The sequence below is a fragment of the Enoplosus armatus genome, chromosome 22 (genome assembly GCF_043641665.1).
Source record: "Enoplosus armatus isolate fEnoArm2 chromosome 22, fEnoArm2.hap1, whole genome shotgun sequence".
Classification (NCBI taxonomy): Eukaryota; Metazoa; Chordata; class Actinopteri; order Centrarchiformes; family Enoplosidae; genus Enoplosus; species Enoplosus armatus.
The window spans coordinates 10,357,252-10,429,340 of NC_092201.1; the positions used below are offsets into that span (position 1 = coordinate 10,357,252).

Sequence of the window (72,089 nt, forward strand, 5' to 3'; positions counted from 1 at the left end):
TTTTTAACTATATTTGACTCATTTATGGGCAACCAGGATTATATAACACGATGACTTGGCAGAATCTGTGATTATTTCTGTCTCGGATACGGGGACAGTTGACGTAAAAGCTTCCCTTTGCACCCCACTCCAGGGTGCTTGAAAAGAGGAAACACTGTTTGGTTTAAATCTAGGGCCCTTTCACTAGTCCAAGCTCCCGGGAATGATTAAACATCAATAGGAGGTAGATCAACAAGCAAGTTCATTTGGATAATTTGAAGTTGGACTTTGAAGTAGCCTATATAAGCAGGCATACTGACGGGAACTACCTTCCATAGCCACCAAACTACAGGTAATTGAGAATTTTGAAATTCAATTCTTTGCCAAATACACTGAAATGCAAATAATATTGTCCTGCAATTTGAGGTAATGTAATGTAATGTAATGTGACTTAATGTGTAGTTATAAAAGCAGCCCGTGCTGATATTTATAGTGAGGGGGAAAGAAGCCCATCACCTTCAATTCTCCACAAGCAACATCCTGTTTAACAGGAAGTTCGTTAACGGCAGGTTGGATCGTTATTGGCTATAAAGAACATATTTTTGTTTCATGTTCATAGATATGTAAATATAAAACCAAATTAAGAATATGCAACGTATGTAGATAAGGACTAGCAAACTGTTAATTACAGCAAGTAAGCAAATTAAAGTTTTCTGAGATGGATTTTGGAGATGACAGTGAATGTTTACTATCATAACCCGTCGCTGGTTATGTGTTATGTGTGTTATGTTTACATAACAAAATGAAGATCTGTCACCAGTGGTGGAGGAAGTATTCCGATCCTTTACTTAAGTTTTATCAGGGAAATGTACTTAAAGTATTAAAAGTAAAAGTACTCAATACAGAAAAATGGTCCCTGTGACTGTCATAGCTACTATTATATATATATCAGATTATTATTATTTATGCATTAATGTAGCCCAATGTGACACTTTCATAATTCTTGCTTTTATCCAACCAATAGCCCAAACCTCAATTATTAACAAAAAATCTAAATTAAATGTTTTTGCATGAAAAATGACAATGCCAATTAATTTTCTGTCAATCGATTAATCGACTAATCATTTCAGCTGTACTTGCACATTTTCATATGTTTTGTGTGCAGAAATCTTAATACATAACGACTAACTAAAGCTGTCAAACAATTGTAGTGAGGTAAAAAGTACAAAATATCCCCCTGAAATGTAGTGGAGTAGAAGTGGCATGAAAAGAAAATACTCAAATACCTCAAATTTCTATTTGAGTAGAGTACTTGAGTAAATGTACTTTGTTAAATTCCATCACTGTCTGTCATTTAGCTACAGTATATAGACATTCTTCTTTTCCAGAATGATTTTTTCAAATAGTTTTCACAATCAATGCCATATAATGATAATGATAATCATTGTTATCAAATGTGTTTAGATGTAAAAACAAACAAACAAACAAACAAACAAACACACAAAAGTCTTCTACTCCCCTCTTCTCTCTACTAATATTATTTCATGGAATTGCCTTTGTCAAAGATTGCCATTCAGTCTGGTAGCATCCTTTGTTTAATTGTGTCACACATCTTGTCCCAGCGTGGGCGTGTTGTATGTTTGTTTGGGTGCAGCTTTGAGAGATCAGAATGACACAGCGGGAAAATCTTTAAAGTTCCTCATGGGGGTACTTCCTCATTTTTAGTCACCTGACATTATTTACAATATATTAAGAAAAAACCCTGCGAACTTCTCTAATCTTGCATCACGGGAGTGTTGCTGTCAGAGTGGTGCGTGTGTAGGTTCGGGTCTGAGGAGGGAAGGGCGGGGGGGGGGGGGGGTGGTGAACAGAATGAGCTATAAGCCAAAGAGGGTGGACGTGTGTAAAGGCCTCACGGGACGATGAGTCACGACCAGATGACTAAGTAATAATTTTTCTTAAAGAATGTCGAACAAAGTGTCTGTCTCAAATAATCCTAGAAAGCTAAAAGCATCAGATAAATGATTCATTTGGGCATAAAGGACTTTAAAGGTTTATTAAAACTTCAAGCACAGATTTCAGTGCTTTGTATGTTTTTTTTTTAATCAAAGATGAGAACGGGTGAAATAATTTGTGTCAGTGGTTTGTAGCTGTGTTGTGTGCAACAGCAGAGATGTGTGCAGTGCCACATAGCTGTGAGTATGTTCAGAGGATGGTGGAGTGCAAACTTGGATGATGGAAGTGTGCAGTGTTCCTTTGACATTAAGATTTATGCACAGGGCACTCTGAGAGTTTTGCAACTGGAGAGGTCACTCTTGTGTGAGTCATGGCTTGCCGGTAATGTCATATAGAAACAGACAGCTTATGACACACATGCCTATTTAATCACAGTTTGCGGGGGCATATGTTGCAGTTTCAGGAAGGAACTACAAGCATGAACAATGCCTGAACAAAGTTGAATGGATGCATACAGCACCATCTTGTGGTCAATGTGGGGATGACAACTTGGATTTGATTTACATTTCCAAAGAAGCGCATTTACAGTATTTATGCCCTGTCTGTGATTGTTTTCCTTTCCATTCTTCCCCTTAAAAAGTATTAACTGGGCTTTTGACAATAATAATACTAATAACCAACTATTATTAGTTGTATCAGTATTTTAAGGTTTAGTTCACATTTGAACGGTGCGATGGAGAGATGTGTGTAAGAGGCGTTGGGCTGGAGGGAGTAATGTGCTGGAAGGATGTAAACATTGTCTGCTCTGAGGGCTGACTTCAAAGTGAGACTGTGGTAACCTCCTCTCAGCAGTGGCGCGCACCCTTGACCGATGAAAAGTGAAAGTGAATGTTCATCCACGGTCTGCAGCCTCTTCCTGAAACCCCTCTTTGAAGTCACAAAATGGATCTGATTGACTTGTGAAGTAGACACATATATACAATACAATGAATTTGACAATGCACATGCACATGCTGCCTGTGTTTTGTCCACGGTTGAAGCATAATGGCATTGTATAAAAGCATATTAAACCTCCCCTGTGCTCTGCCTTACTAAGTTGGTTTCCCACAATGCAATAGGCCAGAAAGGCTGCAATACATCATCTTTGGTCATGCTATCAACTTTAGTAGCCACATTTATGTATTATGTTAATTGCTGAATGACTGAATTCAAACCAAATATTTGTATTGTTACAGATACACAGATACAGATAATATCTATTTTAAAAAATACTGTAAATGTCATATAAAAGCAATAAGTTGCTCTGTGGAATGCAATTTCATACTTGGTTGCACCAGCAGACTACATGGATATTCAATAGAGCTTGCAAGTGACAGGCTATACAATGCTAAGAATTCTACATTAGATTATTAATAACAAAGTTTAAGAGATCCAACTCATTTATGTTATTTGTTTATGTTAAAAGAAAGAATATTGGCTTTTAAAAAATAATCTGTGTTAGTCAAACAGCAGCATGAGGACTTTTAGCGTATTGGACAAACTATTACTGGAAACCTGATTGCTAACACATTAAGACACCTCAACAAAGACGTTCATCGACAGCGTGTGACAGCAATGAGTATCAAGTCCACGTTTTAAATTCGGTTCTCTTTCTTAGCAATTGTTGGGCACTGGTTTCATTCATTTATGTGATGAAAATCCCCACCAGTTTCATATTTAGTTAAAAAATAAAAGTTGAGTGTACGCATTTTTTTTCATCCACTGGATTAGTTTTATAAGTATAATTCATATCCATATGTTTGCACTGACCCCTTCGGTTTTGACTCAGACTTACTATAAGCACAACATCTCGTGTTTAATCAATTTGTCTATCCCCTTGCTTGTAGTATATATGGGGCTTCTTTATGTCCCATTGCCCCTGTTTAAAGTACCTGCCAGACATGAGATTAGAAGCTTTGACATCATTATTACCAGAGAGGTAATGTTAGTTATGAGTTTTAATTCTGTTACTTCTAGCAAGTCTAATGCAGTTATAGTTGTTCAGAGGCAACAGTTGAGAGGGAAGCTTCAGTTTGAAGTGACTGAATATGAACTATAGTTAATGTATTATATATAATCCTATGTACTATATATTTTGCATGGCTTCTTTAACGTGTTAGGTCATGTCAAAACCCTATTTAAGTGGCTGGATTCAGAGCAAACAGTCGAGGAACAGCTAAACCACACAGGTTTAAAACACAAGCCCAAACGGTGACCTCAGATCTTCACACAAACTGGATCCGCTCTGTAATAATGACGTTGTGTGAGCAGTGTATGTGCAGAAGACTTCGCTGGTGTGATCAGTGATAGAGGCTGGATCTCCTGTGTGTTTGAGCTCTTCATCATTATCTTGGCTCGCTGACTCATGTCTTGGGCACAGGGAACAAAACCCTCGCGGCGGCCTTGTTCCCGACGCAACGGGATGCCAGGGGGGACAATAAGAGAGAATTAGCGGTGAAAAAAGGCAAATAAATAGGTGCTTCAATACATGACAGCCCAGCAACAAAGCCCACAGTGGATGAGAGGGAGAGCGAGAGAGTTAGAGAGAAAGAAGGGAGAGAGAGAGGCCTTGATGAAAATAAATAGTGGAGCTCAAAGGGAGGCAAGGGTTGAGCGGATTGGAGGTGATGATGAGTGGAGAGCTGTACAAAGTAGTACATCTCTGGGAGAGGTTTTAATGAGGCAGACGTCGGTGTGTGTGTATGTGTGTGTTTTCTCATCTGTGACACAGACGCTCAGAAAATCCTCAGCAGTGATACTCCAAACTTCCTGTCTCCACGTGGGTGGGTGAGGATTTGTGTAAGTGTGCATGGACGGACAGAGAGACAGACAGACAGGCAGAGAGACAGATGGTAGGGATGCAAATTTCAAGGAATGTCCTTTGATTTCTACTGGACAATCAATGGACGGTTGATCGTTAAAGAAAGGACACAAAGCAAACACAAAGTGGATGTTTTTCCAGTTAAACAAGTTAAACTAATGGCATACTTAATTTAAATTATAATGCCTTCATTTAAAATTGGGAACTTTTGTTGCAACAAATAGCCAGACAAGTTCCAAAAATATTTATTCAAGCAAATAATGCTGCACTTTTAGGCTTTATTAAAGGATGTAAATTAGATTAAACTGAACGTTGGACAGAGCTAGCATGCACTTAAAACAAAGTCTAATCCATTTTTCTTGTATCAACAAAAACGGCTGCAGTTTTCAACAGTAAATTCCATGTAGTTACCACGTAAACATAAAAAAGGCAACAACGATCTCTCGACATGAATCGAGTGCTGTTTGTTCACTGCAGCTAGTTCAGCTGCTAATTTATACGATGCGCAGTTATACCATGTGTGAGACAGCCAGCACAAACACCTGTAAATCCATCTCATTAAACAGAAAGACGCAACACCTAGTGATGCAACCCAGTCTATTTTAATTGATTATTAATGATTATTAACTGAGGACATATTGTATAGATAGATAGTCACACAAATAGAGGCCCAACACCTTACTAACACAATCTATGTTGGTTTTTACTATAATGTTACCCACTAGATAGAGTCAGATCACAGAGACAGTGAGCCAGGCCTGCAGCCTGATGTCAACAAGCAGCTCAAAGGCTTTGTGTATCTGTAAATCTGAAGAGCAGCAGGAGGCCTTTAGTTCTACTGTCGGTTCTCAGTTGGATTAAAAGGAAGTCAAAGAAGCTCAAATAAATAACAATATAAATGACATTTGCCGAACAACCAGGGAATCATGAGGTGGTGGTATCATGAGTTCAGGACATCGCAGTCACACTGATTATAGCGTTACGTGGCCATTCAGCAGACAATCAATAATGAGCCAATAATGAGTTAACTGAGGTAAGCTCATTCAGGTGAAGGAGAGGACACCTGAGACTCTTTTTTTTACATGAGATTCAGCTAAAGGAGACACATTGGCTGAATGACAATTGGAGGGCAGCTGCCTCGTCCAATGCTGCCAACGGTGGATTAACATTCCTCACTTATAATACTTTCACACACAAACCGTGTGTATGACGTGAGATAACGAACACAGGTTCAATTTGGGATCTGCATTTAACCATTCACACCAGACTGTTTCTTTTGGGTAAATACGTTTGTGGACGTCTCCGCCAACTCAAGTAAACCAAGAGATACTGCAAGTCTAGTCGAGTGGCCATACCCATAAAACACTCTTCGTGTGTTGAGCCAGTTAATTGTTATTTAAGAGAGATGCCTTGCTCACGGGCTAACAGAGAAGCTCACAAACCACAGACAAAGACTCGGGCTAAAACCCTCACAAACAACCCAGTTGTTCCAAATGACCATTCCTGTAGGAATGCAGCTAGGTGGACAAAACCCTTTCTCTACATTCACAAAAACCTGTTTTCTCATGCCCACGATCCACGTCATCTACACATTTTTACACAGTGCCTAGAACTGCCTGGCAAATTTCTGCAGCGGAGGTACTCTACAATGTTGGCGACAGAATAAAGGCAATTAAACACTGTTAGCACCATGCTTGGACAGCCAGGCAGCCATATGCCTTGCCAATTAGCCTCCCACATAAGGAGAGAGAAGAAGAAAGAAGAGAGAGGCAGAAACTAGACTCCGAGATCATAATCACACGGATTGTCCCACTTTCTCACCTACCTTTTCTTTGTGTTCAATCGGCTCTGCATTGTAGCAAATGTATGAGTCTCCTATTTTGCATGTCTTCTCCATTAGTACTCCAGTGGCAGTGACATCTAATTTGCACTCAGATGTTGTAATTTAGATATGAAGCACGCACTTACTTTCATACTTGGCTCCCCCTGGGACCATCGGCTATTGACGACATCTCCCCATCTCGCCCACTTCTCCAGTGAGGTTTCTCCTGTGCATTCCAGCTGTGGCCCATTACCTTTATTTCAGCCTTCAACAAAGGAATGAAGTGGCATATTTTAATTTGTATCATGGCACCAGTGATGCTCAATGCTAGTCCTTTTTTATGCTTATTTTATAGGCTAAAGTCTATATCTCTGGAGTTAATTAAAAGCATTAAGCAAAATGTTACATGTGTGTATTTTCCATTTATATTTCTCCTAATCTCAGACCGGAGCCTCTTTTTCCTATTCAGTGACAGAAATGAAGACCATTCACTACTAATTTGATTAAGATACTCGGTTTTCCAACAAAGAAAATACTTTTTTTTGCCATATTTAGCTAAATGGGTGATATTAACAATTCCAATAATTTTCCAATCAAATTGGCTTTTGATTGTGTACATGTATCAACTGATTCTGGTTAAGCCACACACTTCAATATGCTTTGATCTGGGGCGTGCTGCTTGTTGTTACCTCAGTCACGCCAATAATCAAGTTTGTTCATCCATTCACTCCATGATGGAAAGACTAAAATTTTATAGAATTCCAATAAGGGGGCCGTTTATTCATCTCACAAATAAACCCCAACGAGATGCCATTGTCACTGGACTGAGTAGATTTGAGAAAATCCTCTGGAAAGTGGATAATTTCCAAAACACTGAAATAGCTTAAAGGAAAAATCTGCTATCAGAAACACTGTTATCAAATCTGCAGACACTGAGGCTCCCAAGCAGTGATTCATATGTTCTAATGTGGTTGAAAATGGGCAAAGTGTTCCTTTAATGTCTTTATGAGAAACTGTCCAGCTTTCAAGATTTGCTATGGCAACCGTTGTAATCAGGTGTAGTCTACAGCTGTCTAAAGTAACTGGTGGAACACAAGTTTTACTAATGAACATAAACGCATGCAAGTACACACAATACACAATCACATCCACCTGCGTGTCTCCCTTCTGCCCTCTCGTTTCCCTCCTTCACAAGATATTCACTGAGAAACTCAAGAATAAATCATGATTTAATAAGGGTAATATGACAATTTCATTACATAATTTACTGACTAATTGTTATTTCCTTTTTTTTTTTGTTGCCTCGATCCAGTTTTCGGGCTGTCAGAAATGTTCCAGTCGTGCTTGGGCCCAGACAACCAGTGGGTGATTAGTCCGAGAGATGACGGACAGGGTGTATATGATTCTGGACCCCATCCACATAGCTGGCCGCAGTTCTGCCCCCCTCGGCCCAGCGGCACTGTTCATCATTCCCACTCTCAGTGTCCTTATGGTGGAGCCTACACCAGAGCACAAACCCCTGTTTGGTGCCAACCCCACAACACATGGAAGGTAGGTAGCTACTGTTATGGTAACACTGTATGAAGCATTAGTCGTGACTCAGTTATGTATCAACAAGACTAAGGGTCTACAGCTATGCTAGCGGCTTGGTGAAGATGCACTTGTGCACTCAGCTAAATGCTAAAGCCAGCACGCTAACATACTCGTAATGGCAATGTTAACGTGCTGATGTTTAGCATGTAATGTTTAATGTGTTCATGTAATGTTTAACATGTTCAACATCTTAGCTTAGTGTGTTAGCATGCTAACATTTGCTAATTAGCCCTAAACAGAGAGTACAGCTGAGGCTGATAGGAATGTTGTTAGCTTTGTGGGTATTTGGCCATAAACAAAACAAACCAAACCAAAGTTTAAACCAAAACTAAAATTTGGACGTGATGATAGCACTAGATGAAAAGTTAAGAAAGCACCAGTTATGGCCATCCATCCAATGGTTATTATTATATAGGTATTTAAGTCTGGACCAACCGACAGACCAACATTACAATGGAGCCATGTCGTTAGCATGGCTGAAAATCAATCTTATCTTATCTTATAGGACAACGTTTAAACAGGCATTTCACACACACACACACACACACACACACACACACACACACACACATATATATATATATGGTCTCCAAATCGCTGCTATTTATCTCTTGTGGCTTTGTTTTTATGTTCATTACCCTACCTTTGTTCCTCTCAATCTCTTTACATTACATTACATTTATATGGTTCCCAGACAAAGAACTGTGATCACAATGCAAACAACTACCACCTCCAGTTTAAAAGACCCACCGTCATTGTAAACTTTTCTTATACACACACTTCCCCTAATAGCCCATATATCACCACAGGTGCATAATTACTGAGCTCTGTCAAATGCATCAGCTGTCATAAATATGAAACCCAACCAGGTCGTAAACACAGCGGGCCTCCTCTGGTGAACCTCCTCCTGCCTGCGTGTGAAAAAAGGTTAACGAAACAGGGCTGTAACTGTGAAGATTACTATTGTAGAAATGCTCATTTGCAGGCTACCTATTTTATTGATATTAGTCACTTTCAGTGGCAATACATTTGCGTGCTTACAGTATGTGTGCAACCATCTGCCGCTGATGCATGCAAGCCTGATTGTGACTATACTGCTGTTGTTCACACACGTCAGGAACCATTTGAATGAACTCTGTGTTTTAGGGGTCATTTCTTTGGAATTCTGTCTCTGGGGATTGTAGCACCATTGTCCAGGCAACTAAAAACCCCACACAATGTGCTGACAGATCACTGAGCCATAACTGGCTACTGCAATTACTGTATGCCACTCGATGTATGCATACTGCGTGTATTCATGTGCTCTTGCATATATGTGCTTTTTTTTAGATTGCACAAAGATTGCAGGCCTCATTTGGGATTTGAAAAAATCAAATCTATTTTCCTGCTTTGCTTTGATGCAAAAGTGAGACTGAATTTTGGATGTTTGGGATATGTTGGGGCTACTGTGAAAGTCTCTTAGGCTTTAGGGGGGGAATTTCTGGAAGGGAGATATGAATCAGACTATCAGAGGAGGAGGAACAGAAAACATCCCTGCATTAGATGGATGACTGATAGACTTCAAAGCATTGTTGCAGTATGTGTCTCACTTCTGTATGAGGCCTTTCATGTGCTAAAGTTGCTCTGGTGTGTGATGTGTGTGTTTGTGTGCATGTGTTTGTGAGTCGATTACGGTCTCAGGTACAAGCTTCCCCCTTCAATACTCGAGGAAGAGAGGTTGGTGATGGAGGTGAAGGTAATGAGGGGGAAGATTCCTTCCCCAAATAAAAATAATTAAGAAAAGCAAATAGTAATACTAGGTACCTCCTATCTATTTCCTGAGAATATATATTTAGTTCGAGCAAATATATGGGTTTCCTTTTTACAAATAATCCAGGATGCGCACAGCAGGGTAAACATGTTGCAACAATGTGACGACGGGTTAATTATGGACATTTTCAGTATTTAGAAATGAAATACCGGTTAAAATGCAGTTTGAAGGTAAATTTATATGCGGCACTTGTACTTGCATTTTCAAAACTTTCTACCACATGCCTGTCGTAGCCTTTTAGATCAGGCTAGCTAACACGACACATGGAATTCCAATGAGAAACGGCAGCTAGCAGCAATGGAAACTGCAAGTGTCTCAAAACATAAAACAGCTGCACAGATTAAAAGCACAGGTATTGCTTGGTATACAATATTCTCAGTATACTGTATTAAATCGCACCAACAGTGTGGTGTTAGGCCAGCTGTGTGTTCCAAATCCAAATCTGGTCTGAAACTGCTGTCACATACAACATTGCGAGTAACACCACAACTCAAGGTTTGTTTGTCTAATGTCCATGGCAGAGCCTGTGAGTCACAGTGGACACGGACACATAACTTGAGTGTGCTGTTGGGTGGTGAATGAAGCCATGCGAACATTTCCACAAATTCGGTTGGCCAGCTTGCACACACTGTGGCAATCAATGACAAATGCAGTGGCTTGTTTTAAACTTAAAATCATATTGTCTGTGCAAACACACTCAATTTAATCTTCTAAAGACCCATCGTTTTGCACAGTGGAATGTTAGTAGATTTCAAAGCTACAACCTTTAGGACTAGTAACACATTCAGTGATTTGCTTAAGAATTTGGCCAAAAACAGGAATTTACACCTGAGCCCTAAGGTCAGGTTTTGGATTATGCCACCCTGCTGTACCAATGGCAGTCAGAGAATGGTGAGTAAGAGCAAAGGCTGTTGCTAATGCAAAAATGAAAAAGGAAAGAGAGAAACTGAGATACTAAAGTGAACGGAGTAAAGAAAAAAGGAGGAAAACTGCATTTTAGGAAGAAAAGATGGAGATGGCAGAGAAGGTAGCCCAAGGAAAAGAGCCAAGCCTTAACCATGGCTGGTGTGAAGGAAGAGAGGAAATCAGAGGAATGTGTGAGACAGGGAGAGAAAAAGAGAGAGAGAGAGGAGGGTGTCAGGGCAGCAGGGACACTATCAGGCCAAAGCATGGGAGAGCAGCGGTGATTGGTTTGGACCACCCATCTGGACTGGCTGTGCGCCTGGGCAGGCTGGACTGCGGTTTGCCCGCTGGACTGGATGCATGGGTGAATGAATGGAGGGATAGAGACAGAGAGAAGTCCAGTGTAATGATTCAGATAGATGGAACAATGTGCTGAAAATATTAAATATGTCAATGGAAAACACACACGCCACCACCAGCAACTGCACACAATTAAGGTTAATTCCAAATACGGTATATCGTTCAGCTGGATGTGGATATGTCAACCACATTTCAACTCAAAATGTAGGGTGGTCGTAGCAGAGAGTCCCTTATATTATATATAACTTCATAACTTGTAAATAAATTAGATAATGAATTATCCATATGAACTAATAATTAAATTAACTAACACAAAAGTTAAAATACTGATGCAGTTTTCCCTTTTAGGTTTTGTATACTGTATCTACTTTACAATGAGACAAGCGTCTAGTTTCCAGTTTACTATATGACCATGAACATCTCATTCATCGGCACAGTAGTTATCGTGGCTGATTTTTTTTACCCTCTCTGCATAGCAGTCTGATTTACACGGCAAACTTAAATTAGCTAATCAAATGAAGCCTCAGACTTAAATTGTGTTTTCCCTAAAGGGACAACAGCCTCACTGTTTTTCTTCACTTCACCCCTATAAAAGCAGAACTATATATATATATATAAGTAATGTACTGTCGTTAGGAAGCTAATGAAGAAGCTGTTGGCATGGCACTGTCATTAACACGTGTAAAGGGAACATTGTTTTCTTTTTTTAACATCTTATACTAACAAATAACTGACTAATGAATAACAGCTCAGAACCACCATAGCGCTCTAACATCCATGTTTCTGTGAGCATGAATTAGCTAGCTCATTGCACTCATCACGAAAAATCTGCAATTAGAGGAGTTCTCTGAAAATCTTCTGGGGCCTCAAAACAAAAGATAAAACATACGTTTTTATGAGAAAAAAGGGAATAAATCAAAATTCCAAGGATGGAAAAGTGGTGCTGTCACTATTCTCATGGCTTAACATCTATGTCATTATCCAGTGTAAGTATGGAGCCTGGCCTAACACATAGTTACAGATCTTATTGAAGATCAGCTGCAATGAATATGTCATTCCTTTCCTCAACAAAATAACATTTAAACACACATTTTTTTTTTTTTTTACATCATTGGATGATGAAATTGCTCCCTTTTGGAGAGATTTTCCACAGAGGTCTTTCCCCTGACTCCTTCTGATATGGCAGGGTTATCTAGAACACTAATAGGATTAGACAGAATGGCCACCCCAAATGTTTCATGTTCAATTCTTTAGTGTCTCAAACTGGACATAACTCCATCCTAACAAAACACACATACACACACATCACCTTACCCTTGACCTCCAACACCGATTGTTCTTGCAAAAGCGAAGATCAAGCCATCAGACTGTTCCGATAATTGACACGCAGAACAAAAACACAGACCACTTCTGGAAAAAACATATCATAATCCCTCAAGGTGGGGCGGTGGGGGGTTTCAAGGCCACCAAGATAGCTATTCACAGCATCCCGGGACATGGAGAGACCTCCGGGAAAGACATTGTGAGGTGTTGGTATGAGACTTGGTATGACACCCCTGGGAAGAATGGTGATTAGTAACGAAGAGGATTGACTGCACTCTGGGGCATTTGTGACCATCTGGTAATACATGTGGAAACACACACATGGCATTGACTAATGCTTTCTTAATGCTACTAACGGTGATGAGCAAGTAAAAATTGCATTTTGGGTACAAGCTTGTTCTTGCGGCCACTTTAGCAGGAATTATACTTTTGCGAAGATATGTTAATGTTGCCCATGTGAATGTCTTCGAATAATACCTGTGCAGGTGGAACTGCAGCCAGAGGTACATGTGTCAAAAAATGTTTCCTGCACTGCGCTTTGATCTGTTTTCTGGCCATATCAAACCCCCAAACTGTGTGTGTGTTTGGTTTGACATATAAGCAATGTTGCATCCATCAGCCCATCATCCAGTCAGTCATATCTATACTTGAAATATGACTAGACAACTTAGTATTTTTTTTTGCTGGAGCCCTCTACATTCACGTCACCCCCACTGAGCCAACGTAGCGGCCCCATTACAATGAATGAGGTGGCTGCAGTGCTGTTGTCTGTCTGAACATGGCTAAAGTGTCCTTCTTTATCTACGTCTTTCCCTTTTTAATTGGTACAGATACAGTCAGTGAGGGCTAATGATTGTTAACTAATTTTCAGTGTGTTGTTTAACTTCAATGGTTAATGTTCTATGTGTGTAAAGCCTATAGTGATGCTTGAAATTTCATGTATCAGTTGCACTTTTAATGTGTGGCAACTCGATTCTTAATTAATCTGTAGTATCCACAATCACATTAATTTGCATTACTGCTTCATATGAAGATAAAATGTTTCAAAATGTTTCTTTATGTCTCACATAGGTGGATGGAATAAGTGTTCCAGTGATTAGGTTTTTTGTGGATAGTAAAGCGATCAGCGATCAGTGCCAAGGTAAAAGGCCACTGTTCTCAATGTATTAAGAAACAATGACTGTTAGTAATTATCTTAACACCATGGGCCTCATCAAGCCCTCTACTCTCCACTCCCACTCTTATCTCTCCCCGTCTCTTTACATTTACGCTTCCTTCCCCTTGACCACCATCCAAAACAACCAGAATGGGTTTGTGTCTTGTGGCAGTGTTTTTGACCGTGGTCCTTCAGTATGTGACAGTATGGCTTTGACTGATTGTGTTATGAATCACAGAAAATGGAAATTAAGCCTAAATTAGCATGTTTTGTCACGTCACACGGATCGATGATATACACATGTATCTTGTATGAGTCCTCTTATTTAAGGAAAAATGTTCCCTATCCATGCTAGGGATGGGTAATCGCAATATGGGGTTCGATATGACGTGAGGTGATCAGCTAGATCATTTCTTGAGAGAAGAGTCTCCATTCTGTTGGTCCCACGAAAACACAAAAACAGTCAGTCCACTCACAGTCGTACAGTGGTGGTACAGAGCGATGTGTCTCTTTACTCACAAACAATCTTTTGGCTGAATACAGACACCAGCTGCAGAGAGCACATTAACCACAGAACAGCCAAACTGTTCATGATAGCCGTTACAGAATTAGCTTTAATTAGCCACAGCTGATCCCATCTGCTGCTGGAGATATCTGTGATCTTAACCCACGACTGCGACATTCGTCTAAAAATGAGAAGCGTGCTGGGGCGCCTTGGCAACCATAACCGCAACGTCCACGGTTCGATTACAGCTGGGGACCTTTATTGCATGTCATGCCCTTGTTTCCTGTCTGCTGTACAATAAATGTGCCCCCCCAAACTATCTTTAAAAAGAAAAGAGAAGCAGTTACCTATATGTTTTCAATTGCTCCTTGCTGATAAACAAGAGTGAATAGAGATAAAAAGTTTGATAAGAGATTTGTTAGCGTTAGAGCTTAATAAATCCGGGTATTTGTCGACCAGGAACTGGATCCAAAATGGCAAAATGTTGGCGGTTGTAACTGCCTACTGTAAGTTCAACCTTTTGATTCACTGATGCCCCTTTTTCACCACTGGGCCACACTTCATCTGGTACTGATGTCCTCAGGGCTAAAACCCATGCACCTAATACAGCCATCCATCCAACCATTCAACCTTGGGCGTCACCGGGGCCCCTGCATACTCCATAGCCTTTATAAGATTAATGCAATGGATGGAGCAGGTGTCTGCCAAAATTCCATTCCTATTTAAACCTCCAGGCCCATACCGGCAACCTAATCCTATTAGGCCTAATTGAGTGAAGTCGACAGTCTTTTTCAGTTAAACTAAGTTCATGCACTAATAGGATTCAAAAGGGGGCAAAAATGTACAATGTGTAGAGAGTAGTAGTGTTAGTGTGTGGCTGGTGAAGTGGACAGTGTGCATCAGGGAGTGAGGTAAGCAGGGACTGTGTGTTGGGACCAGTGGAGGCTTCCCGCTGGGTTTGGGGATCTGTGTTTAAGGAAGAGGGAGGGAGTGGGCTGGAGGTCTCACCGGAGGCTAGATAAGCTCAGAGGGGGAACAAGAACAACATAATTGGTATTCGGGAACCCCTAGTGTGTTTGTGTGTGTGTGTCTGTATGTTTGTGTTTGTGATCCATGTGTAATAAACTGTGTGATATATCCTTGGATACTTGATCAAAAAAGAAGATTTTGGGGGAAAGTCAGTCAGTCACCTCACTACAATGAACAGTAATAAAACAATATTCAATATTCAATATATATAGGGAATGAAAAGAAAGATGTGGTTTTAAAGCATTAGTGAAATTGATCTTGCTCAGGCAAACATTGATCTGAGTGTCAGCACATGCAGTGGATTCTGTAGAGTCAAAATAGAGGGAGGTATTATATTACACCCCATTAAGCAAATCACAAGGTTAAAGTGAACTTTTTCAATTAAATCTTCTTTGTCAAACAAGGAATGCAGTTTAGGAGTAGGCTTGAACTATGTTTGTAACTTGTTCTAATTTGAGAGTTGGTGTGTTTATACAGTAGACACACACACAAAACACAGACAACAGCTTGCACTGCAAATATGTCAAACTTTCTTTGGCTTTTTTTATGGGACACAAAAAAGTCATACCAGCACTTTCTGTCTTAATGACTTCCCTATTGTTTATAGTAGGATACACACTTGAATCGAAAATTTCCTGTAAGGAACGCAACCACAAGATATAATCTACAGTGATATGTCCTCAAGCCAAAAGACAGTAAGAAATGCCGGGCTAAGCCTTGAAAAAAATCAAAAAGCTTGTCACCTCATTGAATCCTTTTTGTTTTTGGCTTGTGGATACAACATGATCTTATCAGGGCCCTTTGTTAACAACTCTCCCCCTTTGTTCCCTGCTGAAAGACAAGATGAGCAGTCGTGATAGGCAGAGCACGCACACACACCAAATTAAGGAGGTCAGAGTGGGACACAGTGTTTAGCTAGTGGCGTCAGTGACACAGACATGGCCTGAGGACCTAACCTTTCAAGGCTGCCCATGGCCAGAGGTGCGACATGGGACTCTTTTGAAGAAAATACACCCCAAAGGACTTGAGAGACAAAAGGTTAGCATAGGCTTTCAGTGATCTTACATGGCCTTCTTTCCTGAAGGAAAAACAGGCAAGAAAGGGACTAAAGAGACAGTTGACGTCTAACTGGAAGTAATAAATCAGATATAATCTAGGTTTTTAAAGTAATAGCACTGAGTTAAGAGATGAATAATTGTTTTATCATTTCATGTTACTGTTTTCTCACAGCAGTGTTAATTTTGGCACCTGATTTAGTTTTTTGTTTCAGCCTTAGGCTTTTGACCAACCATGTAAATTAGTCACATTTTAGCCATTTCATTACTGTTAGTTTTAGTCTTATTTTAGGCAAGAAAAACTAAAGACATAGTTTTCATCAATACGTTTTTGCCTACTTTAACATTTTTATTATACAGTATATATTTTCTGTTTTTGTATAATTTGTTCGCGAAATATGCAACACATTTCCTCGTTGTTTTTACTTTCAAATGTTATTTTTAATATAGTTTTGCTTTCGTTTTTTTTTTCATCAGTTTTCGTTGACGAAATTAACAATGGTTCACAGACACAGATGATAACTAAACAGTGTCCTTTACCAGGGTGCACTGCATTACAACAAGCTGCGTTATGTTACCAATTAAATCAGTATAGTACATATCTACATACATGCCAGCTGATATAAGTCTACCCTGACAGTTAGTACAAGTTAATTATCAATTATCATACGTCTTCATTTATCATGAAAATCGCAGAAACAATAACTACCGGTAAGTCAGAAAAAAGGTATATGGCCAAATCCCTTTGAGTTTCATAGTAACTTGAGATCTTGCAGGTAAAAAGAAATACTACTGATTGGGAGCCATATAGAGCAGAAAACTTTAGATTAAACAATACAAAAACTGTTCACTTTACTCTGCTCAGTCTTAAACTGTTAAGTCTCTGACCCCTAAATCAAATGATGTTGATTTGGACCACAAACAAACAATGTTTTAGACCTTACCTTTCAAAAATAGTTTTGTTACAACTCTCCACATTCATCGTTCAGATGAAGAGAATTATAAACTGACTGCCTGACAATTAAACCATTATATGCTGTCTATTCTCCTAATCAAGGTAAAGATGGGTTGCCTTCATAGACGTTTCCTAATCTGATTACTCCCCTTTTCTTCTTATATCACTTGCAGAATAGCATTGCCTTTGTTTCTTGTATTTTCATGGAAACCCGTGTAAATGTCAAGATGTTCTCTCCTCTGAGTCAGACTGCACAACTGGTAGTAAAGGAGAGAACAAAACTGAAACAAGAAAAATATGGTATATAAATACTGTAGTTCATAAAGAAATTAAAAGGCCATATGTTGTATATCCTGCACCTATTCCCATATTGAAAAGATGAGTGCAAGATATTTTGTAAAAATGTAGAAACAGTGATGCAACTGATAATAGTTTATCTTCATCCTGAACGAAGTAATGCGTTTCCAATGGCCCGTTAAAACTGGCTCAGACTGTGAAAAATCCAGAGGCACAAACTCTTTTCAGCAGTTATGGGAACTTTGGAAACTAGACCAGTCCGAAGACCAATATATAAAGAAAACAAAGCCCCAAACATATTATGTAAATTATTACTACCTTGACTGTGATAAGCAAAATAGTAGAGGGCCTAATCATCCATGTTTTTCAAATGGACTCAAAGATGAACTGATTAGAATCTGGTGGTCAAAGGTCAAAGGTCAGGGTCACTGTACCCCCCAAAGGCATGTTTTTACGCCATGTTTCATTTTTGGTCGGATACTGAATTGGTGACACTAATCTTGAAACTCTTGTGTGATTGTATAGATCTTCTGTGCTGGCTGGGTGAAGATGTGTGTGAAGCATCTGCACTTTAGAATTTGTAGCTTCTTTGCAGCAATATCCATATTTGAAGCATTTTCTACTGTCAAAGAACAACAAAGCTTAACAAAGTCAAGCCAAATCAGTTTTATTTATAAAATCCCGATAACGCAAATCAAAAATCTGCCTCAAGGGGCTTCACAATCTGAATAGCAAACAACATCCTCTATCGTTAGACCCTCGGCTCAGATGAGGAACAACGCCCATTAATGGGCAAAATGGAGAAGAAGAATAACTTCCATTTCGCCAAAAAATAAACTTAATACCTTTTATAAAATTCCTACCAAAGCCTTCACTATATACAGTATATATATAATATATATGAGTCTGTACAGACATGGATGTAAACTGCAACTTGACTGGTTGGCAGAGGCACACAACCACAGGGCAGTAATTCTAGTTGTTAAAGGCAAGGTGCGGTGCTTATTTGCTTTCTTGATGAGCTAGATGAGGAGATCGATACCACTCTCGTGTCTGTACACCAAATATGAAGCTACAGCCAGCAGCCGGTAGCTTAGCTTAGCATCAAGACTGAAAATGGGCAAACAGCTAGCCTGGCTCTGTCCAAAGGTAAAAAAAATATGCCTAAAGCTCACTAATTGACAAATAAAATCCTGTTCTTTCAAACTGTACAAAAAGTATAAAAACAACGGTTATGGGGGGTTATGTGCTGATTGTAGCTTAATATTTAGGGCACGGTCATGAAAATTTTATCAATCGTCTCATGTAACTCTTGTCAAAAATGTGCATAAGTGTATTTCCCATTATATCAAATTTTACTTTCACACAGTTTGAAGCTATACTTCTCATAATAAATGAAAAATGTGAGTGTGCTGAGTGACACACAGAATGTCAAAGTCTAGGACTGAGGGAAATACATCATGTAAATAAGTGGCCTGAGGTTTACAAAGATCTGATCAGCTGGAGTTTAACCCGAGAAGACCTTAACTGTCCTGAGTCAACCTCGAGATCCTTGCCAGAATACTACGCATTTGTTTGTGTGTGAGTGTGTGTGTGTATGAGGGAGAGAGATTCCAGTGATGGAGACTGAACTATGAAAAGTCAGGAGGGAGGGGGGAAAAAAGAGACACAGTTTAGAACAATGATAGGACAGAGAGAGGGAGGGTGGGGGAAAAAAATCAAAGAATTGGAATAATTGGCATAATTCAAGGTGGCTGGGCACAGTCAGGGGGAGTGTCAGTGTTGGGCGAATCTTTTGCCATCCTCAAAGAGAGACGGTCTGCACAATTAGCCACACGAACTCTGACCCCGCTCAGAATAATTAATGAATAACAGAGGGGATAAAGACAAAAGGCGCAGAGCGGTCTGGTTGAGTAGCGAGCGAGGGTAATACATCAAAGAATGCCGTTAATTGGCCCTGTGGCTTTCATTCTTTGCCCTATTTCTTTCAATTCATTGACTCAAAATAATGGGTTCAGGTTCATTATCAACAGGTCGTAAGCCCTGGGAGTGCCAAAATTCAGTAGGAGAGTCAGGGATGTGTGTGTGTGTGTGAGTGAGTGAGTGTGTGTATGCTTGCCAGTGCATGTGTACAAAAATGTGTGTGTGTGTGTGTGTGTTTGTGTGTGTAAAGCTTAGCTTTCGCCTGGCCCCCCAAACTCCTGACGACATCAATTCGACACAGGGAGAACCAAGAGTTGTGTAGTTGGGTTGAGAAGAGAGCAACAGGCCGCAATTATCACCATTTTTTTTAAGTTGCGCGAGCGCATACAAGTACAGTTTTTATCGCAGGTGTTTGTGAATGCTACGAGTATCGCTACGATGCTGGAATATAACTGGTACGGACAGGTAAGTGAAAGCGACACACCAACTCCTGCTATGATGCTTTCAGAAGTAAACTGAGTGTTAATGTCTGCTGATGTACCTGAGTGATACTGGATGTGCTGAATGTCCGCTAAGGCCTCGACAAAGACAACGGCGGTTATATGACGCATAATCAAATCACTTTGAAATATTGCAGACTTCCAATTATATTTCCACAACTTCGAAAATCGAATTTCCAAACAATATGTTTGTGTCATGTGCCTGTTTGTATATTTTAGATAAAGAGTGCCCTTGTTTCAAATCCAGGGCCGAATAATGTTGATATTTAAAGACTCAATTAGGCATTAGACTCAATCAAATTCAGAGGGGTATTAAAATAATTCAACCAACAGAGAATTCAGCTCTGTTAGAATGATAATACCAAACTAAACAGAATCAAAGCACAGCACTGTACTACAAATTCGACAGGAATACAATTTAAATTAAATTAAATTGTGATTAAATTATAATTGAAAAGTAGCGGAGGCACTGAGACTGATGACGTAACGAGCAGAGAAAAGGTTCCTGTGGTTATTACAGAACTCGCCAGCTGTCTGTATGGCTACAGACTCTTGAAAATTAAGTTCTCTGTAACAATAATAATAACATTAATATTAATAATGGGATACAGTGTTGTATCTTTTAAGAAATGCAAAACACACATTTCTAATTTTGTATGTGACACCCGTTGGATTATATGAAACAAATTCACACAGCTGAAAACTGGCAATTTTTCTTAGCTCATGTTTTGGAGATGCATTGTCAAACTGATGATTTGGGGAATTCCCTAAATTTATGGCAAAACGTGAACAACAAAGAAGACTTTAGTTTACTTTTGTAATCATACATTTGGCAAAGCTGTGAAAACTAATTTTACTGTTAATGTTGATATCAGTAGAGTTCACTAGTCACTCATCTAGCATTCTCATACACTCTTTGGAACAGCATGTGGAGATGTTTAAGGGCAGATTTGTGTATTCAAGGCATATTATGTATTCACTATTTACCCATTTAATCCCACTGCACTGGACTACATGATAAAAAACCCCAGGTCCTGGCGAAAACCCCAGGTCATGTGAAATTACTTCCACTCACGTACAGAGCCAGACACACCATGAAAGAGCGAGAGGTAGGAGGGGCACTTAATTCAATCACCATGACTTTGTCTGCTCGCGAAACGTGATTTTGTGAGAAATACCTCACCACTTGTCACACACTTGGAAATATTCCAGCCATCCTCTTGGCCGACCACAGCACAGTTTTTTTTCTCTCGACGAGTCCTTTAATTGCCGTACCAAAGGTTTCCCATACCTGGGTGAGCCATGTCAAGCAATTAATACCCTGAAATGCGCCTTTTAAGTGAGTCTTTTGGTCTCTGGGACTCCCCATTGTGATGAAACGACTGGTGTCATCTCACGTTAGCCTCGCACAGGTGCCTTCTCTGCCTGCACATCAGATCATTAACATAACCAGAGATGGAGAGAGAGACTGATATAGATAAAGAGATAGACAGAGAGGGAGTGAGATAAGACATAGATTGAGGGAAAACAAGTGGAAGGATAAATCAAGATCATTTGCTTTGGTGGAGACTTGCTTTAAGTCGTTCCTAAGCACAGAATGAACTCATGACCTCTGGGTAGTTCACACAAACACACAAACAATGAGGGGTGTTAATGCTATGCTAACTCCGCTCACAATTTGTAGCAGCTCAAATGCATTAAGGATCAAAGGATTTTCATGTTTTAGCCCAGTAACTACGAATCATGTTTAAGTGTCCTGACTACCATCTTCCAAAATAAGTTTAAATTGATTTCCTGCCTTCCTACCAGGCAGCTAATGGTTTCCATATACATCAACAGAGTGAACATTTTACTGCATTAATGTTTTGTCAAAGTGACATTTTCATCATGTCGTGGTGGCTCTGAGATCCACCATTTCAGTGCATTACATTCAAAAGCTACAATATGTACAATATGAGAAAATCAAACCCAGAAGACAAAACATAAGATAAAGATGAACTTTCTTTTTTTGAAACTTTTTGTGTATCAATAAATGTTGAAATAAATAAATCATGTTGCTCACAACCACTGTACCCTATAAAGATAATATAACTTTATCGTAAATAGACAGATTTGACAGATGCCTTACATAGATGTTCTCTGTGATGGATTACCTATGTTAACCTACATTTGCGTAAACTGATTTCTATAACATGCTGTAACTGAAACCAATGGCTGTTCAGAAGGTAGGAAATCAATCTAATAACTTGTGGTATGCTTCAGGAAATGGTCAGCTGTAATGTAAAGTATATACAGTTTATATGTGATGGGATAAAACATACACAACCGTCAGCGAGGTCCTTTAATCCCTAATGCATTTGCACTGTTGCAAACTGGGCACACTTCTATGTGCCCAGTTTGGATCGTGTCGCTCAAATATACTGAGATGAAAGTGATCAGACATGACTATTAATTATTGAATTACAACATAGTTTCATGGTAATTTTTTGGCTCACTGATGAGATCTGTCATTGTGAAAACTTCACAGACGGCAGGAAAAAAAACAGCAAAGCAGCATTCGTTTTAGTTTATGCGTGCATTATCAACACATAAGTAGAATAAATGCAATGCATGCTTGAACATTGAAGCTGGTGGGAGCGGAGGAGAGAGAGCAGTGTTCAGAGAGCTTCAGTTGGGTTCAGTCAAAGACATCAGCGCTGGTTGGATTTAAAAATACAACTTTTACAAATTTTAATTTAGTGAACTGAAATGAGAATATTTAAGTAAAAGAACCCCTAAATCTTCAAATGTTTACTTGTTTGACCTTCCCTGTGCAGAATGATGTATGTGCAGAGTTTGATACTAGATTTTTTTTCTTTTCACATTCGTCTGTTTCTCTGTGCTCAACTTACTTTTACACATCTACATAGAAGATGATTTTAACATCAGAACTAGTTTTTAGTGAAGTAGGAGACATCATGTGACCAGTAGTTAAATGTTTGAAGGAGTAGATGAAATTTTGAAAATGTTTAACAAAGTAATGTAACTATTTTTTATTTTTTTTTATATGTCTTAAAACATGACTGGAGTGGATCTTTAAAAGAGAGGCATAATTGGCATGTCAGGTTGCTGTAAAGTATAATCATCCATGTTTTTGTCATGATCCTAAACGATGAATGTCAAAAGGACCATTGTCACTTTGCTGACACTGGGGGAGGAGATAGGGGTGGATTGATGAGCATACAAAGCACAGGACTTTGGCACCAGTGGCCCTAATACTACTGTCAGACAAGAACGTCAATATTTGACGTTTATTCAAAACCCTGGATTGCGTTCAATGACAACTTTTTTTTAATAACCAATGCCAACGTTTTTAACATTCTCTCTTCTGCAACTACGATGTGGTTAAGGGTAGGGAAGGTCATGATTATGGCAAATAACCTATGGTTAAGGAATGCTTAGGGTTAGGCAACTGGTTCATTTTGGTGTACGGGAAGCAAAGTCTGGTCTCCTGCATGAAAGTCAGACGCACTCCACCCATCCACCACCCTGACCTCCACACCCTAACTTTGTGCCTACATATATGGCACAATGTGTGAGGTTCGGAATTGTCCAGTATGGACGTTTTTCCTTGGTATTCTGGGCTGGCATCTCACATGTTGCTAGGTTTAGGCAATTAAAACACTGGTCTAAGGTTAGGGAAAGAAAGGGCTGCTGTAACTTACACAGAGGCTTCCACTCTTACCATCAGATGTACAAACAAAAGAGATGGACTTGTCAGATGGAGAGTATTTCCGATATGAATGTGTAGGTGATGTGTAGTTGCTTTATCTTGGTTGGAGGTTTAAAACAAACATGCCGGTAAAATTCTGGGTTCAAGTCAAGTCCCATGTGTTACAAGTTAATTGGTGCAGCTGTTTAGTTTTGGTGAACCGTATTTGGTGAAAAGAAGGGGCTGGCATTTGCATCAGAGAAGGCACATGGTAGTCTACAACGGAGTAATTGGCAGTAATAGAAACTCTGTAACACACTTGGAACTGGCAGTGACTAAATGATGGAGAAAATAAATTGAACTCAGGCACAGCTAATTACTCAATTTACCCTAGACTGGCAATTGGAGTGATGAGAGAGGGCGGCTGGCGGAGAAGCTTGATCCAATAAAGGAACCGGAAAATATATTTTGAAAAAATTCATATTGATTATATTAACAAAAATGAAAAAGGAGATTTATGTGCTCTATACTACACTGATGCAGGATACAAGCAAATACATAAGAACTATGTTGTAAGGACCTGATCTGGATGCAGGTCAGTATAAAAACTGAACAGACCTGCATGTCATAAAAGCCTGGACTCTTCTGGCTTTTCTCTCACTCCCCTCACTTTCATCCTTGGTTTTCCTCTCATGCATTGGTGGGAAGAGGAGCACTGGCACTCCTCCCTCCGTCACAGTGGCTTACTCGTTCAAACGGCAACGGCACAAAGATAGCCGAACAAACAGCTCTTTGTCCACAGCACAAACCATATAGTATTAGTTCTGGTAAGGTCAAAGTTGATTTAATTTTCTGCTTAGTTCTCATTTAACAGCTATTGCATTATTTAATTTCCCACAATCAAGTTAAGGGGGGTGGGGGTGGGGTGGTTAATCAATATATCTCCACCTTTTGAACAGAGGCTTGCAAATTTAGCCCACAAATGCACTTTATATTGGTTATGGAGAGTAGGATCCTCTTTTGGATGCTTCAAAGGTCAGAAGAGCTGCGTTGAAATATTTGAATTTTTGAGTCTTTGTCTTTGTAGATCTCTTAAGATTAAGTTTCACTCACTCTTATGTTTCTGAAATCGTTCACTATTCACTGTGTACTGTAGTTAAGTGATTCCCACGATTCCCCAGTGATTGTGGAGTGATTGTAAAACATTTCTACCCGACATATTGTGTGGTGGACAGTGAAATTGTGAACGATTTCAGATACAAATTAGTAAGGTAATTCTAAAAGTCAGTTATAATGTGGTGAAACACTGTTGACAGCGACTCGACTATCTTGAGAAGTTTCTTTTACTGTCAAATACAATGAAAATGTTCCAAGAGTCTTTCTACCAGTCTATCATTTCTGATACCTTCAGACATCCGCAAAAATAGATCTTAATAATCCACTTACTTGTTACATCATGTTATCTAATATATTTATATTGACTTAGAATACTAGAGCCTAACTTTATCAGTGTCTAATAAGTTACCCAGGACTAAATTAAATGGAATTTAGGAAAAAGACAATTTCCCTACTTCTTTCTCTTTGAGAATCTCTCTTCTCCCTGTTACATTTTTGGATATTTTTGGGAACTTTACCATTAATTCTTGCCATGCTCTCTGCTTCACTCTGGACAATACATTCAGATCATATTCATCTGCTGAAGGGGGGGGGGGGGTTCTCTGTGCTCAACTTTAACTCAAGTTTAACATGTGTACATACAAGATGACTTTGTAATATCAGACCTCAGTCATGTTCCAGTATTTAACTTACACAAGAGTGAAATGGAAACTTCCAGCCTCTGAACTGAGAAAACAAACAGCTCTTTGTCCACAGCTCTTGAATTAGTTCATTTCCCACAATCAAGGCATCTCTTTTATTGGGTCTGTCTTGACCATTAATTCTTGCCATGTTCTCTGCTTCAGTCTAGAATACCTGTCTTGAGACAATTTCACACGAGAAAAATACTAAAAACAGTAGTTGTCTGGTTTATAATCATTTTATAAAAAGGACTTTTGACTAGACTATGCACTCGTTTACTCATTAATAGACATTACGATGGAGTTGTACTACGAGGACAGAGACAATATTGCTATGCTTCAAGTCAGAACCAATAGTTTTTACTAATATGTCAAAGCCCACTTTGACTGTTAGAGACATGACTAGAAACATAGCCCATACAGTGTAGCGCTGACATTTTGCTGACTTGACTCATTTACTCTAAATGTTTGCAAAGCAGACAAAGAGTCAAAACACTGGATCTGGTTTTGGCTCATGGCACACACCCTATTGCTGGATCTATGCTCTTCGTGGCCTTACTCTGTCTGTCACACTTTCTCCTACACTGTTTTTCTTTTAGCTTGCTGAGTTTGATGGTGACTAACAAGATTAGTTGATCATTTTCTTACTTATTTTCTAATTCTAATATATTTCGAAATCACTCCATAGCGGTATTTCCTGGTGTTTCAGGCTACTCAAACTGACCTGTGACCTGTTTTCCTATCTTAGATGCTGTTATATCTCCTCTTTTTACTGTTATCATCTATCTATTATATCTAGACAGACAATTCTAGGAAATTCAAAGCAAAAGAAATTGCACTGTATTCTTTGAATAAATAAATCAAAAATGATCCCGTCATTGAAGTTAGCTGCACAAAAAAGATCGAATCACAAGTTTTTTGGTGTAAGTTTAGTGTAAAACAGATATTACATCTACATCATCATTAGATGCTGTACATGTACAACTACAAAACACATCGCATTAGTGTGAGAAAGTAGAGCAGCTTTACACGTGTAACCCTGACATCATACAGCTGGATGCAGTCTTTTTAAGGGGCCTTTGTTATGAATGCATGAAATTGGTATGGTACATCAAAAGTTCGTAAGCTTCCTTTGAGAGAGTAAGATGGATGTCTTTCTCTGTGTACTGGGCATTTTGTCTTTAGGCTGTTGCCCAGGCTTTAAAAGGCCTTTACTTTGGTGAGCTGGGACTGTCTCGCAATCAATCATGTGCATAATTTTAATAAGACTTCATCTTCATAGTTATAGTTGGAGCCCACCGGGGCTTCTTTTCACTGTCTGCCAAAGTGAGAGATTAAAGTTGTCTACAGTACAGCTTTCTGACATCATTCAGAGAGGCAACGCTAAGCACCGGTCTATCCTGTTCTAGCTCACTGGACAGTGAGGGTCAAGGATGAGGTGCCCCTTTCAGGACAACAACCACTACACAGCAGTTTACCCACAATCCCCTGCTCTGTATTGCTCAGCAGCTTTGCGGCTGTGGCTTGGACCTACCTTTGATTGGTGAAGATGAGATTCAATTTTCCTTTGTTTGTTGACTTGCATGTGTCCCTTTATCACTGTGAATCCAAATATGGTGGTTTCATATTTTATCTGCAGTTGCACCTTTAAGGTGACAAAAGTGCTGTTATTTTACTTCAGTCTCTCTCCTTTTCCTTCTCGTCTGTGCTGTTGAACGAGTCCCTGTCCACATTAAGGCATGATGTCATGCTGCATGTTAACATGTTATCATCTGATGTTAACTTTATTAGCTCTGTGCTAGCTAACGAGCACTTTGCCTTGCATGTCATGGCAAGATCGTATTTGAAAGCTTGATCATAGATGCAAGTTAGCCACTGCATAGTGACAATCTCAGAGTAGAGTGTAAACTATTACTGACGATACAGAACACACATAAACACTCACTAGTTTTGGTGGCATCCAAGAATATATGCAAGGAGCTAACATTCATTAGGGTTTGTGTATGTGTCTCTATGAAGGACTGTGTGTCCATGTGCGCATACGTGCATTTGTGTAGAGGGTATTTGTGTAGAAGATCGACAATCTCTCAGGTGTTCCGGTGAACAAGCTCCTTTTCTCTCACAGAGAATGATGCTCTAACTGATTTAGCAGCAAAAATTGTATTATTCCATTTCGTCTAATTACATCTCCTCTGCACAGTGAGGACAGGCTGCACTACATCCTCCTCTTCATCTTTCTCCTCCCTCTCTCATTCAGTTTTCTGAAGTCTTTCAGTTGGCTGAAACTGTTGTAATATAATGTAATATTTGTTATTTGTAAAGTTGGAAGTAAACGAGTCAGTAACAATATAAAAAAAACTTTGTTAGTGTATTTAGTGTGTTATTGAAGGTATTTGTGCATCACATGTTTATGTTTTTGATAACTTTACTTCTCTACATTTTAAAATAAATCTTTAGCACTGATATAGTCACTCAAACCACTACTTTTCTACTCAATAACACAATATTCTGACACTATTCAACATCAAATGTGTAGCCATGAAATGAAATAAAAGCAGCATTGAGAAGTACATTTAAAATCCATGTTAGGCCTTAAGAATGTACCCAATGTGTTTTGGTGAGAAATATTAAATGTAAATCAGTAAAATCATGTTTGTTTACAATCAAAACTCCATTGGGTACCTAAGTCATTTTCCTTCCATCTTTACTTTAAGTATGAATTTTCACATTTCTTTACACCACTGTCGAGGCATACCATTTTCATAAATTCAATATTTCATCAAGGTAACAAGCATGCTTGCTCTCACACATAGTTTCACGTGTAATCCAGTTAAAATGGCTATAATATTTAATTCATATGAGAATCATTAAAAGTGCAGTGGTGCCGTGTCCATTATGCATTCCTTTTCTAGCAGGATAAAACAGTCCTCAGATGTGGGAGCTGCACTTTGAAGTGTTGTCTCAGAAGCAGGGCAACTCTTACAGGAAGTCCCTGATGTTTAAAACATACCATGCAGGGGGACTAACAAAGGTGAGCACTTGTGGCTCGCCCCAAGATGAGCCAAAAATGGCCAGCCAGGAATTTGGCTAGATCACATAGACTATGTGTGCGCAGTGGGCATCAAATAAACAAGAAGCAGACAAATACACACATGGGTAATGGTGAAGCAGTAAGAATACAAAACAGCATGTGCATGCATGTACCAATGGACACATGGACACTCTCACAAAGACACAGCAGACATGAAGAACAGCTGAGTGTGTGTCTTGTTGACCTTAAAATAGCAGCAAACTGATTTAGAGCAGCCTCAATAATGCTCACCCATCCAGCTGATTGAGATGGTACAGGCTATTCATCTGTTTGGTTACAATGAGAACTCCTTTTTGCAGACATTATTATACAGATAGTCTTTAGTTTTCTATTGAATTACATCATCCGCCAAGGACATGTGTGGGACAAATTGCAATTTAACAGCTGGGGGGAGACATTAGCTTGTTGTGCATTACAGTATTAAAATAATTCTTTAAAAACATAATCGGTACCGGCTTGATTTAACTGCATCATTGCAATTCGATTTGTCATATTACATTAAGTGTCCTCAATTGAAGTTCTGATGTGTTTATTAAAGAGTATCAACTGTGATCCTGAATTTTTCAGGACACAGGACCATCCTGGATTCCATCCAACTCTTCTCTCATTAAAGGGACTAGGGAGCGATTAGGGACTCATTTACTTTGGCCAGGTAAATGCAGTCAAGTAGGTGGTAGGATAGACAACTGGCAGTATTCTGTGTTAGCATTTTTAGCTGAAACACTAACATTTTTGCAGGTGAACATCTAGCACATTTGCTTTAACAGAAATTTCTTAACTATCTTGATTAGTTTTGCAAACCGTGGTAGGATTTTAAAGACTCCACTTTCTTGTATTTAAAAAGTTCTTGGCTTCTGATTTAGCTGAGTGTTTTTATCATCTAAAGGTTGGGACTACAGGGAGGATTTGCAATGACCCCGTTCAGTTTTGCTGTGTCCAGGAATTCTCTGAGAGCCATTCTGGGAAGGCCTGTTTTGGCCTTTGTTGTGGCCTGACAGTGACTGGGACATGATAACAGCTTTGTGTGAGTGTCGCCTGCATTGGTGTGTTTGAGCATATTTGCACACAGATTACATTTTTGTGTGTTTCCCTAGTTGAATCTGTGACTGTAGTTTGATGGTTAAAGAGCCCTTCCAAGGGAAGTGGGTGTCATGAAGATAACCTGGGAGAATGTGCTGAGCTGGGCTGGATGTTCTGCAGGAAGGAAAGTGCGGTGATCCACAAGCAGGAACTCACATTCTGTCAACTTATTACACCCCTACACACACACACAGTCCAAACCCCCCAACTGCCATCTGTATTTCTGCCTCTGTCAGGCCTTTCTCTGACCAAAAGCACACACGCGTACCAACACACACACACACACACACACACACACACAGGAAACGGCCCGTGCGGCTCCTGAATAAGCTGATGTGTCATGGCTTCCTTTCCGATATTTCTGCAAAAGCTCAGGAAGGAGAGCTGCAGCACCTCTCTTCTTCTTCCTCTTCTTCTTCTCCCCCTGTCTCGGTGACACACAGCTGTCGCTGTGACAGTTCTTGTGGTGGGAGACGCTGCCACACTGGGAGCCATGAGTCGTTGTGTGGTCAAAGTGATCACCTTGACAGAGATCCAACTTCTACAGGTAGGGGGGCCGACTCAACTACAGGCCAGGGAAATCAGGGCAAGATCAGATACAGAGGAGCGTACTGTGTGTAACTATGTGTGCATTTGTTTGTGTCTGCATGCAAGAGAAAGTGTCTGTGCTTGGTAAAAGGCATGCACCTACAACCAGAACAACTGAAGAGCCACTGTGGAATGCAAACTTTGTGATCAGTTTGCCATCCCAGTCTTATCTTCCCTCACATTTCATAATCTCGGGTGTGTGGTTACAGCTCTTTACTGGTTAGCAGGCTCAGCAAAAAAAACAGTAAGCATGTCTGAGAAGGCTTTTTGTTCCACTTTCATCTTATTTCTGTAGATTCAAGATGGGAAAAAAGATAATTGCTACTCTGCATTCCCTAACTGTGTCAATATGTTGTAAAATACAGCATTTTGCAGAAACGAATCCAAACCTCCGAGTGGTTTTGTCCATAATTTGTACAGCTAGTTAATGTCACCATCACCCAGTGTTTCATAAGTTGCTGGATTTTTCTGAAGTGAAAGGAGAACTTGAGCAAGACTGAAACTGAGTTAGGCAATAGCTTTTCATTTAGAAGAAACACCTGTGAGTCTGTCTGTTTCAATGGCATTGTGAGTGCAGCATTTCAGTTGGGACTAAAGAAATACACTTTTTAACTCTGAGGTAAATTACACCACCATCAAATTAAATTAAGAAACTGGACTCTAATATTTAGCAGCAGAGTGTGTGTGTCTGTAATCTAATGTTTGTGTTGTTATGTTTTAGAGGAGAATTTGTGATTTTAATTATGAACATAATTGGCAATATATGTTCTGTAATGCAGGATATTGATGTTATTTTCACTTGTGGCGCAGAGAGAGTTGTTATTAGAGCACTGCTGTGACATGCTGTACAGTTGCAATTGTGTGCACTTGCTTGCATGAACCAGATACATATATAACTGCTGGAAAAACACATGTGATGTGATTTCACAGGAGAGCATAGTAGAGTATTTGTTGGCTTTGATTGTTGGTTAAGATCACTGTAAATACTCAAATGATGTTAGTGAAAGACTTAGGAGGAGTTTGATTGAGAAAGACAGAGATGAATAGGCTGTGTGTGGAATGAGGGTGTTGTCTGGTTCTGACATCTTTATTTTAGTGGTTTAAATGTCTGATAATGAAGTTAGGGAGATGCAGCTGATCGCCTAATGACAGTCAAGTTCATATTTTTTAACTGGACGCAGGAAGTATGAAACCAGACAAATATTATCATCTTGTTCAAACATTATGAATATGAAATAAATTGAAGGGAAATATTTAAATGTTGTTGCTTCAGATAATAGCCATATGCAAAGCTATCAGGAGCTGTATAGAAAGGCAAAAATCAAATGATATCAGTGCTTTCACGTAAGTAAATTGGGAATGTTAGCCTTCATACTCAGCTATTGGTTTGCATGTCAGGAATAATTGTGCAAATGTGTGTAACTGGAAAGTGAACCTGTGACCTCTTCTCTACCAGTAACCACAAACACTGCCTCAATTGTTGTAGCAGGTGCCAGTAGCTGTATGGAGAAACAGAAAAACTGAAGTGTCTGAAACATCAGAATAGTCACTACAATCCCAAACTTGAGCCTTGATTGATTAGATTCTTATCTCATTCCTGTCCCATGTGTATGGTGGGCATTGATAATTTTCAGCATGTCCTCTTCACACATGCACAGGCCCGCTATTGTCTAGGTTGGCCTCGGTGACTGAAGCACCATTACCTCTCAAATCTAATCAGATTCCCTTAAGTGGATAACAAGCGCGTCTCCGGCATTTACAGTAGTGAGAAAGCTGAAGTGAAACCAGGACAAACCGCTGTCACACAAAGCAGATGTGTAGCAGTCCTGGCATCCCTTCCTGCTATCTGTAGTGGAAAAAAATGTTGATTGGCTAACAACTGGCATCTTGTTTGGCCTGGAGAAGTCAGATAAGAGCTCTCAGTCACAACTGACAAGTTGAGTATTGTGGTGAGCCTGTTCTTACTTAGGTGGGTGAGTGTTGAATAAGGGCAGCTAGTCTCGCTGACTGGGAGAATTTAATGCTGAGTTTTTTTATTTATGCCATTGATAAACATCCCTATATCCTAGCAGTGTTGTGCTATTTGACATTTAACCCATAAAAGCTTTCATTGTTGTCTGAAAACACAATAGGCTACTTGCTAGCAAGCTACTCATTTAGTCAATTCCAGCTATTTTTTCTATGCAACTATGAAACTTTTGAGAGAAGAAATGACACAATCTTCCTCTTAAAAAGGTGAAGTCACAAACAATAGATGCTCAATTGAATTCAATGGATAATGTTAGCTAATTTCAGCAAACTCAAGGTAAATATGCTCCTGAGTTAGCTCAGTTGACTCTCCTCCACTTTGTACTGTCACTGTAGCTCAGCATTTTAGCAAAATGCTACCGTTTAGCATTTAGCATTATCCCATACCTGTCACTAGCAAAAGTTACATAGTCTCACTTTCGATGCGTTCATTATCTGTTTTTTTTTTTACTTGATAAATGACACTTGTTTAGGGGGTATTTCAATGTGCACTAAAAGTGACATTATTAATATGGGAGCAGAGATGGTATTAAATAAATAATTAGGAATTAATATTTCTTAAATGTCACATTACCTTTTATCAATCAGTCATACATATTAAGTTAAGTCACATTGCATAGTCAGTTGCATAAAGTTTTACACCAGTATTGTTGCTTATCTTCTACTTCCAATTGATTAGCTGAGGTCATGGAAAAAAGTATCCATGTAGCTATAAAAAAAAAGTTCAGGCAAGTCCATAGAGAATGCTGTTTTGACCAGTGAATAAAATACTTTTAAGAGGAAGTAAAACAAAAATCTGGATAAAAGACAGAGAAGATGACCATCTACAACTGACAAGACTAACATACAGTTGTAATACTACTGCTAACAACACATGTATTATTATTAAGTACACCTAAAAATACTCTACAGGCCATAAACTAATAAAGCAAGTTTTAACAGTGAGCTTCTTTGTGAGCTCTAGACCAGTAAGTGAACTGGACATTTTTAGGTGAGATCCCCATCTGAAAATAGCCCTCAACCTACAGTAGTAAAGACCTCAAAATAGCTTTGTGCAGTTATTCTTTGTGTAACTTTCTACTTTGAAACCAGTGAATGAATGGTTAAAAATGGCATTAGATTACTTATTTAAAACCCGCATTGGGGAACAAGGGTCAATTGTGCTGCCACAACCCTTGGAGCAGGCAGCAGAGGACTTTAGGAGCTGACCACTGATTGGTCAGTCAGACAGAAAAGGGCGGTCCAAATGAATTAGTGATAGACGCTAAAGGCAGATATCCTGCAGTGATCAAGCCCTGGGTGATCTGACAGTCTGGTGTTTGAAGTGATTATCATGCTACGCAACATAAAGGCTTACCCCCAGCTTTGGGCCTAATTAGTTCACTTAGGGCCCTTTATAAAGACATTGGTAGGGGACTGGAAAATACAGACACTCACTGAGAAGTCAGCAGAAGAGCAGGATAGCAGCAGCAAACCTGGATGCCTAAAGTTGACCTGCTGCAACACCAAAACAAACCAATCTGAAGATTATCTGCTTTTTCTGAGAATGCCACACTTAACTGACTGCAGTTACTACACGATGCGAGACGCAACCAGAGCTTCAAATGTAAGAATACTGAAAATTAATTTAAAAATTCTGAATGACTTGGTAATTGTTTTGTTGAACAGTGCTATCATGTTTTCCAATGTAACATATTTGGAAGGCTTTTGCTGGTTTGGCTATCTTGGCTGCTGGCTGTATGTATATACTATTGCAAAAATGTATGCATTTTGTTTGTCAACTTAAGTTCAGTTCTGGGAATTTTTAAGTCGGAAACTATACTAAATTTACAGAATACGACAATACTTAAGAATGAGTCCCAATTTTCATAAAGACACTTGTTACACTTGTAAATATGACTCACTTTAATATGAGTGTTAACTTAAGTTCTACAAAATACAGTACTGCTGCAAGTCTGTAAATGTGATTAATAATGGGAAAATTCTGACACATAACTATTTCTGTGTGTTGTTCTGTATTTGATCATCTTTCCGCAAAGCCGACAGCTGCTGTGAACACCTCTTGTGCTTAGTCAGTGGTGTGAGAAACAATGCGCACTCGCCGACATTGTGAACTGATTTTCTATTCAGTCAACTAATTGAACTTGTGTACTATCAATTTTTGCTGCAGGTACACAGCCACCTGGAAAACTCCAAGTTCCACCTCCACCAGACCCAGAATCAGCAGGTCAAGCAGTACCTGACGCTGGGCTCCAAGCTGGCCTCTGCGGCCGGGCAGGGCCACACCGTTCCGCATCCACACACGCCCGGCCAGGCGCTGGCTAGTGTGCCGATCATGAGGAATGGACACATGCCCTCTGTCAGCGACAGCAGCAACCCCAACAGCCCCGTTACCCTGCTCACTATGGCCAATCACGACAGCGAGGTGAGTGGAAAAAGAAAATGTCTGAATGTGAAATTATGATGTTGCTGAATATATGGAACTGAAATTGACACACAGTGAAAGACTTGGTCACATACGGACGAACTGTGGGTCATCATTTTCATAGATTTTGCAACATTCGTGACACGTTTTCCTGTCAACACTCCACATTCCCGTCAAAAGACATATTTGTTCTGTGTTCATTTGTTATGCCATCTGTAAGAATGTGTGTCTTAGTCCCTCTAAATTCTGTCATTAAGAGAGATAAATCATGGCTGACAATTTGTTTGGATAGACAGTCAACATGTAATATAATTCACAAGTATCAGTAACCTGTAAAACTTCTGTCTGGATTGGGTTTGAGTCTCAGAGAGTGCTTCCAACTAATCATCGAAACAAAGTGATGCCATTATTGATCTCCCTCCCTCTCTGATGTGCTCATCAATAACTTCAGACATGCAGTCTCTGATGAGAGAACCCTTTCAAAAGGAGGAAACTACTTTGATAACAGATTTCTCCCGCCAACGCTGCTAAACTTATGACATGGCGATGGAGAGCTTGTCTGTTACTGGATTAGTCTCTGGACGGTCCCTCGCCTTTCACGTGTTTATTTTGGTTTGAATGTTGAGATTTCAAAAGATCAGACTTGGACAGCATTTTAAATTCTGCTACAAACATCATCAGTCTGTCCATGAGTACACTGAAATTACTGTTTTCTTTTAGTTTCCAATGGATGAAGTTATTGATGACCTAATTAGTCTTGAATCCGGTTTCAATGATGGAGGCTTGGATTGCATGGAGCCTAACATCATAATGCAAAACAATGTAAGTATGAATCACATTAACTATTGCTCTAACATCTACACACTAACACGTTTTAAAATGAGGCTATCAACAGTTTGAAGGTCTTTTGTATTGATTTCTGCCACATATCCTTTGTTTGTTAAGCTGCTCACATTATTGCGGGAAGGTTTATGTCAGGTTAAGTTCCTTAACGAATGACTTCTTTCTTTTTAAGTTGAATGGGGACTTGAAAGTGGGGTTCCTCCACCCTAACGTTTAGGCACAGGCTTGACTAGCTTGGGAATAAGGGTTTGAGGTCAGCTTAATCTAGAGATGAGTCAAAGTTCATTGGGATTTAGCAACATTTCTCACATTACTCAAGAAGATCAACAATGCAGATAAAGTTTAAAAAGGAGCATGTTTGTCGATATAAACTTAATGACAATATGATAGAAGAAGCTACATTTATCGTCTTACTGAGGTCCATTCTTGGGAAAACAACCAACTAGAAGTGGCACCACAGACCAGCACTATCAGTAGGATTCATTGCCAAGAAGGAATTCAAAAACTCTGAGCAAAACTCGGGGACAAGGGTTCCATTTGGCTGGAGGACATAGCAACACCTGAACCAGATACATAGAGAGTTTGTGGGATGGGAACACTGGGAATCAGCCAGATTGACGGACAAAGAATCATATACACAGACAAAGTGACACGGAGAAAAACACTGCAGATACTGTGACAGGGACGGAATGAGAGGTGGGGGAGGGAAAGATAAGACGGAGGGGGGGCACAGCCAGTAAAAGAGATGGAAGCGCGACAGAGGAACGAGTTAAGATATTTTGCTGGAGAGAGTTAGTGAGCCATTGGATAGGGCTAATGCATACACTCCCCATGGGCTTGTTCAGAAATGATACCATGCTTAAATGGATCAATTCATCCTAATTAGTCATACAGTACGATGCATCACGTCGTTTCGCCGTGTCAACACATCCTGGAACACAGACGGGAGAGGGATTGAAGTGATTACAATAGGAGTAGTAGGGGAACTGTTGCAATCTTTCACTTTGATAAGCACTTTTGTCCCCTCCTCCTCCTTCTCCTCTTCTCCCATCTTGGTGAGATAATGAGAAAAAAAAACGCACATGCAAACCATTCCAGCTGCAGATATCTGAAATGTCTGCAGTTTCTTCTGTTTTGTTTCTTCTTCTATTTTTTCTTCTTCTTCTCTTGCTTTCCATTCCTCCCCATCTCTTGACTTGACATGCAGCCTTATCACATTCACCAGTCTAGTAGTTAGATTTGACACACGTCGTGAATAAAATTGGCTGTGCGCATCTTGGAATGCATGGTGGCTTCTGTAGCATTTTCCCATAAATGCACAAATGCGAATTAGACACACATGTGTGTCAGCACGCTATATCATCTCCCGGGTCTGTGAAAAGACATCTTATCGCAGAACTGATGCATGCTTTCCCAGACAAGAAGAGACCCGTAGGAAAACAGTTTTGCCTCTGTTCAAGCAGTTGACCTAGCTAGCCTTTTCATCTAATGGGATGCTATTTTCAACACAGAGCACATCTCTGTGTTAGGAGCACTTTCAAGTGGGGTTTTGAAAATGGTGGTATTAGCAGATCAAGGCACTATTACTGGTCAAACCAGACCTCAGAGGGCTGCAAGCCTGGGTTAGAGGTCAGGGTTAGATGGAGTACAGCAGGGGGACGACAACCATTTATTGACCTGGTTTCAGCAAGGTTAAGTTCTTGTTAAGTTGTTTTCACCCTTTGTGATAAAAGATGAGTAGGCAATCTGAACATGGCAACATTTCATGACCACAGCACTGGGTTTGCCCCGTCCTGCTGAGGGACGCATGTGGCTTCTACAACTCCCTGCTGGGAAGTCCAAAGCCAGAGGCCTGGGGGCTGACAACCTCCTCTGCAAGGCTCTGATCACTCTGCTAGCCTCTTGTCATTTTTGTCAATGCTCAACAAAGCCACACAGCAGCTAAAAACAACTATTTGTGTTGTGGCTTTTGTTCAAACTGTGAAAGGCATGTGTGTTTATATTTGTGTGAAATGCAAATGCTGCTTCCCCTGTGACTGACCCTTTCCATTTGTTTCTCTCCCCCTCTCTCTCTCTCTTCCCATCCTAGGTGTCCCTCAGTGGCAGCATGCTGGACATCTATGGGGGTGAACAAGGTATGAACGCCCCTAATGGTGGAATGAGTCCCACATCTAACCCCACAAAGCTCACTGTAAAAAGGGAATACACAGGTATGAACTCATACCATAGCATTTGATCAAACAACTAACCAATTAATGAGTCATTACATGCTCACATTGCTGTAAAAGTAAAAATCACACAAAATCTGCTTGTCAGATAATTTTAGGGAATTTCTTCTAAATTGTAGCTCTGGGTGGGTGCTAAGAGGAACAGAGTGTACCTGTGTTAGCTAAAAAAGGCAACGTGTTGTGTGTGTGTCTATTCCTGCTAAAGTCCAATTATGTGTGTCAAGCAAACACACAAATGGGTAAGCTAATTTTGTGTCCAGTGTTTGACAAACACTGTCCCACTTGTCGTTGGTTCCGTTAATAGGACGTAGAAACGTGTAGACTTTTCATCACAGTGCAACAAAAAAAAAACAGAGGGCCCTTTAAAACATTTCTTATTAATGTCATGCATCAAGCAAAGAAGCCTAATTGATTTAGGAAATAGAAAGGATGCCTGAAGAACCCTTCACTCTCAATGGGCAAATAAGTAAATTGCCATCTGTTTCATTTGAGTGTAGGCGGAGAGGACAATGGGCTGTTACACAGACTTTAAATTGTCTTGATTGAATCAACAGAGACAAATTGGGAAATCCAATCTCAGGTCCCCAATTATGTAATTTGGAAGAATGTGAATTCAAATATGGATGCACTGGCATTTTTGTCCCTCTCCAGGACAGATTAGTGGATTTGCTAAACTATCTTAATTACGGTGCAAGTAGTTTAAAAGTGATCACCATTTTCTTTTCCACAATGAGCTTCACACATACTGGAGGGGATAAATTGGGCTCTTTCAGTGTGTGTGTGTGTGTGTGTGTGTGTGTGTGTGTGTGTGTGTGTGTCAAACTTGTGTCTGTTGTGTGGATGCATGGAAACTCCACATTCTGGCTGACCCCAGCACTGAACTCCCTCGAAATAAATGATTGTGTGTCTCTTGACTAGACCCTTTGTGGCGTTTTTGTCTTCGTTGTCTTTCAGTTTCAAAATTAGTGTGCGTTGCTAATCAGTTCGTTCCCCCCTCTGTGATTTTTTTTTTTTGACAGAACACGACACAAGGGTGATGGCCAAAGAGAGACAGAAAAAAGACAACCATAATTTGAGTAAGTGTCTCCAGCTGCCTTTCAACTCCCCCACAGTTTATTACCTGAAAATGAGTTATGGCTAGCCTTTAGCATGGCAGCTGACAATGCCCTAATCATCTCGTGCTCTTCTTTTTTTGTTCTTGCTTAGTTGAAAGACGGCGAAGATACAACATCAACTACAGGATTAAGGAGCTGGGGACACTCATACCAAAGTCGAATGACCCGTAAGTTGCAACATCTAAATGTATTTACTGAAACAATGCCCCTGCTTCGCTTCACTTTATGCCACTGAAACAACTGCAAGACCTTGTCTGGCGCAGAAGCATATTAAATTCGAAGCACAAAGACACTCTAAACGTTGTTCATTGAATTCAAATGAGTACTCAAGCACATTTCAGTCATATTTCAAGGGTGCACTTGAACTTCCATTGAAGTCTGCGCTCCAAGAGCTGTACATCCTCTCGCTGGGGTCCCAGCAGTTCAGCTCAAAGCATGAATGATGAGGAAAGGGTCAAATGCAAAGAAGCAGGCCACCCCATTTGAATCAAAGTTTGAAGCACAATTGGAACATCGAGATGGAGCGTGGAGCTGAATTGAAATCCAGCGGCCATCTTTCGCAATTGAACTTTGCTTCAAATTTAAATGGAAGGTTAGCGTCGCCGGTGTGCCATTAACACGGGATAAAAGAGATTATTAGCGCTGATCAGACCAACGTCTCACTCGTGTGGAAAAGGACAATTTTACTACAGCTCACCCTTTCCTTTTTTAAAAAGCAATAATATCTGCAAAAGAATGACTTGCACTCTGGCACCTCATGTCCAATGCTCCATTCCCCCCCTCCCTTCTTCCTACTTAGCTCATTTTCCCTCACCTATTTTTACTTGAGGATTAATTTTGCCGAACAAGGAGGTACGAGAATGGACTTTCCACATAGCTACTTAACTATTCTATTAAAATTCCCATTCAATGTCCCCATGTAATGTCCAAGGAGGAATAATTGCCCCATGTAAGTCACCATTTCTTATTCATATCATAGAAGGGGAAAAAACCTGTGTTAAAACTTTTCCCCCCGCTTTTTTTTTTTTTTTATTGCGGAGGATATTCTGCCGACATCAGGGGCTTCTGTGTAAAAGGTTATCTTTAACATTTGATTCTGTCTGCAGCGACATGCGCTGGAACAAAGGCACTATCCTGAAGGCCTCGGTGGAGTACATAAGGTGGCTGCAGAAGGAGCAGCAGCATGCTCGGGAGCTGGAGAGCCGTCAGAAGAAGCTGGAGCAAGCGAACAGGAGACTGCTGCTGAGGATCCAGGTAATAAAACATAACAGTCGAAATGTGTTTAGTTTGTTTTTGTGGTGTGGTGTCACAAAACACATGGCTAGACCAATACTGAAAAAAAAGTGACAAAAGTAGAGCATATGAGGAGTTCCTCAACTCATAAAGCTGTATCTGTTCTAAAATAGTAAAATATTTTTTTCTTTTTGCTGCAATATCACTTCTGAGGAAAATGTAAACTTGTGGCAAATCAAGATTATTCACATTTTAAGACTCAATATTAGATTAAAAGACGTACATTGGATATCATTTGCAGGACACCGCTGTTGTTTATAAGCTTGGTAATAAACTATGTCTGACTTGGCAATGAGATACTTCAAAATGACAAGTATACAGCCTTAGACTTGATGTCTTCCCGTGTCCCTGTAACACAAAACCGCCTAATAAAGTTTAACACACTCCTTAACACAAAGAGTTGGCCAATCAACTCACTAATGTCCCTTTAATGTCTTAGCACTTAGTCCCGGTGCAGGATCCGCGTAAACTCCCATTTTCACATTATTGATTTATTTAAATACAGCCTCCTCCAGGCATCTAACAGGTCTGTTTCATTATGCCAAAGATCAGTTTGGTAAAGACAAAGGGCTCACTCTGTCAACCCCCCCCTGACTCAGTCACCCCCAGGTACTTCACACCTCTGCTAATTTCCATCTCCAAAGCTGTACAACCCAACAATGTAAACTGATTTCCACCTCCAAAGCTTTATGACTCCAAAACTAGACAACCTCCCCTCTACTGTTGCCCCCCCCCACCCTCCACTACCCCTAATTACTTGATGAATGAAGACAATGACCCCAGCTCTTTCAGTGGGAAAAAAGCAGATCAGAAATAGATAACGAGCACTAATGCTAAAAAGATGCTTATTGGCACATGCATGCACAGCGGGCCGCACGTAAACCTTCACACTTTTACGCACACAGATTGTGGTTTTTCCGAGTTTACGCCAATGATGGGAAAAACACAAAATCTGTTATCACCTTCAAAGATGACAAAACTATCCAGGAAACAAGATTGTGTGGGGGAGAAGAGTGTGTGTCAACACCCAAACTCCCCAAGTGCAGCTCACTCCAACCTAACCTCAGTATGTGGAGGAGATGTGGAGAAGGTGTGGTGGTGATTGTTACTCCATGCGATATTGTCACGGTATATCAGCTCATATTTGAGGAAATTACCTTTTTTAGGTATTTATTCAGAACGTATCTTGGCAGGCATTCGATGAGTGTGGAGGTGATCTTCTCTACAACACGTCAGGAATACGTCGTCATCTTTAACTCATGGTTTTCTTTGTTTCCCAGGAGCTGGAGATCCAGGCACGAGCACATGGCCTCCCAAACATGGCTTCAGCCTTGGGGACAGTTGAACTATCCTCCCATCTCCTAAAACAACAGCAGCAGCAGCAGCAGCAGCAGCAACAGCAGCAGCAGCAGCAGCAGTCGTCTCCCCAGGCCCAGCAACCCCAGCAGCCGCCCCTCTACCAGGAGGACCCCAACAGCGACTACCTCCAGAGGATAGCAGTGGTGGCTGGCGGGACGCAGGATCACATCTCTGGCGCCGACGGCTGCACCACGTTCTCCGACCCGCTGTCCCACTTCACAGACTTCTTCAGCGCCACGCTGAAAGAGGAGCATCGGCTGGACGAGATCCTGATGGACGACCCGCTCTCACCCTTTGGCACCGACCCGCTCCTGTCGGCCGGCTCGCCTGGAGCTGCGTCCAAGGACAGCAGCCGCAGGAGCAGCTTCAGCTCTGCTGAGGGTGACGACCTATAAGGGTGCCCCCTCTCCAGTTACACACTCTTGTTATCTCCTCATGACAGCACGGTTGTAATCCCCAGTGGTGAAGGGCATACACAGAGCCTTTAAAAGACTGATGGCTCCAGGCATACAATGATGACCACTCACAGGGTTGCAAGTAATTTAAATGACAGCTAACACACCTGACAGTGCCCCTCAAAGTGCCACCTGTATATAGATTGTATAGTTCTTGTTGATCAGGGGGGTGTCAGAGCTTGATCGTCCCAAAAGCTTGCATTCTCCAAAGCTCAACGGGACCAGGAACAGCTCACGGACCTCCTGCTCCTCCATGCTCTTTTTTTTAACTCTTCTATAGACAATCAATGTGTTTCTCTGCCTCCCGGACAGAGCAGAATCTGACTCACAAGAAAAAGGGAGACATTTATCAGCCTTAAAGTATATAATGTAAATAACCATGTCTATGTTTTTTTTTGGTAAACACTGTGGTAGCAGTACACTGTAATATATGTGAAATAATCACTGAAAACCTGCCAAAACTGTCCTTTTAAAATGAAAATACTACTACTTCATAGCTGCAGTCGGGATTGTGATTGTGTGATGTGCCTTATCTGAACTCCCAGTTTTTGTCTTCAAAAAGATACGAACATGTAACTGATGTACTCACCGCAATGCCTAACATGTCTTTGGTCTTGTCCGTGTGTGTTTTTGTTAAATAAGTGTTTATGTATTTATATATGTTTTAATCCATGTATTCATAAAAAAGATATATATTATTATCTAACATGTTACCTTTTTTATTCTTAGTAGGGGTGGGAAAAATATAATAAACCCCTTTTTTTGATATACCTGATTTTGGCTTCTTGTTGTCATCTCACAGCAGACATTTCCTTGAGGTCTGCATTCATACACCCTCAAACAATACAAAAAAACAACTTTAACTACAGTTCTATTTCTAAATGCTACATAAACTCCCGAACCTCACTAAAAATTAGACTTTCAGACCTGTTACCCACTATCTTTGACAAAATATCAGAATTCATCATACTTTTCTTCAGCAGCTACAAATCAGCAGTATCTCACTCGTAACTCTGCTCTGTTGTTAATGTACAGGAAGCTTGACACACCAGGGGCGTCATGGTAGAAATACGACAGTAAACTGAGTGCAAAATGATTTTGCTGAACGACAACAGGGCTGAAAGTGTGAACAAAGCCTCAAAAGTTTCAAAGTGGAAGGTGAAGGGCCGGCTTACAAGGTGGCTGATTGGCAATGAGTGGCAGAAAGGAGGAGAGAGGAGGGAAATTAGATAATAAAGACAAGTAGAGGAGGGGTAATAATTCTGATGAGCCTACTGCGAGCTGATGAGCCCTTGAGGATGAATAATGGCGAGGGATAAAGAGTTGCTATGAGAGCCGTTAGCTGAGAGCTAAGAAAGTTTCCTTTGAGGTAAGCAGGACGAGGAGATGTGTCCTTTCATACTTTGACCTCATTATGATCGCAAAGCTTAAAAACTTTCTGTTTTGTATAGTTGTATCATTCAAAAATCATTCATCAACATGTAGTTTTCTAATCTCAAAGTCATGCATTAATAATACAACAAACAGATCCCAAAAAAAAAAAAAACACGCCAGTACTTCCCAGATGGATTTCTCATCAAAGCCTCCCTGAATTAATGTTTTAGAGTGTTATTAGCTGTGTTTCTCTGTAATGAAATCGAAACATTCCTCGCTCGCATCTCCTCTTTAGCCGCAAATAAGACTGAACCAATCAATCATCACGGAGCACAGCCACTCCAACTACAAAGTGGTGAGTGATGTTTACGGGTAATTGGCCAAAGCAGTTATGGAAGGTAAATATAGATTTTCATTATGCTAAAAAAACATGAAGCGTATCTAAGAAAGAGTCAGCATGACTGAAATTTCAAAAGGCTCAATTTACATTTTCATTTTCAATGATTTTTTCCCCTTCCTTTCTCGTCTTACCAAACTTGGGAAAAATACACAAATCCAATTAGTGTAGCGCAGGAGTTGATGAAAGTCAAAGTCAGGGGTAGAATAATACAATTGAACACCCTTTACCTTCATGAAAGTATTGACAGAATATAAAAAAAGAAAAAAATAACACCCACACACATTCACATAGCCCTCTTTTGAGGCGACCTCAAGAGACAAAGCATTCTACTCTGAAACAGAAAAGTCAGATTAAACTTCCTAATTAGTTCATTTCTCTCCATATCAAAGGCTATCATGGACAAAGTGCAAGGCCAGTTATGCGCAGGCTTCAAAAGGAAATGTGGTCGGATGAGGCAACGGTGACATCAGAACAAGCGACTTTTTATTTGGAATATCACAGTTCATCAACCCACGTTTTGGAGACTCGCAGGAACTGGAACTGATTCGAAAGTGGACTGCGAAAACGGCGCAAAGGCATCCGATAACGCCGTCGTGTTAGAGACATTAGCTGCACATGTTGAGAGGAGAACATACATTTGAACGTGTAAAACAAATTACAGGGGGAGGTTTGTAATCCTACAAGCCTCCCCATGTCTCTCTCGCTTCCTCTGCTCTCTACCTAATCTCCTTCATAAGGAACAGATTTTCTAGCTGGTTATAATATCTGCCAGAAACTGTGCACCTTGTAAAATAATCTATCCACTCCTTTTTGTGTTACTACTGCATGCACAGCAAAATGGTCTCCTTCAAAGAATTACCTCACTCCCAGGATGAAAGAGGCTGCTGCTGTGTCATATTTCAAACAGCAGGTGGCAGCAATGGGCTGTGTTTTGTCATCACGCTGTGAAGTATGTTAATAAGAAGAAACCCAAGGCAGGAGTGTGGTACAACAGAGAACAGTTGTGGTGGATTAAAACGCCATTAAAGTAAAATGCCTTTTAGTTTATAACCATAGTTTATAAACAGCACTTTCACATATGGAATAGTGCCTTGGCAGTATATGCTTAAGTCCATGGTACTACCTATACTTCCCAGTATAAACTGACAAATCTAAAGAAGGCAAGTGATGTCGTGAACCTCACAGCGGAGTCGTTCTGTCACCAAAACAACGTTGTCAGACCTCCTGCCACCCACCAACACTGACACCAGCACTGAGCAGGAGAAGCTGTCACCTGTGCAGATGCCACAGCTGCCAGCGTGCTACAATGCACTCACCTGTCGAGCCTGCCATTGGCAACTCTTAATCACCTCCCGCTGAGGTGACTCACTTTGGAGCACGGCAAACACACACACACACACACACACACACACACACACACACAAGCACGCACTGGGCTGCACAAACTCGCGCACACAAACAAGCCTAATCAAATGTGCTTGTGTGCAAACACAAATGTGCACACGCAAGCACAAACACACACACACACACACAGATATGCATGCTACACACACGCACAGGTGTGTATCTCATTGCGTCTCATTGCCACACACACGAGGAAGCTAAGGGAAAAAAATAACCACCTAAAAGCCCTCATCAGGATCTGGACTGTGACAAGACTTGTGCACAAATTAGGTGAAATTTGAGTGGGAATAACAATATGACAGCCGGCAGTGAGGCACCAAACATCAAGTGTCATATCTATTTTCAGCCATGACTCAGAGCTGTGTGACAAACAATACCATGCTGCTTCTCAATCAGTCAGCCCGTCTACTGGAAATGCGGCAAACTAGGCCCTGGATGAGTTTTCCCTTCAGGAAAAAATAAGAAATGATCTGAGGTTGGGGTCAAAGTTAAAGGTGAAATTATAAAACTTAAAAACTAAAGCCAGAATTTGAGCATTACATTTAATGATGAGGAACTCAAGCTACCAACATCGTCTCTCCAGCACACTACAGTAATTCATCCCATGATTCTTTAGGGCATTAGCCTCCATGCTGCTTCTATTAAGGACCACACCCTGACCAGTGCTCGACAAACTCCCACGTCACTAGACTAGCAAGGCCCCACGTGCATTAACGATGGAACACAAGAGAGATGAAAAAAAAAAAGTGGCTGAGTCTTTCTTGAGATGCTATAAAATTAATGCGATTTCCAGAGTTTTTATGAATCGAGCCAGATGCCAAATACATAACTTCAAACAAATTGACTTCCAATTATTGGTGCGGCGCACCACTTCCAGATGTGCAACAGATGGGGCTGGGGCGACCAAAGGTGTCTCAACCCGCGCTTTGTGTTATTCTGCAGTAAAAAACGGCAGTACAGTTGTATGTGTTTTAAATCACTGTGGGCTGTGGGCTGGAGGTGAAGAGAAGGACAGGGGGATAGCTGAGGAAAAATGAAAGCACATCATTAGGAAAATGTAAATCTACACAGCACAGACAGTGGAGCTCCATATGTAGCATTAATACGGCCTGATATTATGTAAAGGCAGATGAGATGCTGGGGCTGAAAGCTGGAGCTGTATCAAGGAGGTGGGGGATTCAGAAATGTAAATGTTAATGTGATCTCTGCTGTATCTTCCAGTGCTGGGATTAAATGGTAAAAAGGAACAATTATAGGGCTCGCTTTTTTTGTGCATACGTTAATAGCTTACAATATCCTTGCATGCATAAAGTACATTAGATATGATTAGAAGATATCCACAATACATAGCTTTATAAACTAGAAGGTTTTACAATAGTCATAAGTAGCACTGCACTCTGTTCAATTGTTAATGAAGTCTCTTCCTGGAAACTTTCAATAATTTGATTAGTCACTGTTAAAGCCACATAAAAGTAAAACAAAAGTGATTCTGAGTGAGAAAAGTAGCTGAGCACGGACTTCTTTTCACTGCAGAGGAAACTAATAGAATATCCAATAGTGGTATGGTGTCCTGGGAGGGTCATGGCTCTGATCCCATTACTACCAGAGACTTGGGCCCTGTGGGAGCCAAAATGGCTGTGTATTTTTCCCAGAGCCCATACTGAGGCAGTCTACTGGGGCCCTATCTACTTAACTAGCAGTCTGTCTGAGAACCACAGCCCCCACCCCCCACCCCACCTCTGATCCTGGGGGCCAAAGAGCTCCTCCTCGCCGCCTCTCTACTTTCACGTATCTTAGGCTGTCTATTCAAATACAGCGAGTGGGGACCATTTTGCTCGGCCATCGTACCTCTGTGCTGCCTTTAATTCCCTCGCTCTGTCATAGTTGTATGCTAATCCAACTTGCGACAGCCCCCCACCCCCCTCCCTCCCGGTCTGTCTGCATGTACACACACTCGAACACACACTTTAACCTTGTGTAATCTGGGTGACCTTGGACTGAATGGAAGCTGCTGAAGAGAGGTCCCTGATTGATTTGTAATTCAAAAGAGGAGCGATGGCCACTGTGCCCCCACCACCTTACCACCAGGAAACCCCTCTACCACCCCTACAAAATAAGATAAAAGGAGACTGTCAAACTAAATGAAGGGCAACATTTAAAAACAGTTACTACTTTAGCTGGGCTCTTTTTTCCTCTTGGTGAGTTAGGGAGCGTGGTGAGGTGCAGGGGCAGCTGGGTAAATGTCAGATTTAGGCGTAGGGGTGCAGGGTGGTGGGGTGGTGGAGCTGAGGAGGGTGTTGGGGGAGAGCATCAAGATGATGATCATTAACAGGGGAAGATAATTGGCGCTGTGTGGGCCCCTGCGTTTGGGCGCTCTGATGGGCATCTTGTCTGCATTATTCATTCATCTCTCTCTCTCCTATTCCCTCTCTCCGGTTCCCTCTCTCGACCCAGGCCAGGCGCTGGGCCGGACTCATCTATTATAGATGGGTAATTGTTTATTAAATGCAGGCCTGACCCTATTATGCCTATTACCCATGTGCTGTACACCAGTGTGGCTGGCAAGCGTCTGTGTTTTTCCATATTCTAGAAGATCTGACAATCCCCTGTTGAGGACGCTTTGGCGTGACTTTAGTAAGTGTCAGCATCCATGGCTGAGGATGGAGAAAAGGAATTAAAAAAATAGGCTTCGATAGGAGAAAAAGAGGAAGCCGGCAGGAAAGAGAGGAGAGGAGGAGGATGAAAAATAAAGCCAATGCCCGTGTGGCTGCCACTGGCCAGAGAAGTATCTCTCTCCTTCCCCTCCAAGGCTTTTTGGATGGAGGCAAAGACAAAGGGTGAGCTAAAGAGATGCTTTGCCTCTCATTACACTGACTCCTAATCTACCTCTGCCCTATCCTGGGCAATCCCTGCTCCAGGCGTTTGGAGGCTAAAGCTTCGAACTAGGCAGTTTGTCCAAAGCGGATTCATTACCTTAGATAGGACTACCAATGAGCCTGCTGAAATGTCACTTTTGAAACTCACACAGCAGCCAGGGCCGGGCCAAACTGACACTAGAGGTCAGTGTTGTAACAGAGTTCAGGTGCCCCTTCTCTTTCACTACCAGACAACAGTGAGCTTAAAGCAGACGCAGACATTACAAAAGATAGGAGAGACTGGCAAAAATAATTCAGGTAATGGAAATGAATTGAAATGAAATGATTAAGTTCAGTTAATTACTCGGTAGCTTAGGCAAATCAGCTTAACTTATATCAAAATCATTATTTCAGCCAGAACGGCAGATTCACTGGGAAGATATTTGGCCAACATGTACTTAAACCAGTGTATGTAAAGTAGGATCAGGCTAATGGATTAGATCTAATACATGTGGTGACAAAAATAAATGTTCTATTAGAAATTAGAGTTCTGGGGGAAACACACAGGGTCAATTTAAAGCCACAGATGGTTCTTAGGAGCAAGAGGGTGGAGGTGGTGATATGTTTCTTTGTCAGCGCTCAAGTATTTATATCACCTCAGTATCACTTTGTGAATGACAGTCCTGCTAAATACCAACTTCCTGTTCAGGAAAACAGTTCTCTTTCGAACTGTCAAGTAAGTCAAAATACTCAAAATACTCACTGAGATGTCTCTACAACACAACACTGAGCAGAAAGGGAAAATATTGCCTGGCTCGGATGTACTGCTGTGCTGTGGTATGATGTAGTGATCTGCATGATGGCATGTCACTGGTTATTGGCTGGGTTGAGAGTGATTAACATGGGGTGTTAATTAGTGGGTCGTCAGGAGTGGGTGTGTGGCTAACAACACAGCTCCGAACAGCTCGGTCACACATAAACACACAGCGCCGCTCAGGCCTCTTTTTACAATTAAAATGAATTTTACAATTAGTGCTGTGGAAAATCGTTTCATTTACATCTTTTTAAATGTTAGCTTTAATCAAAGGCTGAAGATACTGAAAATTAAATCATGTCTACAGAAACACAGAATCAGGGGATATGCACAAGAAAATCCAAAGAACATTACAATGTCTAAATTATTACTTTTACTAATATAAAAAGGTACAGATTTAAAAACAATTGCCATTTCAGACTCCATTTGAAATGATGTCAAATGATGTCTGTTGAGAAACTAAAGCAGAGCAGGCTCAGACCAATAAAGATGAAACTATGGTTGTGAAGAAGGTAACCAGTAAAACACTCATTACTTTTTAGTCTCCATTAAGTGTTATTTACTGATAAAATGAACAGCAGGCACGAGTGTTTTCATTTAAAGATACCAGCTAAAAATAATAAGGAATGTTAATGTAGTTCTGTATTGAGTAAACCACAAAAAACAACCAAAAGTTAATATCTTAAAAATAAATAAAAGAAAATAAGAGATAGTCTTTGAAAACAGCATCAAGTGCAAATCAATGACGCATTATTTACAACTGTTTCTAACTTAATAGCACTCGTACAGAAATAGAGGCAGCCAGCAGGAATTCCAGTAGCAGATTTGCCGTAATGCTGTTGAGTTGATTAGAAGAGTGAGAGGAGAGTGACTGAGAGAGCGAGTGAGTGAGTGAGTAAGAAGAGAGGAGGGAGTGAGTGAGCGAGTCAAGCCGCCCCTCTTCCCAAAGCTTATTTATTCCTCCAGCATCCAGCGCACTGATTAGGCAGCTACAGACACTCTTAATGCCTCCCCACAATGAATGAGCTGCTGCAATTTCAATGGGCTTATCTGTTGTGCTGTGTTCAGTAAATAATGCCGCAGCTGTCACTGGCCTCGAACGCATCATCCGTGTAGCTGACGCCACATTGGGATTAGCCGTGTTGAATGAAGTCTTGTCACCGAGCAGGGGAAGCTGTGCCAAGCTCCAAATAGTTTACAGGACCCTCCGCCCCAAGTGGAACAAATAGAATGTAATTAAGGGGAGACGAGAGCATGGAGGAGGCGTAGTTCGACAGAGATGCACACACACTAACATTTCCACACACAAACACATGCTCTCACATTTACTCCTGCAAATGCAAATGCCTCTTTGTTGGTTGCCGTGCCTTTTAATACCCAGAGAGAGTAAAATACCTTTTTTTCCACATTATGGAATTTGTCATGTTCAGTTGGAGCTGTCATAGCTAGAACAGTGTGCGCTAATGTGTGTAATCTGCTTTGCAACACATCAATTATGACGGATATTGCTCCACTGCCATGCTTCCAGGGTTTTTATACAAGCCTGCAGGGGAATCAGTCTTTTCTTGTTAGGCAACCTGTTTAGTAAATAATGATCCACTTTGAGCCTGGCTGATGCCGTATAATGTGATGTGTGTGCTTGTGTGTGTACACATGTGTGAATGCGGCATAAGCATGCGTGTGGTTGGTGCTTTGGTGTGCAAGGATCAAGCCTAGTAGATCAAAAAACACTTACGTACCAGGCTGGAATTCAATCATGCCTTCGCTGTGTGAAAGCCCACGTCACGGAGAAACCTAAACCGCTTCTGAACGCGCTACGAGCCCATATGTAAAGACTATAAATATTATCAGTGACTTGTAAAAGTATTTCCAGAGCTGTCTGAGCTAACAAAGAGACAGCAGGATAAACATTTAGATCTTACACTGTGTCAAACTAAATTGAATTTCTTCCAAATCAGCTTTTACCACTTTCTCTCTGTTTTGTCTTGCAGGGATGCTCCGGGGTGCACGTACGCCACCTCTCCTCCTCCTGTCATCTCCTCTCTCCCCTCGAATAATACCACCGCTATTTGTCTGTTTGGCTACCTCTATCTCCCTTCTAAACTTTCCACTCCTTTCCGAATTCTTTCTCTGTCTTCACGGCTGTGGGTGACTCTCTATTTTGCACCAGTTCTTTCATTCCCAAGTCTGATCGGATCATGAACTCCCTTTGCTTGGGTTATGAATTATGTCTCTCCACCTCACGCTCTCCACCTTGCCGTCTCCAGGACAGGGCGGTAGAAAACATGGAGAGAGAGGCACAGATTTAATCTTGCGCTCGCTCTGAAACCACTGGGTGCGCTCCATTTCTCCCTTTTTTCTCTCCATCTCTGACAAAGTCCTGCTCTTTCGGTCAACCGCAGACTCGAGGAAGGCCAGTCCTCTTCAAACAACCCCCAATTTTTGCTTTGAATCGTCCTGGTTTGCGCTCCTCCGCAGACGCAGAGGGAAGGCCAGCAACATTTAGTTTAACTTATCCAGAGCAACCTCCAATGACCGAAACAGAACGGGAAGTGGTGTTTTTATTTCACCGAAGCACATTTTGACAAAACACACGTTCTTTGGACTTTCCAGTTAAGGGACAAAGCTCCCTAAACTCGGGGGCCCACCCTGCAAGCCGGGCTTTAGCTTTTGGCCCTTTGGGAGCTGCAGCGGATCACATGGAGATCTCTGTCAGATCCCCACTACACTGCACTTCAGTCAGTAAGTCAGTCTGTCGGCAAGGCAGAGAGGCAGGTAACAGACAGGGAGAGAGAGGCCCTTCACTCCTAGATGAACACATTCTTTAGTGTCAGCATAAAACCCTCAGCTGCACTGGGACCCACTCGGAGACACTGCGCTGTGTATTGTTTTTATGTGTATGTGTGTTGTGGAAGTATATGTATGTCTTCACACACTCACACAGACTGAAGAACGGCTGAGATTTTGGTGGCTTAATCTGAGATTGGGACAGACACCACTGGATATTCTATTTACTCCATGCAAGCTGCTCCCCAATGTCCCATAAAGCCCCTCGCCTCTGAACTAAGCTGGTCAGGGTTAAAGCTCCCCAGCGACGGGAGACTGAGTACCTGCCCAGAGTGTGTGTGTCAGCGTGTTTATGTGTGTCTGTCTATGTGAACACACAGTCCTGTCCCCCTGCCTCTCTCCAGTGTAATGGCTTTATTTATGAAGTGGCACCAGCAGTAATAGGCAGGCGATAAAGGAGGAGACAGTGCGGCATGCCATGCCGCGGCCTGCAGCCATGCTATCCTTATGGCTTTTAAAAGACTGATACCATTTGATGTTGTGTGCTCACCATGTGAGTGAGGAGCAGGAGAGGCGAGGTAAATACTGCTGCTCGAGAGGCGGGAGAGGAGGTGATTATTCTCTCACTGCAGGAATTTGTTTACCTTAACTACTGAGAGTTGAAGGAAGTGGATATAAATAAATTGTTACATTAGCTCACTGAAAGATGGTTGTTGATTTATTTGTTTGAGCTAATCAGCCATAAGATATTTTTTCCCACCAAACTATGACATGAAAAGGCACGGGGTGTATCATTCGAACAGCAACGGAGACATCATTAATAAATGCATGCACAAGGAATCATAATGTTTTGACACGACTGACGATTGGTGAGAAAATCCTAATAGAGTCACTGTAATTATATTTACCAGAAAAATTCTTATTAATTCAACACAATCGAGTGTGTGAAAAAAGCCACAACTTGCTTTTTCTTGTGAATGAATGACTTTCTAGAAAGCCCACCTGCACGCACACACGCACACGCACACGCACACACACACACACACACACACACACACACACACACACACACACACACACATTGACAGAGGTGTGCCTCTAAAAACAGAAAATGAGGACATTTCCTCAGTACTCCCCCAAGGCAGCGGCCTGCTGGCCAATGAGACCAGCAGGTTTCCTCGAGATGCAGAAACCTGTTAGAACACACAGAACTCATTCAAACTCTTCTGCCTGTCCTCTTCCTCTCTTTCCAAACTCTCTCCCCCTCCTCCTGCTGGCTGTACTTAAAGTTCGTGTGAGTGACTGAGAGCATTAACCTCCTTACCGCAGCCTCTGCTTCAACGCACCTGTGCGCCGGGTAAACCCGTCATTAAAATTAACATATGACTTGCCGTTAAATGAGCACATTTGCCCGTGTTTTTCTTTCTCGTTGTGCCATTGCAAGCAAACTGCTGAGTGAACTCAACAGTTCTCTGGGGTGCCGTTCCTCCGTTGTTTACCTGAATAACTAATGTGATTTACTATTTCTTTCAGACGCAACGACACTGAATTGATGGCGTCTGACTGCGACCAACAGTGCGTGACAGCCAAAACAGCGATGCATTCACATGCGCAATGAAAGCGAGGTTTAATGTAAACCAAATGCCTACACAAGCGTTGTTTCTGCACAAAATACCTGCCTGCAAAGTAGATTTGTGAGGCAAGGCTGCTGTCATCACAGCCACCTAGTGTGTGTATCAGAAAAGACAGACAGAGAGTAAAGAGAAGAGGAGGTGAAGACACTTTCTCTCTGCTCATGACTCCCCACGACTAAATATAGCGTCTGGCTTTTGTAGCCTCTGTTAGATCCCATATTTCAGTCTGACCCTGATCTGAAGACAAAGCAGGAGCTCGCAGTTTCTCCTTTTGTCTCTTTTTTTTAACTCTGTGACGCCCCCTCTTGCTGGCTGAGTTGTGCCTAAATTTACAGCTAAGACAACAGAGCGTGGGCCTTTCAGATGTGTCATCTCAGTAAACTGCTCGTTTGTTAGCTGAGATGTTATACTCACTGTCACGCCGAGGTCCCATCTTGTTTTGCCAGGTGGACAGGGGCCCTTCCCCTTTCCCTGACTGTTTTGATCCAAAGCAGCTGGTAGGACGTGATACCCGTTTAGTCTGAGAAATCAGCTTGTACAAACAAACACCTCACTTTCTCTGCAGCCCGGCAAGGGCCAGTGCATCTGCCAACCATTATAACCGAATATCTGCCTCGTATCAGCCTCCTTGCAAAATAAGCCAGATCCTGTTTCCAGGCCAGCAAATACACAAAACAGGCCTCAGGCATCATTATTCATTATTAAAGATGCTATGGCTGAGGCAGGGCAGTTTACAAAGTACACCTGCAATGCCCACAGATTTCCACAGTGACCCAGTCGACACAGCCCATTTCTCAGGGGAGATGCCAAGTGCTACTCACAGGTGTGGTGGGTTATGTATGCTGCAACTGACAAGGAGATTAGATGACATGTCTTTAAGATATGCAATTACCTCATATGGTAGTCATTCATTTTTATTCATTTATTCATCTTGTCATCAAACACAAAAGCCAACTCAAAGTTAGTCTTTGAAGAGCACAACCTATGAAAACTCCAACTTATGGGAAGCTCTTGTAGTCTCCCTGACACATACAACGTCCAAACATGCAGCCGATGGCTGTATGTTGTCAGTCACTCCGACACAAAACTGCCAGGCTGATGAAAAAAAAAGTGCTGCGTCAAGCAACTCTGGAGTGTCACAGTGGTTGAAGTTAACTTGTAGGCCTACTGAGCACTTCTCCCCGGAGTACAAACTTGTTACAAAGTAAGGAAGCACTTTTGTGTTGATGGAGGGAAACTGAAAGCCACCATAGTTGGTTACAAGGACTTGAAGCTTGAAGACACCTCGCTGCACTGTGAGGGAGACGAGAAGAAAGAGAGAACAAGAAAGTGAGAATAAGGGCAGATTGGAAGGTAAAGAACGAGGGGAAAAGTGCGGGAAAGAGGCGTAACATAGGAGATGGAACGAGAGAAGAGTGTGTGCGTGTGTGCAAATGAATGTGAATGTGTTTAAAAAGGGTGAAAGGGAGGGTGGGTAGTTTTGGCTTGTTTTCCTTGGCGCACATGCCCGGAGAAGCAGCCACGAACAGGAAGGTCTAAAAGTTAATTACATCAGCTGTCCGAGCCAAAATAAATGTCAGGGACTGATGGACGCTGCAACACCTCCTCGCCTCTCGCTTGCCTCTAAGCAGGCACTTCACCTGCTTTCAGTTATATATCTGAGTGCCAATGACCTGGATAAAAATCTATGCAAAGTACACTATCTCCGAGAATAGCTGAAGTATATATGTTGCTTGCTTATGCTTACGTTCTACACATTTTGAATTTGCAAATGTCTACATTCCTAACTCCGTATGTTTGCCCGCCTCTCTGCTAATTTGTCTGCGCGTCTGTTTCTCTGAAAGTCTCTCTGCTTCTGAGTCTCCACCATGCTCTTTTCCCCCTAGCTATGTTCATTAAGCAAGCCTTGTACCAAAGCACAGCTCCCGGTCGTTCCCGCTTCTTAATCATTCTTAATTTCACATAGCACCTAGGGTGTCCTTCCTTGCCCAGTGCTTCTACCAATCCGGCCCCTCTGGCCTCCCCTCCAACATCGTCGAGCCTCAGCTACTCAAACACACCCGAAAGGCCGCCGGTACCAATCTGACCCCGAGCCTCCACGCTGTTCAACCTCTAAGCAAGGTGGACTTTTGAAACATGTTATCTCCCGGTACACTCTGATGATCCCTGCAACATTAGCATAACTTAACCCTGCACCTCTGGTCAGTCTTTATAAGTCACCACAGAGACGGAGAATGCAATGACACTTGGAAGAATGAATAATGTACTCTACTACAGGGTCATAACTTAGAGAAATGTATGAAAAACTTAATATGAAATATATGTGTGTGTGTATTGTATGCATACTAAACAGTACATGTAGATCATCAGTCACCCTCTACCCGTAGATATTCCTCTCAACAGTTGACAATATACTTTTAATTTTAACCTCATATTTAATCACCTTAACCAGCATCAGGCTGACCATGTTTCAGACCAAAAACTGGCTGCATGTTGTTGTTGTTGAGAAGCCATGTATGTCGACCTAAAGGTGTTATTCTACTCTTTATCTCATGATCGTCAAGATGAAAGATTGTCACCAAATTTCCAGATGAATTGCGTCTCACAGTATAATAAAACATTGTGCATTGTTTTGGCATCTGATAAGCCTTTAAATTCTTGAATCTATTACATAAACTGGACTTCCAGGACCTCATTTCATCTTCTTACATGTGCAACACGGACACACCAGCCCATGTGTCCTTTTTTTGGTTTGAACACCTGCTGCGATAGCAAAACACAAGCAGTGCCCATCAAAATCATTCATTCAACCCGACGTCGAGTCAATTACAAAAGCAAAGAAGAGGGGATATACTAACAGAGAAAGGCAATACCACAATTAGCTAATAAAATGCCATTAAAACAAGCAGTGGCCATCAAAATAGACTCAACTGGCAGCTGTTATTTTAGAATGTAATTGTAGTGCTTTCAAATATTTACATGATTTATAAACTCTCTTTATTTTCCCTTTAACCTACCTTAAACTGCAAAGTTGACCTTGAAAGAGATAAACTGGGGTTTTTGCTGTCATTGCTAGCTCATTAGCGAGCAAGAAAACCAATGGCTTGCCACAATTTATATTACTGTAGCTTCAATTTGATGCATTAGCTAGTGTGCTAATCAGAAGTGCTTACAACAAGATAGAAAATGGACTATTGCACTTTGAAAGACTTTGGAATGCTAGATTTTATTCTGTGATGAAATACAGTATTGCCTGTGCATCTGTGCATCAACATGGTGAAGGAAGAGTGGGTGGGCAGACGGAGGAAGGCGGCACATCTTCCTCACGCTGTCACTTCTAGCATCCTTTCCTCTCCAGTCTCCCCTCCACTCATGGCGGGAGCAGCGCGTGGGAGTTGCTCAGGAGACATCATCATGAGCCACTTCACTCGAGTGCTGCCTTCAATCAGCCCTCTAATTAATATTAATCATCCCCCACCCCCCCCCAACACACACACACACACACACACACACACACACACACACACACACACACACAGCAAATAAAGCATTTACAGATGTATATGGAGGTATGTCAATGACCACACCTTGGCGACAGGCATCTCCTTTCCCTCTACGTCTTTTCTGTCCCAGTGGCTTCACTGTTCAATCTGCCGTTCAGGACTTAATTGTCCCTAATCACTCCTGAAGGTCATGGTTACTCAGCAATACATCTCCCTTCCTCTGCCCTGTCCCTCTCTTCTCATCCTCTTTTCTCTTTTCCAGCCCCCTCCTTTCCTCAGCAACCACCACATTACCTCCACAGAAGAAGACACTGAAAACTGTAAACTGTCCATTAGAAATCTTCAGAAGAAATGGACAAAAAAAGGAGTGAAAGTGCAATTAGGATATTTTTCTTCCTGAGGAATGTGAAAGCGAGGAAGAGTTACATATAGTGCCTTGCTATTAACAGCCCCCCCAAAAACAAAAAAAAATAAAGAAGCAGAGAAAGAATGAGAGATGGGAAGAAAATATGAGCTCCAAAATCAGAAGCGATCATCCAGAGGAATGTTTGTGTGTGTGTGAGAGCGCTGAAGATGGCTGAAGGTCAGGGAGACATCGGGGCAATCACACTAATGAAAACAAACGAGGGATACAGTTGGAGAGAGAGAAGGAAAGAGAGGAAGGGACACATGGAGAGAGACAAAAAAAGAGAGAATGTGTGTGTGTGTGTGCGTGTGTGTGTGTGTGAGGAGAGATAGTCTGCCTTGCCTCAGACTAATCAAACACAACACAGTGCTATAAAAGGCTGGTGAGAATGTACAGATACATAAGCGAACTCTCACAGCCTGCCATGTACTGTTCTTTTATTTACATGCCCCCCTAACCTTTAGTGAGGGTTGAGGACGCACACACACACATGCTGTACTGTAGGAAAACACACACAAACACACACACACACACACACACGTACAACATGGCAGTAGCAATATGTGAAGGTTATTCCTGCAGAGGGATGACAGTGTTTATTCAGGGCTAGCAGGCAGACTCTCTGACATTCAGCTTGGGAGAAAATGATTAATGCTACAATATACATAGGCACGAAGAAAAAAAAGGAGAAGAAGAAGAAGAAAAGAAAGAGTTGCACTGTTCCTTCACAGAGAGCAGAGGCCTTTCTAGCCGCACATACATCCAGTTGTCTTTCTTTAGCTCACTGTGCTACATTTGTGTGTCTGCAAGAACACAGTGATTACAGATTACAGTTATTATGAATCGGATATCTGATGCTTTGTCAGTTTTCATATCAAAAACCCCTAATTCGTTCTAACATGTTTTATTATACAGAAACGAGGAGAGAGAGAGAAAGAGAGAGAAATAAGGAAGGGAAAAAAATTTAATTCTGAAGAAAAGAGAGGGTGGGCGGGAAGGAGAGACGAACATGAGATGTAAGTGAATAAAACCTCCATTACCAGACTGAATGTAAAGGAAGTGGGTTTTTAATTAACATCGCTGCTAATTAACGAGCGGTTATAGATCAAAAAGAGAGAGATACAGAGGCACATGGAGGTGTAGAGCACGCACACACTCGCACACATCCACACAAATTGCCTCAAATACACACACACACACACGCTGTAATCGCACTCTCCACCTAATCACACGCCATCTGACCAATCAGTAAAGCATGTGGATCCGACGGCTTCCCACCACCAATAACACGAGGTGGAGATTATTGAGACATTAGGAGTGATCAATAAGCAGAGGGGCCAGCCGCTGTGTATTAACCTTCCCAGAGGAGAGGCACTGCCTCGGGCAGATTGAGGAGCAGCGTAGAGCAAAACATACAGAGGCTAAAATCTAAATTGTCTTAATTACAAGTGGGAAAGAAATATTGTATTGTATATCATATCATTGCAAGATTTCGGAGCAAATAGAAGTAACAACATAGGAGCAACTTAATTCATCTCATTACGAGAGCATCTTTCAGAGATCATTTTCAGATTAAATGGTTGATTCAAAATTTGATTAGCCTTTGATTAACCACCCACTGTTCTGCCGGCGGGATGCCAACATTATGTACAACATTCACAGCCTGCTAGTACTGTGAAAAGTTACATTAATATGAACACGTAATATATGTATTAATAGGTTAGACTCTCTTTTTTGGGGGTCATTAAGGGCAATTTCACACCCTCCAGGTACAATGCACAGTAGAGTCTGCTACTGAAACCTTAAAAATATGGGAGATGAGTGCAATACCAGATGGGCAGTGATTTTTGCAGTAAAGGATCTGGCTGGTTTGGTATAAATGGGATAGAAAAGGTCAAAATGTGAGAGCAAGATGAGTTGAAGGTTCCCTGTGGAGTTTTATACCACTAGTAGCGTTATGGAGCTGCTTGTCTATGACTGGGTCCCCGTTTTGTTTATCTCGTGCACCAGCAGCAGGTGCTGGTAGCACGTCAAGATATGTTGCAATGCGCTAGCACAGGCAGCGAAGACGAACGCTGCAAGCTAGTTAAACATGGATGTAAACAATACTGGATTTAAAACGTCTATTCTATTATAGGCACTAATCACTTTTATCGTCTTCCTCAGAGAAAGTGCAGGGCAGTTTCACTAGATTTGGGGAAATTCCACCAAAAACGTGACAAATTTGGAACATTACTCCACCTGCAAGAAGACGGTCTCTCTCCAATCTAGAAAACGTTGTTCAAGTCACTTTTTAATGGAAACAAAAGGAATCATTTATGGGTGATAAATGCAAGACTTATTAGGCTGATTGGCCCAGTCAACTAACTGACCAACCAGCCAGTCGACCAGTCAAACCAACAGTCAGCAAACCGTTAAATCATCCAATGAGCCAGTCACCCGGTCAGCCAAACAAACTGACTCAGCAGCTCTCAGACAGCATCCTGGCTGAGCTGAGCTGCTCTGCGCCGGCCTATTCCACTTCAGAGGAAGCCCTCTAGTTTATTTTTCATTGGAAGGGGATTTGGCTGCTATCAAGTGGTAGCAGCCCAGTATCAAACGCGCGTCTGGCTTGTAAACAGGCAGCTGGCAGCTCTCCAAGCTCCCCACAGCGTGCACGGCGGCCGAGCCGAGCGGAGTGGAGTTGTGACACTGATCCCAGTCCTATCACTCCCCGACAGCCTGCGCTAATAGACCCTTCAAACACTCTCACCTCTATCTATATTTTATTTGAGACATGCCAAGTCTGTTGTGTGTACACGTGTTTGTGTGTGTGTGCTCCGACTATGGATGTGCATCCTGTTGTGTGTGTGTGCATGTCTCTCTGGATGAGGCATCTTCTTTATTGCTTGTTGTTGACATGGATCCCTTTAGCCCTTAACAGGAGTCAGCGGGAGGGCTAAGCTGCTAACCAGCCACTCTGAGAAACACACACACACACACACACAAACTCACACATTGCACTGCTTCACCAGTCGAAAAGCATTATTCAGCAGGTCAACAGCCTCTCTAACTGCTTGGGAGTGTGTGTGTGTTTGTGTGTGTCTTTGTATACAGTATGTATGCGCCTGCTGGATGTGTGTGTGCGTGTGTGTGTGTGTGCTTGCGCTCAGTGCTTCAGGCTAAGGCACTCAGAGTGAAATTATGTTCTCAGACTGGCTCCGTGTTGCCCTCTTTATCCTGACAGGCGAGGAAACAGCCACAAATAAATAAGCAGAGAGCTCTCTCCCCAGACGTGACCGCCATGGCATACTAGCACTCCAGAAGACGGCGTGAAGAAAACAGAATTGTATTTTATTGTAGCGGGTGGCAGGGGACTGTGACTCGATAAGCATGGTGTATTTGTTGTATTTGCGCCACTTAAAGTAAAGCCGCTTCTGTGGGAATGGATGTTAAAGGGGCATGTGAGGACACAACCAGCATGGAGAAATTTGTTTCTGGGGCAAGGGCCATTTACAGTCCTAGGCAACTTGTTTTTTAATATGAGGTTTACTTTATTTTGTTTTAATAAATACTCTGGAAAAGAATAATATTGCAGCTTTTTACAGAAATACTGTCACATTTACAACTAAAATGTACAATGCTTTTTAAGCAATATAGCGACCTCATTGTGGTGTATCATAAAGTACTATAAATGGCAGACAAATGCTCTCCACACTCTGAACTTCCTAAATATTAAAGGATGTCTCTCCACAGGCGTTTTCACTTATTCAGCCTATTTAGACTTCAACCTGGGCAGGGGTCACCAAATCTCATGAACCAAGAGTGATAAAAGTGTAACTCGTCTGCCATAATAGGTGCAGCAAACTAAAAGGAAGGTCGGGGAGCTGTCAATCAAGTACAGTCTCCGGAAGAGGTCTAATTAGGACAGATAAGTGAAAACACCTGTGTACTGAGGGTGTGTGTGAGAGTCCAACAACAACATAAGACCCTGTAGATAAAAAAGCTAGAAGCTAAACCTATGTGTTTTACCCAAAGGTGATCAGTTAAAATCCTGACAGCTTTTTAGGAATTGCATGTTGAAATGTGCAACTTCTCAACACTCTTTGATGGACCAACTGCATAATAGCAACACTGTCTCTAAATGACGTCAAGCTAATATCTGTACAGCAATTTCTTGTTATTTATCAGGCAACATATATGCCGATATGACATATCTGTGATAAGCTAATATCAGGTACTATATCAGTCCAGCTGATTTATTGGTCAGGCTCTGGTCTTATTTAAATCCCAGGCTGTCTTCATTAAAACATCTTGATCATATACTATATGAACATGGGCAATGAAAAATCTGAATGAAGTCATTTGAGCCACTTGAATATTTTCTGATTTCTAACAAAAAAAAAATGGATTAGGAGTTAGACCCCTAATCCAATCAGTCGTCAGATGTCAAAATAAAAGTGTGTTTTAATGTCTTCTGCCTCCCATCATGAACCTCCTGTAAATTCTGACCCAAATCCAGCCTCCTAAATAAGATAATAAAGTCAAACCGCAGTCCTTACCCAAAGGTTCCCAAACTCATCATCACTCTAAACAGCAATAAGCTAATGTGATGGCTGACCTTTGTGGTTTTTCAGTTTATACAAACAAGGTCTTGTTGGAGAAACTTATTGAGCACACAAAGGCAGAGGCCAGGTTGTGCTGTTTCATAATGAGCAGCCATTTTGTTTTTTGCTTTTCTTGCCAGAGGGAATCTAATCGATTTTTTGTGTTGACAGTGGTTTTATTTAAATGTCCACAGCCTTAGACAAAAAAAGGGAAAAAGTGAGTGTTCAAATGGTGGCTGATGATAATGAAAAGAAAACCCCTCCCCAGCTGGCCTATAAAAGACTTGCAGAGAGACATCTTTGAAGGTTCTCCTTCAAAGCCCCGGCTTGCCTCCACAGCCGCATCAGGGGATTTCTGTTATTAATTGAAGTTAATTTTCTGGGATATCAGTTTGCTGGGCACGTGGGAAAGATTGATAGCCCCCACGCGTCTCCCGAGTGTTGGGATGTGGAGGGGGACGGGCGAGAGGACAGAGAAATGACACTGTTCCCTCACCATCCCAGAACCCAGCTTTCACTTTTATCATCCCCAAATCAAATTACAAACATCGGAGGCCAACCTTGGCTGGAGGAGATTTCCATAAGATTAATTAGGCCGGCTCGCCAAAGACAGAGTGGGCAGGGAAAATATAAAATAATAAATATAGGAGGGGGTGGGGGGTTAGTGATGGGGATGGGGGTTGGTAGAGGGATAAGGGATGAAATGTGTGTGTGAGAATGGGCAAGTCAAATGGACAATGGGTAATTAGTGCAAGCAGCAGATTCTCAAAGGCACGGGGAGGACAGCCGTGCGGGGGCTCTCTCCGTTGGCCCCGTGATGTGGAGGGCCGTACGGCGGGGCCCACATTTAATTAGCGCCACTTTGATACCCACAGGAGTGCCAGGGGCCCCGGGGCAACCTAAACAGTGACTGACAACCCCACACCTCCGGACGCTCCCTGCTCTCCAATTATAGATGCACCAAGCTGAGAGGGCCCAGTGTAAACCCCTCATACGGAGGAAGCCACGTGTGCACGCACGTGTGCACGCATGCACGCACGCACGCAAAGACATATACACACCTTTGTACTGTGTGTGCACAAAATGCCCAAACAAGCCAGCCAACCAGGCAGCTGGCTCCAGCCTCTTCCTATTTGTGTGCTACAAATTGGCATTTGGATTAAATGGAGCTTGAGATGCCCTGAAGGCGGGAAGAGAAGACAATCTCTCACCTGGCCTGATCTGCTACCAGAGCAGACGTTTAAAATGAGGATTAATTTTTTTTGGTGGGGGGGGGGGGGTGAGGAGGAATTGAGGGAGAGAAGCAGCAGAGAAATCCTCTGTTTTCTGAGACAAGGCGCATTAACAAACGGGATAAAAACAGCCACATGCAAGCAAACACACACACACGAAGCCTTGGCGTGCCAGTGCACAATCTGCAATATTAATGTATGGAAGCGGGTATGAATAAGTGACTGGCAAGCACAGGCCTTCTGCTGTGTTGCGCTAGTCTATTTTTAATGTGCGGGGATGTGCCTGACACCACAACATTTTATAGCGCTTGAGTTGCGTGAACAAACAATGCCTGGCTCCATGAATTATGCAACTGCAGTGTTTTCATCCAGCCCAAAACACATATTTAGTAAACAAACTGCTTACTCTTTAGCTAACAAGATGTTTGTGTAAATAATAGATATTCAAATCTGTTCTCCCGATACAGAGGAAGAAAGTTGCAGCGTAATTTGTTGTATTATTTAGCACGTTCTCTGTTCCTCTCGCTCTCTGACTCCCTCGCTGCCAATTCGCGGCGCCTCGTTTACAAACACATAAATGAAAACATCAACAGCAACACGGTTGTTGTTCTTTCGCAATATGCCTTGTGAAAACAATTCCTTTTTTTTTTTTCCCTCTCCGGTAACAACCGCTGCCTGTCATAAATGAATTACCAGACTTTGAAATATTAATCCACATGACACACATCCCTCACAAAGGAGGGACATGTGAAGATTTTCACAGTGACAAGCCAAACGCAGACTGCTTAGATTTTTAATCAAAAGAAATCAATAGGATACATATTGTATGTAAAAAGATGGCAGCGCTAACAATATGGCATCTAATCACATGCCTTTGCTTGTGCTGTCAAAGATAATTCCTCTACAAGTCTCTTATGGGAAACCAGGGCGGTGTGCGCTCAGTCGTGGTGAAATATGGAGACTTTTCCAGAGCAGATTGGTGTCGTTGCCCCCAACAACGACAGGGTCCATAACGAGCCACGTTGTGTTTATCCAGGGACCGGGAGGTTGTGTTGTCTCATCAATAAAGCTTGTTTGATTGGGGATTGCCTTTAATCGATAGAGGAAATCAAACAAACAGAGACTGCTAATGGCTGGATAATCTGTGACAGAGATCTGGGTTTGATCCACCTCACACACCTCTGGGCAAGGGGAGGGGCCGGGAGAAGACGAGTGGAACTGTTGCACATTAACATTATGTTTATATACGACTAAATGGTATGAGCTTAGGAGGAATCACAATTGCCACGTTGATTATGATCACTGGCAGAATTGTTTCCAATACATAAAGTGCTACATTCTTATAGTGAAAGGGACATAACCATTTAAATGTTAACTATGCTTTAGTTTCCATGAGTGGAGTTTAGAAACACTGATGTAATACGTTGCCAGGTAATGTTCGTACATGTTCATTACAATCCTTACTACATTAAAAAAAATGTAACGTAACTTTCAAAACATATTTGCTGTTGCAATTTTGTCATTTTTTATACAAGTTTTAGGAGACAGGGTTGGAATCCCCCAGTGTTCAGGCATTACTGGGGTCTCATACAAGAGAGACAGCAATAGACTCTGGCTAAGCACATTAAAAAAAGGCAGTTAAACTTGAAGTGCCAGAGGACAACGTGTATGGCCATCCACTAACATGATGAGAACAATCTGACTTTCTTGGTCTTCTTGACAATATTTTCATGTTCGGGAAACATATTTCTTTCACTTTTTGTACACAACTTGTGCTCAGACCAGGCTACACACACACATACATACAGTATATATTCACTAAACCCATGCTACTGGGCTAATGTCATGCCCACCCATCTCCACCACTACCACATTAGCCCATTCGTCACACTCCAGGCCCCAGAGGTAGTCCATAGAGTCGACCCTTTTGACCCAGACACTCTCTCACCCAACTGCCTCCAAAGCCTGGGGTGTCCCTCCTGTAACCACCAACACCCCCACTTACCCTACCCTGCAACCTCACATACTACCACCACTCCCCCCTTTCGCCAACCTCTTCTCTGTCTACACATGGAGCCTGGGGAACCTAAAGCAGCGCCAGATGGGGCCTCTTGTTACCACAACAGGCAGTCATGCATTTGTTGTAAAGCTGCCTCTCTTGCTCTCGCTCTCCTTTGCCCTCTCGGCCTCTCTGTTCGCCTTATACATATTGATGTACAGAAACTTGGCACGACACGTAGAAGTTGACTCAATGCGTGTAGACCCCCGACAGCTGTCAGACATTACATCCAATCAGTTTGGCTCTAACCAGCCATTGGGCAATGAGCCCAGACTGTTGAGCACCAATGGCCTTTATTGAAGACGACAAATTGGGCCCTCTCAAAAACTCGTCCATTTGCTCTGTATTGCAATTTGTCACCGCTTTGCGTACATTTTTTGGTGGTCACTGACAGTATATCACCTTTCCCAGAGGATACGTTTCCATATACTGCATTAGAGGAGCTGTCACAACTACCACCCCCCCCACCCCCCCGGACCCTTTCCCCGATCCCCTCTTTTCTATTGCAGTCTTTGCTCTGTATCAAAGAACCTCTCATGCAGCTTGTGTCCCTTTCAGGACCAACTTTGCTAGATGTGATTGACAGAGGAAGTTGCCTGCATCTCCTATTTACCCACCACCTTCACATCCAGACATCTCGCCTTCTTCGAGGTGACAACAGATGAGAGGGAGCTGTCACGCCATGATGAATGTCTGTATCCATCCGTTGTGATTTGTTGTTAGAAACAAGATCTATATGCATAGAAATCAGTGGTTATCAGGTTAGCAGCTGTTCAGTCATATGAAGGTATAAGCAGTCATCTAAGAAGAGCTCCATTATTGTTTTGAAGTGATTCTGTCACACATTGGAAGGTATAATCGAGGCTCTCTACAAAATCAATCTCTCTGTGCATGGATATGCAAGATCAAATCAATATGATGGCAGCATGAAACAAGCTAAAGCTTCAGTGTGACACTACGTTCTTCATTAGGTACAATTGAATCGCCTTTGTTTTCTACGTGCTTTTCCGAGACATTGTTTACTTCACTTATCATCAGTTTAAAACATAAAAAATGGATTGACTGGACTTTACAGCTCTTGATTTGAGCTTAATGCGCTGCTGAACTTCTTAGACCTCCTTCACATTGTACTCACATTCTCATTCGCAATTTTAAATCTCCCCCCCTAAGTCCATCTGCCAGTTTACCCTAACTAATAAAGAAGCCATAAACTTCACATTAAGACAGGTATTGTTGGGGTGGAGAGCTAGCCTCAGGATTGGGCACGCAATTCATGTTGAAGCCATCAAGCCATCGACCGACACCACGCCTCATCCTTCCCACAGCTGCTAACTATTATCATTTGTTATAGATTCTGTATATCAACAAGGAAAACATTACATAAAGGGTTCCATCTGGTCAAGAAATGCCATTTTGTGTGTTGGACACTAAACGGTTTGGAGTAATTTAACATGATCTCCTTTGGAGAAAGACCCCCCCCCCTCAGCAAAAATGCCGAACAAAAGACACAGAAAACATGTGGCGTTGATGCATGCGAGTGCAATAACATTTACTCTGCAAATCACTACCACATTGGGCTGTGTTGTATCAGGTAAGCTGCCTTAACAATAAATACACTAAACTGTACCTTATGTCTCTCTTAATGAAGGAATTGCTAGCTTTTGAAGCAAACTGAGCAATTGATAAAAACAGGTTGCAGACATGTCCTGTTAGAACATTTAGAGCATTTAGTCAATAATAAATCTATATCTATGCCATTTTGACTTTTAAGGAGTCAAATTTCCCAATATTATTATGTACAATATGCATGCACCACTCGTGACAGAAATTGCGCTTGTTAAGGGGATTTGTCTGCATGTATTTGTTTGTTGCAGGACTGTGTGTCTCAGACCTGTTGTATCTTGGCTGCTGGTGTTGGCTGCGGCCCAGGACTTCCAATTAACGCCAAATGCCAACAACATCGCCGGCTGCTGTATCAGCGCGGGTGCCAAACAAAACAGTCGAGTCTTTGCTCTGCGACGCTGTGCTACATTAAGGCTTTAATGGCTGTCAGTTCATCACTTCACTGTTGTAAACACCCCCATCGGGGAGGAGGCATGGCGGTGCCATTCCTGCCCAGCGCTGGCGCCTTGCCAGTGCCAGGCTACAGAGGCAACAAAAATGAGGATGGAGGGACCAGTTAGGGTACAGTGAGGGGTCAAGTGTGGGAAGGAAGGAAAGTAGGAGAAACTGATGGAATGTGGGGATTAATGTCAGAGGATGCAAATGGAAGCAAAACTTCCTCTACCTCAAATAACTCTCCAGTAGACAGCCGATACTTGGCAGTACTGTTTGTTGTCCTTTCAGGATGTAAAACATTCACTTTCCCGCACAAAAAAAAAGTAAAAACAGCCAGAATAAAAAATATGAATAAGAATAGCAAACAAAAGCCATTCTTGACCTGCAAACTGATCCTGGAGCAAACATCGCTCCAACAACCAAGTTAACAAAGAACCAACACTCAACTTAGCTGTATGAGGGTGGTTCAGATCTCACGTTGAACAGGGTTCCAGCCTAATTCACTAAATAGTCTGTGTGAACAACCCCTGGCCCCACTCCACCCTTTTTGCTCACTTCAAAGTAACTTTATTAGGGGAGAGATTAGACTGCACTTAACCTCTAATGATGCCATATGAGAGGCTGAAGAAAGAGGTTTTCTGCTCGATGCAGTTTTATTTGATAGTTTCAATATGAAGAAAGGAAGGAGAGCAGCAGGGGGAGAGGAGGGAGTGTGAAGCATGACAGCTCCATATCTGAAAGTTACGTTCTGTCTGCCCCGCCACCACTCCTACCCCACCCTCTCTGACGATGTACAGCTGTTTTCCCCTCCCTCTTTTCCCTCCCCTTCACCCTTTTCTTTCTCTCTAACCTCCCGCAATCCCTTTTTTCTCCTTTAGTCAAACTCCCCCTCCCCTCCCTCTTGGCTTCCCCCCCACAAAAAAATAGGCCAAGGTAACTTGCCAGCACCTCCCCCCGCCACCCCTCCCCGGGGGTTTGTGTGATATTTAACTACGGCTACAGTGGCATTTACTAATTTTATATGTGCAGAATTTATGTCAGATTCTTATTCAGTGAGAACAGGGGAGAGGAGCAAAGGTGGCTGGCTCCGTGTCCACTGTGTATACACTGGTATTATGTGAACTATTCACAACACGTCCACTGACACGAGCATCGCTATTTTGTCTATAACGCTGCTGCTTTCCAGCCCAGGTGCCACAATTAAAGCCTAACCTTAGCATTTGGAGAGGGAGACATGAAGGAGCCAATTTGTTGTCCACCATGCGCCCTGACTTCGATACAGAGAGGCCAATGAAGGTATTCTGTTTTTTTTTTTTTCCCCCCACACAGGGAGCTCACAGCGAGCTCACAGCGAGCTCACAGCCCACGGGCCACATCTTGTTGACAGGGGTGCGAGGTCAATCAGATACTACTGATACAGCGACACAGACAAAAGACAAAGACATGAAGGCATATACACAAACACACAAAGGCATGCACATGCACAACTGTGCACACATACAGTACGTGTACACACACACATTATAGGCAGACTTATGTAGTCTTTACCTTACTGAATGAATCATCAACGATTAAATAACTAAATACTGGTAAAGCTTTCATAAATGCATTTTCTTACATAATATTGAAGTTAGACATAGTTTAATTTTTGAGAAAAAAATACATGGTGAGCATTTACTTTGACAACACAATCTTGGACATATGGAGAGTATGCTTTTTCTCTAGTTAGTTGTTAAAATATTTATTACAAGAGGATCAAATGATACAGGGGAAGTGTTGACGGGGTTCGGGTTAAGTCAATTATTTTATAGGTTTTGTAATGAACTATTATTTGCAGTTAAGTTAAGTTATGGATAGTAACTAATTGTTGGTTTCATGTGAAAAAACTAAATACATTAGTAATCAGAGTATAATATGTTACACCCATTGCTGATCACCCTGGAAACAGGAAAGAAATGTCATCATGACATTCCCAGTCTGAACTTGTGACTGCTGCAAATTTACAGTGATAGAGACAGAGAGTTAGAGAAAGCAAAAGAGAATAAAAGAGAGAGAGATAGAGACTCTGAAATAGAAAGTAAAAGAGAGAGTTGTAGGATGGGGAAAAATAATGATAAAAGGACCTGCCTGAAAAGGGGGTTCAGGAGATTGACCTGTAGGGCTTAAAATCAAATTGCAACGGTATTGTATTCCCTCCCATTTCCAGTACGGCTAGTAAGCTCCTTATTGATAGACGAGAGATGAGACCACCCATACCTGGGGCTCATCCTGCTGTCACCGTGCAGGACGGGCACCAGGAGGAGGGAGAAATCACACATCACATGTGGGGCCCTTTTCTATTTTGTAGCCAAAGCCAAAGCCAAAGCCAAATCCCCAGGGTGGGATCCCGCCTCGTCCCCCAACTCAATAAAATAATTAGCTTTTGGACGGCCCGGCCGTTAATCAAGCTGCTCTAACATATGCAAAGGCGAAAAGAGGAAGAGAAAAAAAAAAAAAGATATATTCATTTTTTTATCCGCCTTTTCACTTGGCGAGCCGTGGCACTTTTATCTGTAAAAGTCGCTGATGTGAGTTCTTTTTTTTTTCTTCAGATTTCTATAAAACATATGGCACAGCCAGATTGCTTTTTAATTTTATGTTTAGTCTACAGGAAGCCAGATTATTGCTCCCCGGACTGAGGGGGTTGAGAAGTAAATGAGAGAATCAGCACAAACTGTTTCGTTTCAAATAAATCTGCTAGGTGCTGGAGAGAGGGCACGTCATGTGAAGATTTTGTTTAAACAAACTCATGCTTTTTCCCCCTCTACCCAAGATTCCTGGGAGTGTAATTGTTAGCTGTAAATGAAACATCTGTTTGGCTGTGGCGTCGCAGTCAAAGAATGCCCCAACGATTACAGCAGCCCTCAGACAAATAAGCAACCATGAATGGGAAGCATTAAAAAGCCAAAAACACATTTTCTAGTAGCACATTTACAAAGGCTTTGTCAAGAATCCAATAGCTTTACAAACACTAGCATTAGCTTGTTAGTTTAAGATTGCTTTTGGACGCTTTTTATTTATAACTCAAAAACAATGCAAGACAAACGGGGGACAATATCTTAATTCTAAACTCAATGACTCTCACAGAAACAAGAAGTTATGAAAATGCATGAGAAGTGATACAGAGGTGATAGGAGGCTGTCTGAAAACAAGTGAGATGCCTCTTGTCTGTGGAGGCCTTTACAACGTGGAAATGGCACTAAAATATGGGGAGCTAATTTAAGGCCCGACACATTTCAGTGTCTAATTTTGCTATTGCTACACATTACAATCAGGAGGCTGCAGATATGTGTTTTACACTCACCCCGTTGGGGGATTAATCAGTATTCTCACACCTACAATATAGGAAGGGCATTGGGCTTAACCTTAGATATGCAAATAGACCCCTTTCTATACATGCTATACTCAAGAATGTATTTCAGTTGAAAGCGAAAGGTCACAGAAATTACTCATAATGTCAGCAGTCACCAACACTGTCCAGGTGAGTTTTTCTTACAGCTTTTCTTACACTGGACTAAAACGTCATAACAAGATAAAGCAACAGTTTGGATGAGAGAAAGTAGAAACCAACTGTCAGCCTCTCTCAATTCCTGGTGGTCAAATACCTCACACTGTCAAGAGCACAGATTCAAGGAATGAAAAAAACAATATTATAGATACACCTGCTGAGAAGAAGAAAACACGTCAATGTGCAACAGTCAGATACACAGAGGATGAGAGCACTCATAGAGCTCTTATTCTTGAGAGAGAATCTGTGAGAGCACTCAGAGATTTTCCTTTGCAGCGAGCTAATGCTGAAATGCTAAATAACAACGGCTTCTATACAGTCCACCAAAACAGAGAATAGCACATGCCGGCCCCCCTCATCTTTTATATTTTCTTCCCATCCTCCTCCACCCCCCCACCCCCCACCCCCCCCCTCGTCCAAAGCTCACATCTCTAATGCATGAACCCATCGCCAGGTATTGTGGAGGAATCCAGCATCAACCAACAAAGTGTTCAATAAAATATGGAGGCATGGCGTTCAAAGCCATGCTAAACGCACCTGACATGGGGGAGAGAGAGCAGGACGTGCAGCTCTTGTTAGAGAGGGGGAAGAGACCGAGGAGCACATGAGAGAGGGGAGGCTGAGAGGAACTGTTGGGAGGAATATTGTAACTTTCAGATCATAACACTTCCACTGTGGTTTGGGAGCAATGATGGTAGACTGGTGGCTTACACACATCTTGCCTGTATGTGTGTGTGTGTGTGTGTGAGTGTGAATGTACGTGTGTTCAGGTTGTTGATTTTTTTGGATGGTGTGCAGCGTGATTTAATGTGCCGGTTACATTCCATCCTGATTAGTTTCACCATCAATAAACTAATGTGACTACAGTTTAGTTTAGTTAAATTAAATTTGATACTTTGGAACGAAGGACTGACTCCAAGATGAACAGTTTCAACTCTGAGTAACCGTTGTTTAGAGGAATGGTCGGACATTTTGGGAAATTGGCTCATTCGCTTTCTTGCCAAGAGTTAGATGAGAAGATCGATCCCAATTTCACGTCAGTGCAGTAAATATGCAGCTGGTGCTAGCAGGTAGTTAGCTTAGATCGGCACAAAGACTGGAAACAGAGGGAAACAGCTAGACTGGCTCTTTCCAAAGGTAATAAAATCTCCCTACCAGCACCTCTAAAGCTCACCAAGCAACATGTTATATTTTGTTTGTTTAATCCGTGCAAAAACAGAAGAATAAAAATGACAATTCAAAATTTCATGACTTCCTGGAGTCTCTGCTGGTTGCTTGGCCAAGAAATATTCTGGCACATAACCTCCAGTAAAACAGCAAACTGTCATTTCTTACAGGGCTTAAACAAGTAACATATAATGTATAACATTTATGTTAATTACTGAGCTTTAGAGGTGCAGGTGGGTTGCTTT

At 41.6% G+C, this 72,089-nt stretch overlaps 1 protein-coding gene across 1 annotated transcript; it reads left to right on the forward strand.

Moving 5' to 3' along the window:
- Positions 1-7,946: 7,946 nt before the first annotated feature.
- On the forward strand, positions 7,947-41,958 carry tfec (transcription factor EC). The gene is made up of 8 exons (XM_070929063.1): positions 7,947-8,168; positions 34,471-34,725; positions 35,446-35,547; positions 37,658-37,778; positions 38,816-38,872; positions 39,003-39,078; positions 40,018-40,165; positions 41,485-41,958. The coding sequence occupies exons 1-8, from the start codon at positions 7,947-7,949 to the stop codon at positions 41,956-41,958; spliced, it is 1,455 nt and encodes a 484-aa protein (XP_070785164.1).
- The last annotated feature ends 30,131 nt before the right edge of the window (positions 41,959-72,089 follow it).

Bases quoted from the DNA above. Each gene is read 5' to 3' on its own strand.
- tfec (XM_070929063.1), top strand. From the start codon at position 7,947: ATGTTCCAGTCGTGCTTGGGCCCAGACAACCAGTGGGTGATTAGTCCG. The intron at 8,169-34,470 runs GTAGGTAGCTAC...TTTTTGCTGCAG, and splicing joins AACCCCACAACACATGGAAG to GTACACAGCCACCTGGAAAA. The intron at 40,166-41,484 runs GTAATAAAACAT...TTTGTTTCCCAG, and splicing joins GACTGCTGCTGAGGATCCAG to GAGCTGGAGATCCAGGCACG.